This window comes from Haliotis rufescens, unplaced genomic scaffold, assembly GCF_023055435.1.
Source record: "Haliotis rufescens isolate VD_foot unplaced genomic scaffold, xgHalRufe1.0.p SCAF_1, whole genome shotgun sequence".
NCBI classification, from domain to species: domain Eukaryota; kingdom Metazoa; phylum Mollusca; class Gastropoda; order Lepetellida; family Haliotidae; genus Haliotis; species Haliotis rufescens.
This window is the reverse complement of record NW_025963779.1, coordinates 71635664-71707752: the sequence shown is the minus strand read 5'-3', so window position 1 is coordinate 71707752 and position 72089 is coordinate 71635664. Positions and strand designations below refer to the sequence as shown.

General features: G+C 39.0%; 5 protein-coding genes across 5 annotated transcripts; all 5 read left to right on the top strand.

Moving 5' to 3' along the window:
- Nucleotides 1-10024: 10024 nt before the first annotated feature.
- LOC124139782 lies at nt 10025-10963 on the top strand. Its single transcript, XM_046507108.2, has one exon. It carries the CDS (start codon nt 10025-10027, stop codon nt 10961-10963), a length of 939 nt encoding a protein of 312 aa, XP_046363064.2.
- A 12491-nt stretch (nt 10964-23454) lies between these two features.
- LOC124139781 lies at nt 23455-24534 on the top strand. Its single transcript, XM_046507107.2, has one exon. The coding sequence runs from the start codon at nt 23455-23457 to the stop codon at nt 24532-24534; it is 1080 nt and encodes a 359-aa protein (XP_046363063.2).
- Nucleotides 24535-28914: 4380 nt separating this feature from the next.
- Nucleotides 28915-29982, top strand: LOC124139791 (protein O-linked-mannose beta-1,4-N-acetylglucosaminyltransferase 2-like). The gene has a single exon (XM_046507119.2). The coding sequence runs from the start codon at nt 28915-28917 to the stop codon at nt 29980-29982; it is 1068 nt and encodes a 355-aa protein (XP_046363075.2).
- Nucleotides 29983-41809: 11827 nt separating this feature from the next.
- LOC124139707 (calcium-activated chloride channel regulator 1-like) lies at nt 41810-57363 on the top strand. Its single transcript, XM_048400498.1, has 13 exons — nt 41810-43547; nt 43811-44114; nt 46583-46869; nt 48397-48672; nt 49918-50148; nt 50655-50838; nt 51179-51288; nt 51900-52025; nt 52245-52355; nt 52911-53178; nt 54281-54442; nt 55604-55816; nt 56510-57363. The coding sequence occupies exons 1-13, from the start codon at nt 43404-43406 to the stop codon at nt 56836-56838; spliced, it is 2745 nt and encodes a 914-aa protein (XP_048256455.1). The 5' UTR covers nt 41810-43403; the 3' UTR covers nt 56839-57363.
- Nucleotides 57364-59296: 1933 nt separating this feature from the next.
- Nucleotides 59297-59893, top strand: LOC124139780 (sphingosine 1-phosphate receptor 3-like). The gene has a single exon (XM_046507105.2). It carries the CDS (start codon nt 59297-59299, stop codon nt 59891-59893), a length of 597 nt encoding a protein of 198 aa, XP_046363061.2.
- Nucleotides 59894-72089: the final 12196 nt, after the last annotated feature.

Sequence of the window (72089 nt, the reverse complement as noted above, 5' to 3'; positions counted from 1 at the left end):
GTCCCTCTTGACACTAATGTGAATGACAAGATTCAGGAAAAACATGGCAAATATGCGGACCTCGCTTTCGTAATGTCACGCTTGCATCCCAAGTACCAAGTTGTCCGCTTCCCCATTGTTCTCGTTGGCTTAGGTTTGGTACCTCCCAATCTGTTGACTGACATCGGGAGAGTACCCGGATTTGCTTTCAGGAATACAGCCCTTCTGACAATCTGGGTGATGCAGAAGGCTGCAGTGTTTTGGAGTCTTTACATTCTCCGAAAGGTTCTGGGTGGGTTTGACTAGGCAGCGCTTCCTGGGCGAAGTTCAATCCGCTGTCTGGTTGGCGAGTTGAGGGGGCAATGGCCCTGAGCTGAGTCTAACTTGCCAGGATCACACAAACCCTCTTTTGCTGCATCTATTAATTGTAATCTGTAAATAACAATAACGTTCCATCATAAACACTCCTGCAGTTTCAACATTCACTGTCTCAGGAAAGCCTTGAATTCATAAAATTTGTGGTAGACATATGAAGGACATTTCCAAATTTGACGCATCAGTGACGAAAATGACGTCCAATGCAATTCCCTATTTTGACTAACCATATGTTACCGTGATTGTTTAAGGTGAACTATTTACTGCCTTCAAATGTGTTTGTGACGGGTTCACCTTTTCGAGGCACCTAGAATCATTACTTTTTGACAGCGATTCATAAACTCATGATATAGTTTAAATCATTCAATTTAGCAGAGATGTCTTATGATAATGGAAAAGTTTTTGTCGCTTTTATTTACGCCACGGTCAGCAGTAGTCCAGCTTTATCACGGCGGGCCGTAAATAAACGACTTTCTGCATGGTAAACCAGGGGTTGACAGCATCAGCATCGAATCAACGATCCACACTGTCTTGCATCCAATTTCGCATTGCGACCATTTGATCGTCGTTTAAGTCGATATTTTATGTCAACAGTACCACACCCTGAATAAAGCATTTGGGGCGGTGGACTAACCTACATCTACTGACTACATGGATACCATGTCTGAAATCTATCTGTGGTGTGACCCCAGTCGTGATATTAGTGAAACATTGCAACACGCGGCTTGAACCCATTCTCACTCACTCACTCTTAAATGATCTATGACTTTTCTACTTAATAAAGTATCTGTAGAAAGCGCGTATGAAGACAATGTTTGAGTAAACCGCCTCATTTATCATATAGTGCAAAATTATTTACAGTCATGTTTGTCTACAGAAACACCCATATATTAGGAAACAACTGCCTAAACGTATTGGGAATATCAGATTATAACTTATTGATCAAGCAGACGTAATAGAGCTCCAAAGTAGTTCCTGCTAGGCGATCTCATTTGCATATTTATGGGATCGTGATACCAAGTTTATCGGATCTTTTGTCGCATTGACAATACTCCATTATACCATATTGCAGCTACTTGTTTTCATTGTATTACCAACAGAAAAAAAACAAGTAAGTGATTGTAAGGCCTTTTGACATTCAAAATTATTACTTTCAGTAAAACATTCTGCTTTAGAGAATGAATAAAACTATCAAAAATGAAACTAATTAATAAATGAATTACTGAATGACTAAAGAGTAAGCCTGCACGGTATTACCAGTAAACCGTGAAACAGAACTTCATTGTTTGTTTTGTTTATTTGTTGTTGAACGCTGCACACCGCAATATTCCAGCTATAAGTGGCGGTCAGCAAATAATCGAGTCTGGTCCAGAAATTCAGTGATTGACATCATGAGCATCGATCCATGCAATTGGGAAACGATGACATGCATCAACCAAGTCAGCGAGCTTGACCACCCGATTCCGTTAGTCGCCTCTTACGACAAACCCAGCATGGGTTGCTGAAGACTTATTCTACCATGAATCGAGAAAATGCACGTTTCTGATTCTTAAGTGTCCATTAAGTCAAGTTGAAACATTTCAGCTTGTTTGACGGCCGCATCACCGCGGAAGCTAATATTCATAAAAAAAATACTTTTTTCAGTCTTGTCGGTAGGCATATTTATTTAATTATATCTACAATTATAGGTTACAAAATGCCAAGTTGCGGTTACTACAATATTAAAAGGACGTGTGACAATACAATTAGAGCAGAAAACACGGCTTAAATCTAGAAAGAGAATGTATTTTAAGTTTTGGGGAAAACAGAGAGCTTGAAATTTGGCGCTTTTCTATATAAGACTATGACGTCATACCTTTTGCGTTTGATCAATAAAGAAAAAAGGTAAGATGTTCGTGGAACAACTAGTCTTGATGGAATAATACTAGTACGCACTGCTAGTTGGCACTGTGTTCCTCAATGACTGACCTCCCCGATTACAAAGTCACCCTCAACAAGAGAAAGAAAGAAGGACCGTTCGAAGAAATCAGCAGTATGTTCAAGACCAATATACTGCAATCCATGTCACAATACACACCTAAGTATTGCAATGCATTGCAATAGATTACTTCAGCCAATACATCCCTAATGATAAGGATGACACAATAGCGGGTATCCATAGTAACACGTACAAGTAATACTTCAAAAGTGCAACTGAGAAGCAGTACTACGAGCACTACAACCTTGCCCTGATGGTGAGGTGAGGTGAGGTGAAATGGGGTTTAACGTCGCGACCAAGATTATTGCACTTATATAGCGACGTGCATTCACGTGTGTGTGTGTGTGTGTGTGTGTGTGTGTGTGGCTGCTTGTACTAGTCCGGACTGATGCCGATTTAAAGTGCTAGTCCACTGAGATACCATGCCGCAGTTTAACATGAATACCCCACTCAGACACAGTATACTGACTCCGAGCCAACCAGTCCTTGTTTTAGCCCCTTAATGCCGAGCGCCAGACAGGGTGACAACAAGTACCATGTTTTAACGTCTTTTGGTATGACGCGGCCGGGGATCGAACCCCGGACCTTCCGCTCTCCCATTAGACCACGGAGGCGGTCTTGCCCTGATGGTGTGAACATGAACATGAACACGAGCGTTGTAAGGTTCCACTAACATCGTGTGCACGTACGCGTTGTGATCACGCCTTCAGGTCAATGAAATTTTTTTGAGTGAGTGAGTGAGTGAGTTAGTGAGTGAGTGAGTGAGTGAGTGAGTGAGTTGGGTTTAGCGCCGTTACAGTATTGCAGTCATATCACGGCGTGTCAGCTTAATGTGGGAGGAAAACCCGAAGTGATGCAGCTCTCAGACTTGTACAGCTTTGACGAGATTCACCAACACGGGCATGGTTCTGACAAACCTAGAAACAAAATATGGGCGAATCTGGGATTCGAAGCCATGATCATACGTTTCTTGCGTGTCCAAAACAATCTTGTGTCGACAAGGCCGAAATATACCATTCAAAATAATTAACGTCTTTTGAGAAGCATATAACTGTTTATATCTCGAGTTCGCACACAAACTACTACTAGTCAATTTTTCAACTAACGAGCACTCGGAGAAGGCCAAAAAGGCCGTCGTTTTTTAGAGCGCTTGTGTCACAACGGACGCATAATGCTATATCTTGGGCCACATCTTAGATACTTTGATTTGAAGGCTTGAACCTGCTAGTTGTGATAGTCACGTGATCCGGAGGGTGACACGGGATGGCTGGATGTTTGCGATCCTTGTTTTCTAGCTTAAATAATCGCACTGCACACACGCCACAACATAGTGCATCAACACGACTCAGCGAGACTCGGGCTGGTGATTGCTTGTCAGTCCTTCAACTCAGACGTGCACAAACAAAGCACGCCGACACCGCTGTCCGCCACGTTTCATGTCCAGCCATGTTTACAAGACGTCCCTGGTGAAAGCGAAGATATAGTTCAGTTATTGTGATGCCACACCCTTGCTGTTTCAAAGTGTGAGACGGTGCGCGCTGGGTAACGAAGGCGGTGCAGTTATTGTGATTCCAAACCCTTGCTGTTTCAAGTGTGAGACGGTGCGCGCTGGGTAACGAAGGCGGTGCAGTTATTGTGATTCCAAACCCTTGCTGTTTCAAGTGTGAGACGGTGCGTGCTGGGTAACGAAGGCGGTGCAGTTATTGTGATTCCAAACCCTTGCTGTTTCAAGTGTGAGACGGTGCGTGCTGGGTAACGAAGGCGGTGCAGTTATTGTGATTCCACACCCTTGCTGTTTCAAGTGTGAGACGGTGCGTGCTGGGTAACGAAGGCGGTGCAGTTGTTGTGATTCCACACCCTTGCTGTTTCAAGTGTGAGACGGTGCGTGCTGGGTAACGAAGGCGGTGCAGTTGTTGTGATTCCACACCCTTACTGTTTCAAGTGTGAGACGGTGCGTGCTGGGTAAAATTGTAGCATCATTCCACAAATTAACGTTGTGATAACGTTGTGCTTTGGACATTACAACACGTTTTGTAAATGATGTTTAGGAAACCACTTGTAGATCTACCATCTCTTAGTTTTTAAACATATATATCTATTCACGAAGTAATCTGTCTTCTAAATGTTGTCACAAGCAATATTACAGTTAAAAACAATTGGCGCGCATTTTTTGCGGCGTCAGAATCACGTCACATTATCGCGGAAGATTTGTTGTCACCAGCCATCTTAGTTCAAGCTCACTCTGGACATATTACAACCAAGTGATGGAACAGCAACTAGAACTGGACAGATGATCTGTGAATTCGGATGAGGTAAGTTAATTTTTCAAATGTTTCTGTACATGCAGATAGTCAAATGATGATTTAAATGTATCGTATTATTCAGAAGTGGCGGGGTTTGAGAATGCAGTTTTCCGGTCACTTTCACTGAGCGTCAGTGACTCAGTGTTGATATTTATATTTGATACACAGAACATGATGTATATAGAGGTGAAGGAGGCCAAAGACTTTTTTCCATATTATTATTTTATGGATACCAAGGGTAATTACCAAGGGCAAGCAGTATATGTTTGACCAGAATTCAATCTGGTGGCGTTTTGTGGCCGTTATATTATGTTCGGGTTTCGATCATAAGCGTATAGATCTGTTCATAGGCCTAACGTATGCATCGCCTACTGACCACTGACAGTTATCGCCATTTCTTCCGTGTTATTTCTGAAATCATTACTATTTAAAGTTTTCTGTACATGTACTAATCTACTGACTTTGATTTTTGTGAAACAATGTGGCTCATTTACGCCATGGGAAAGGTTGAGTAGATGTCTCTTATACAGCAAAGAGAGGATATAAAAACAATCGACTAACTGTAGGCTGCTAGTTATATATAGCCCTAGTCTAAAGCGCTCAATGATGTTATGAAAAATTGTATTTTCGGGAAAAGACAGAAACATACTTGTAGTTGTTGTTTCCGAATAGGCCTAGTTAGCACTGACTGGAGTAGCCTACATGTGGATCATCTGGTTGTTGGTGTTGTCTATAAAGTTTAATTGTAGTAGTATGGCGCTTATCATGTGTATTTTTAATATTTCCAAAAAAGAATCAATTCATCATTTTCCTATAACTAGATCTCTGTCCGACTCCCTTCTAATGAAAACGAGCAAAGGTGAAACGAGTCTCTCGTCGGGCACTATAACGGGTGTGTTTTCGGTGTTGTCCTCGCTGGTGATGATAAGCTAGTCGATAGTCAAAAGTTTAATATCACCATATATTGACAGTGAGTTGGTCATCGTTTGTTGATTATTAAGGTGAGATAGGTGTAGCCAATGTGCACCAATGAAAAATACAATGGAATTGATAGCAACCATATTCGTTCGGTTTTAGATCTCCATATGTTGCCATATAGGCTACCATACTACAGAATTATATTAACGATATTGAACTGTATTATGTTCAATAAACGTAGATCTAGTAACAAATAAATTTCATATGATCTATATAAACAGCGCTGCGATAAAGATGTGAGTCGTAATTAGCTACAATGCCTGTTTAATATATTTGTTCCCGTTTGGATTCCGGTTTAGAAAAGGTCCCCAATATAACATGATTGTGTGTCATTGTACTCTGACAGAGGTTGTGAGACGTGGTTGACTATAACAATCACTAGTTTGCCTGACCGGGTTTGTCAGACCGGTGTATATGGAAACCAAATTACATTAGGTGTTTTTTTAAGATGATACTCATTATTTTGTTACTTATATCTGTTGCCTGAGATATTTCCGATCGGACGTTATACATGGGGACTTTAGATTTACAGTTTTTCCTAAATTTTAGACTTATGTATGTTTATTGAATATAGTTCTAGTTTTGACTTTTTTTTATATGTTTTCGTTGCAGCAAGGGGGAAAATGTTACACGACCATTCCATAAGATATCATGTTGAATCATTGAGGAATACACCAAATAAACCCTGGACTGTGAATTATGTTAACCTAAGTACAATTGTTTTCAGTTGCATTCCATTGTCTATATCCATGTTAATTGGTGTGTTTTTGCTTTAAATGAATTCTAAGAATGTAGATCTATTTATATAAATCTATGCTCGTACCACGTTTTGTATTCAACCTGATTATTGATGTCTCCGAATGAATGTTAAAATTTGTTTCCATCAGACACTTGCATTATACATTATTGTTTGAATATTGATAAAGCCTTATTTCCAAATGAATGTTTCTCGTCATATCTTTCAAATACCTGCTCGAGATTTATTAAGCTGTTTGTATTTCAGGGAAGTGGAAGTGAACACCAAAGAAAGAAGTTTCTGGCATTCAATAATTTCGAAAAATGTATAAATTTTCAATTATCTAAAAATATTAAAATGTCAACACAATTGTGTCTTGGAGTTATTTGTTGAATGGTGACGTCGCATGACTGAAAGTTGAAGTATACTATAGAGATTTGTTTAGAGACCGACCATTTAATAATTTGGGGGGGGGGGGGGGGGAACCTGTAACTTTTCTATGGAGATTACATATGTTTTCGGTCACAGCTACAAAGGCAGATATATGTTTTTATTTAACTCTATCTGCCTGAAGATAAGCGCCTTGCAACTAGATCTATGTCATTTTTTGTGGCAGGCATTTGTTTTCACCAGTCTGAACAAAAATTATTTTTGTCAAGAATTTTCGGTGACAATATATGTTTTCGATAAAATTCCAGGCCCCGACCCTCCCCAGAATATCAAATGGTCAACCCCTAACCCTGTTTGCCATTCTTATTTTGTTTCCTGCAGTACAAGCCTAAAGGGTAATGGTGTCTGACTTAGTCATATGTATCTAGTTAACAGTTCAGTGGTGTTTTTACATTTTGAACATTGTCAGCAAAACACGATCTAACTGTAAACTGGGCTATTCGACGCCCTGGTTTTAAAACATTGGTAAAGGATATCTCGAATCATACACATTCACGTTACTAAAGCATATTCTAAAACATTTCCGGAACATGTTGTTTTTACAACATTTCAGTGGGGAATGGTCATGAGATAACGTTGTCACAACGTATTTCATCCTTGTAACACAAAGTTATTTCACGTCGTTGTGACAACGTCCATGGTAGTACACAGAATAATATTGTAGGGGGACGCATTATTATAACATTGCCACAACGTAAAACACAACATTACCACAACGTCAAATACAACGTTCCCTCAACGTAAAACTACAACGTTCCAAAAACGTAAAATACAACGTTATCACAACGTTGTGACGACGTGAATATGACGTAACACAACGTTAGGCCATGACGTGACAACATAAATGGGAGTCCACAGAATAACGTTATATGGACGGAACATCCCCAACGTTTTCACAACGTAAACACAACGTTATTACTACGTTGTCACAACGTGAAATTGTTAGCTTGGTCACTCACTCAAAACCCCTAACGGTATGGTATTTGTGGAAAGAGTAGACCCTGGGCAGTAATCGCGATACAGACAGAGAAAGGCCTGGAGGATAAAATGGGACAAAGAGCAAAAACAAACAAACAAAGGACGCACACACATTTAATCTGACCGAAGTGTGTGCAAAACGTTTTCCCGAATTCCTAATGCATTTTTAAGATGCTTTGGGTATTACCTCTGTGACTGCAAACTAGACACCAGTAATTTGACCTATTTCGAGCGGTTCATCATGGTACTTCCGATACGGCCCTACTTCCAAATATATTTGTTGTAACACCCTGGCTATCCTAAGGATATATGACATCCATATATATTGGATACAAGTAGCAGAATTCAACTGCAAACGTCAGTACTACCGTTCAAAAGGACTGGATAAGATTTGAAGAGTACATGTGGTTGTTAGGCGTTAGAATAACTGGCGTGTCCTTGCACTTCGCTTAATGCCCTCATGACATTGGCTAAAGCATACAATTTGCTGTGTGCAGTTGCGTCCCTTAGCTGCCAGGATCTGGTAATTGTGGAATCGAACGTCACCACGATTATGTTCCTTGTTTTATCATGTTTCTAGATTCGTGGGTTGTAGAGGTCAATAATATGCACTATTTGCCTGCAGACTAGTTAGCACACGAATGGCCATTTCACATACGACTGCGTGAAGGCTCTGTAAACGATGTCATTATGTTTCCTCAATGAATTGTTTGTATATTGAGATACTTTTAATCAAGAACGTGTCCTCCTGACGTGTGCAGAGAGATAATTCCATTGTGATGTATCGAGGCCACTTATTACTTTAGGTCGTGCAGCCTTTTAGTATTCGTGACTCGATATATACCTGACCACCGCGAGATATCATCCTCATCTTACTGATATGTCAGCCATAACTAACAGACTAAGAACTGTTTGAATTAAACATCTATTGATCTGCTTTTAAATATCCGTCATGTTTAAATAAATCACATTTCAGTACACCTAAACATTTCGTTTTCAAGGAGTATACATGGCTGATGTTTGCTTTAATGTGATAATCTGTGTATCGGCTGTCTGTAAGTTTTAGCTTTCTGGAATTTGAAATATGTCTTTGTAATTACAGGAACTGCAGATTTCAAGCCAAACGTGTACGGATATTGTGTGCTTCATGCATGCACTTATGTGGATGCTCAACTAGTACAGGACCTCTTTTTCTGACTGTGTGAGCTGGCACAGGAACCGCATGTGTGACTGTGAGCTGGTACCGGACCCGTACAACTCATTGTGTGAGCTGGTACATGACCCGTATATCTGACTGTGAGCTGGTACAGGACGCGCATACCCTTCTGTGTGAGCTGGTTTAGAGACAACTATCTGACTGTGTAAGCTGGTACAGGACCGGTATATCTGGCTGTGTGAGCTGGTACGGGACCCATATATCTAACTGTGTGAACTAGCACGGGAAGCGCATGTGTGACCGTGAGCTGGTACCGGACCCGTATAACTCTTTGTGTGAGCTGGTACAGGGCCCATATATCTGACTGTGTAAGCTGGTACATGACCCGTATATCTGGCTGTGTGGGCTGGTACAGGACCCATATATCTGACTGTGAGCTGGTACAGGACGCGCATACCTTTCTGTGTGAGCTGGTTTAGACCCATATATCTGACTGTGTAAGCTGGTACATGACCCGTATAACTGAATGTGTGAACTGGTAGAGGACCCGTATAACTGACTGTGCGAGTTGGTATAGGACCCGTATATCAGACTGCGTGAGATAGAACAGGACCCGTGTATCTGACTGCGTGAGATAGAACAGGACCTGTGTATCGGACGGTGAGCTGGTACTGGATAACAATAACGTTAGTAAAATGTGTATATGTAGACGCCGTTCAAAGTCAATTATATGTAGACGCCGTTCAAAGTCAATTATATTAGCATTTCAGACCACTTGCATTGTTGCCACGGTCACCTATCTACTGTTGTTATTTCTGACACTACTTAAGAAAAATGACATTACACCGAGCAGGTTTTTATACAAAGGAGAACCTGGCAATCTCACACAGTGTTCGGGGGAAATGGAATATTTGCAGTCACATGTAATGCAACTGCAGAATGTTGTGATTAACTCTTCAAAGGCTGTCGGTGTCAGGCGAGGAGGGGAAAACATAGCTCATGTAAAATACCAAAACGAAAACGAAGAATATTTCAACTTTACAGACAGATTTATAATAACAGGCTGTTTAGGCAAATCTCGTCTGATGAAAATGTTTAAACTCGCATATAAGAGAAACCGCGTTGCACCGTCTTCTGCATACGGTATCATAGCTGCTATTGGTGAACCCGATGGAGGTGCGATAACGTATAAGGATCGCCTTGAGGGACTGACTGTTGGAATTGTACGTGGCGACTATGCAAATATGTACTGGACCGTCATAGAGCTGTACAGTGCCTATCTGAGTGCCCGGGTATTGAACAGAACTGCTTTCGAGACTACCATTCTCATCCTTGACGCGCATCCAGCTTCTGCCCTGGACGGATTGTGGGAACTGCTGTTCAAGAAGGTCGTCAGAATGGGGTGGTTGAAGAAAACAACACTCCTGGAGCAATTTGTCCTTGTTCCCCATTTAAAACTCGTGCCTCTTGTGCGAGACATCAATACTATTCCGTACATCGACGACTTCCGGTATGATGTCTCCAATCGCGTAGGGGGAGATCCGGCTAGAAAGATAGTTTGTGACAGGTTTCAGATAACAGTTGTGTTAAGAAGAAACTACGTAGCCCATGCGCGAAACTTTGAAGGTGTCATAGGCAGACAGTTTAATAATTCAGATGACCTAATTCAGACTCTGAAAAGCACATTTCCTAAGGATTTGGTAAGAGCCGTGGCTTTGGAGACTCTAACTGTCAGTGAGCAAGTAAAACTGGCCACCGAAACGGATATTCTGATCGGTGTACACGGTGCAGGGTTGACCCTCACGTTGTTCCAGGTTCCGGGAACAGGTTTAATTGAGCTTTTTACCTTTGAGTATAAACAATACAGAAACAATCACATGGAACAGCTGGCTGTTTTTGGAGGCATATTATACAGCAGTTGGTACAGCGACACGAAGTTTGCCACCTCTGTGTACGTACCTCCACGAGTCCTGGCGGATATGGTGGTAAATATCCGAGGCAGAATTTGCAATTGTCCTGAGACACAATGAGATTAACCGAGAGCCCAGTATGAAACAGTGCAGTTCTGTTCGTTAAGAGGCTGTGCTATAGTGGCACGTTGCAAGTGTGTCCATCTAAGGAGCAAGTCTACTGAGACAAATTAAGATTTGGCAACAGAGGGCCACACATAAAACAGTGTGATCCTGCGCAGCAAGAGCACGGCGTTTGCTGAAGTGAGACACGATGCAAATGTGTTCATCAAACGGATCGACTACTTGATATTCTTGTAGATCTGGTATTATTTCTTTTTAAATTGTTCTATCAAATATTTGAAAGGCATTTAGCAGTGACACACACACGGAGGAGAATTTATGGATGTCAACTCCTTTTTTATGAGGAACACAAAGTTTCGTAGTATGTACTTACTCCTTCATCGGGTGAATGAATGCTATGAGGCAGAGAGCATATATATGTACATGTAAGGACAACAAAAGTAATAACATAAGAAAAGGTGGAAACTAACCAAGGGAACCCAACAGATAATTAGCACCGACAGCTGATAGTTATTGACAACTGGAAGCCAGGACATGAATTATTACTTCCTGATAATTGGCAATGGACAATGGGCAAACGGAAGACCGGAGGTAAATAGCACTGAGAGGTAAAAGAATGGAAATAGCAATGGGCAGTTGGAAGCCAGCTAGATAAATAGCACCGACAAAGATCAAAGCAATTCTTTTAGCCAATTTCCTCCTGATGTCATTATAGTTAATTCATCACTATATGATTTTAGTTTATTTCCATTATCCACTGTACTTTATTCAAGTATTTCCATATAACTTTAATTAAGTTTGTGTTTCCTTTTCTTCTTCACTTGCATTATTTTCCATTCAGACAACACTTTGTCTATTCAGGTAGAAAATAGCGTACATCCTAGAATAGCCACCTTCCTTTAATATACACCATCTGAAGTATTAATTGCCTCATGTTAAACTTACTGTCACATTGATATAAATAGTTAATTTTTCATGTTTTGTTGCCTACATTTGCAATATATTTACTGTAGTAACTTTGTGGCAGCTGCCATCGGTGTAACACAAGTAGCCCCGAATGCTTCTGGTACCATTAAATACTGTCGTACTGAGAGTACTTTTTAAAAATAAAAATAAATTCATGTTGTTGAAAGACAAATTTGTCTTCATTGTTTCAATGTGTTTTTACATAAATATGTTGTCTCATAGTTTTAATTAAACAAGAAAACAGCGTTATCACTTTCCTCCGCCATGGTGCACATTAGAATTGTTTGCCCATACACAGTGAGACACAATCAAAAACCAACTTATATCAGCGAGCTTCTTGAAGAGTACGTGCCTGGGAGAACTCTCAGATCAAGCTGCCAGTCCCTACTCTCTGTGCCTAGTGTTAGAACGGCGACTTTTGGAGGTCGGAGTTTCGCCAAAGTTGCCCCTGAGCTATGGAATAGGCTGCCATTGGATATTAGGAACATTGACAGTCCTACTTTGTTCCGATCAAGACTCAAAACCTTTCTTTTTCACCAAATCTTTCTTAGAGTATTGAGGCTTTGTGTTTTCCTAGCTGTGTAATGTCTCTTTTTTTGTGTAGACTCAAATGAAGCGCTTTTGAACAGTTCTTCGAACTGGATACCAGCGCTTTATAAATCTATAGTTATTATTATTATTATTATTAATCTGTAGTTATTGTTGTTGTGAGTATAAACTATATAAAACGAGTCATATGAAGCCTTAAGAAGAGATAGACACCACTATCCTCCGCCATGGTGCACATTAGAATTGTTTGCTCATACACAGTGTTGTTGTGAGTATAAACTATATAAAACGAGTCCTATGAAGCCTTAAGAAGAGATAGACACCAACTATATGTCATTAGAAAGAAAGTGATTAAATGTGAAATTAATACATACAAAAGGCCCCTTCTCTGGAAAAAAATAATTTATGGCACCGATTCTCGAACTCAGTCTCTTAGTATCTCTTTGATAAGCTAACTTGAGTATTATTTTAGAAAACTTGTCCCTATTGCAGACGCTATCAAACATCAAGGGACGTAACTGCATGCTCAAAATCTAAAAACATGTAGCAGGGAAAGTAACTCTGGAAAAAATATCATATACGGCACCAATATTCGAAATCAGTCTTGGCAAGTCTCTCTTATATCAGCATGCAAATTTTCAGTCATCCAACTTCTGTAGTTTCTGAGAACACTTGTCCCCATTTCGCGCGGCATGCACTAGGTTGAAACGCACTGAGCAAGGGCCATAAGACACACATTTTCGAACTCATTTAAGATCATGACCAATAACATTACCCATTTCTCTTACTTACATATTTTTGAGAATATTTGTCCCCTTTGAATATATCAGTAACTGAATTCTAACTGCTAATAGCCTTTCATCTTTGGAGTGAGTGAGTGAGTTTGGTTTTACGCCACTTTTAGCAATATTCCAGCAATATCACGACGGGGGACCCTTCATCTTTTGAAAGTATTTAAGTGATATCTGTTGACGCCGAATGAACAAGTGCAAGTCGGAACACTAACTTGAAGAACTGATATTGGAGTTGTTACAAACGCTCCAGGGCGAATTCTTAGAGCTCTTGAATGAATGCGATCAAGTTTAATGAGTCGGCTTTGAGAAGCAGACGTGAAGACTTGACAGCCATAGTCAAGTTTTGATAGGATAGGTGCTTTATATAGTTATAACATAGTAGATATATCAGGTCCCCATTGGGCTTTGGACACACACTTCAATAGCCTAATAACACTGTTACAATGGCTGCAAAGATGAGGTATATGACTGACTTTAAACTCTGATACAACATCTAGGTTATAGTCCCCAAGAGATAACTCAACCTTTGAAGGGATTTTACGATGAGTGATCATCATAGCTACTGATTTTGAGTGGGATATTTTGAAACAGTATTTTGAACACCAGGCATTAACTATGTCCAAAACAATTTAATTGCTTCTATAACAAACTGAAACTTAGCAAATCGTCTACAGAAAGGACCATCTTCTGCAAACTGTGCAGCATCGACATTAACAGGAAGACTAATAAACAAGTCGTTGATCATGCCATTAAACAAAACTGGGCTAAAACACTTCCTTGTGGAGTACCATTATCTATGATGTGCACGACAGACAGTACTGTCCTAATACGCACCTGAATACCCTTTCAGACAGAAATGACTGTATCCATCTAAACATGTTACCTTGTATACCATGCTTTTGCAATTTGAAAAGCTACACCTATCGCCAAAACAGATGAAACCTGGAAATAATTATCCCTTGTGATGGAAAAATCAATACAGTCAAGCAGGACATACTTAACTGTGATTCTTTCATCAAAAGGGACACAGAATGGAGGTTCTTCACCTTGCAATAAATACTCATGTGTATAACGCGAATGGCCAATACGACATCGTCGCATAATGACCTCATCAAATCTGGACTGACAACCCATGTAAGGGTAACCGATAGTTGGTTTTATTGCATGTAATTCATTAGTACCTACTTGGGAGTCCCACTTCTTTTGCATTAGATCTTTGATATAGTACCTAATGACAGGTTTGTAGTCACTGTATGGTATTAGAAGTGGTGTCACAGATTTGTTGAGAACTGGTTTTGCTGCAGCATCAGCCATAGTGTTACCCGTGATTCCAACATGACTGGGCAACCAGCAAAAAACGTTGTCGTAATGGCCAGTAGCAAGGTCATTATATAGTTCTAAAATATCTAAAATGAATGGATGACCTGAAGAATTAGATTTTATTGCCTGTAGAGATGATAGAAAATCTGAAAAGATGATGAACCGTTAACAACTGAATATATTCCAAAGCAGTTAATAAAGTCAGGAGAGTTAGGTAGTGTCGAAAATATATGAACTAGTTTTGACAAAGCTAAAGTTTTAATGACTGTAATTTTTCCTATTAGCGTTAGATTTCTTTTTCTGCAATTAGCAACCAATCTATTTATTATATCCCCGTACACACATTTACCACAATTTTTGCCGTTAACATGGACACATTAAGAAACTTAAACTTTTAGGGTGGGTGTTTTGTACGGCCCATATATTTTTAACTATGCATCCTAGCTTCATCAAGCTTGCAACACACATTTACCACAATGAGTACTTGTGCCTTTTGCTAGTTTGAAGATTCTGAATTTTTTTATTTTGGCCGTTTCCATGGAATCATGGTGAAACATAAATTTTGGGTAGAGTTTTTGTACGATCCATGTTTACAATATTATGTATCCTAGCTTCAGCAAACTTGCTACATTAACCACTATGATTGTTTTTTTAATCTTTTATAAGATTCTGAAAGTTTTCTCTTTTTCTGTTTTCATGGAAACATGATGGAATTTAGAAATTTTGATGAGTGGTTTTGTAAAGCTGATATATTTTCCAAAATTGTTTCCACACATGTAGATCATCATAAGTATCTGTGCTTTGTGTTAGTTTAAATTTATGAATTCTTTACCATATCTGTTAAGGCTAGATGGAAATTATTAATTTATTGATTTTCTTATATGATATTGTTCCATTCCACTTCCTCGTAGTGAACACTGGTAACATGGGAGATTTTTTTGGTTTTTTTGGGGGGGTCTATTGTCACTGGAACTCAATCTTAGTTTTTAAAACATTGAAGTTAAATTCAGTTAGAAATGTGTAACCATATTCTGATCGAAATAATTTAGATATTATATAGATGCTTTAAATTTGTTTGTTTTGGTATACAGGTTAAAACTTCTCGTTTCCCTGTCATACTCATTTTGTTATTTGCAGATATGTGTATCCAGAATTTTAGTTCTTTCCAGAAAAACTTTAAAAAATCAATAGGAAAGCCATCAATACCGGGACTTTTATTGTTTTTCATGTTTTCAAATTTCTTTAAGCTCAATTACTCTTTTGTAATAAGTTTTTCATTTGGTTGTCTAACGTTAGAGTCTCTAAATTTGTTAAATTTTCGTAATTTCTGTCATTGCTATCAGAAGTATATAATTTTTTATTAAAGTTTCTTAATTCATCTAAAATGCAATTGCCGTCTGTTATTACCGTATCATCTTCAGTTATAACATTTTATTAATTTACTGACATAATTTCTATTTTCTAAGTGGCAGAAATAACTTGTTGGTTTTTCTCCTTCCTCATACCATTGCATTCTATTTCTAATTTGTATTCCTCTTCTTTAATATGTTCCATTTCTAATTTGTATTTTGATAATTCGGATAGATGTTTTTCGTCTATTTGTTGAAAATGTCGCCTTATGTCATCTTCCAAATCGCTTATCTTACTTTCTAATTCTTTTGTTTGATTGATTTTGGTTCTTTTAATGAATGAAGAAAATGAAATTGTTTTCCCTCTAACTTTCATTAAGAGGGTTTCAAGAAATAAATCATCTATTTTAAGTTTGATGTCTAACTCACTTTGTTCACTATCACTATTCTCAGAATATTCTTTTTTAGTTTCTTCTATAACTGTTTTAACTAAATCTGTATAATCTTTATTTAATAGGAGTGAAGTATTTAATTTCCAATATCCGCGTCCTCTTTCTTGATTAATTGTACTGGAGAAAGATAACGTTATGACTGAGTGGTCGCTTCTATATCCGGGTAAAATGTTTGTTTCCAATGTCACATTTCTTATATCTTCAGACACTAAAAAGAAGTCCAACCCAGCTTGTTGTCTTGGGTTTTTCTTCAACCATGTCAATTTCTGTAAGTCTGTATTTAATTCTCTCCATATATCTATCATATTTAACGATTCTATTTTTTTCCAATACTATCCGTCTTGCTTTTGGGTTATTTATATTTTAATAATTTTCTAAATCAACTGCAGGATTAAGAATAAGGTTCCAGTCACCTACAGTAACTAATGAATCATTTTCGAAGTTATCGATATTATAAAATAGGTTTTTATAAAAATCAGGATCATCACAATTAGGTCCATAGAGATTAGTTAATGTTAGTCTTGTATCTTCTAGAGTTATATCAGCTATTATATAATTGCCATTTTCATCTCTTTTAGTGTTATGAATTGTTATGTCTACATTATTATCAAACATTATAGCAACACCTCTAGCAGTGGATTTATATGGTGCAATTATGCTTTGTAGACCCCATTCATTCCTCAAAAGAGTAACATCATTTTTTTAAATGTGAATGTCTTGTAAACAAACAATAGAGACCTTTCTTTTTCTCCAAATATTCAGGACTTCCTTTCTCATATTTATATCTGCTAAGCCTCTGCAATTAGCCGAAATCACTTTTATTTTTTTGATATTAGCCATAATCTGCTATTGCAAGAAGTAATGTACTATAATGAGTTACAACGGGTATTTGATTTCTATAAATTACAGGGAACAATTTTTTTTGCAGAATAAAAAAAAGAGATGAACATAGAAATATAAAAGCATAAATACTGGTGTTCCATAGTGGACCAAGGGATCCCCTCCCGTTCCCAGTGACCATTTATATTTATTTCCCCAAAATGCAAGTCTGAAGTATAACCAATACCAGTAGCCTTTAGAGTAATCTGAAACAAACCCACATCATATATTTTAAATGTTATGTAACATTTCATTATATCTGTATTGTCAATCCGCAAGATAAATTAATCATTACAAATTATCAGGCATAGAGGACATGAATTAAATACAAGAACTCAAAAGTACAAAAATTCCCCTCTGGCCTAATGTTAACTTATCATCAGAAACATGCTGAATATAGGGTTAAGCCAAATAATATGAAACTAAAATTAAAAATTTGTGGTCAAATTTAGATTTCCTTACAAAGCCAACTAAATTCATATAAGATCCATTTCCAACTGGTCGAGCTAACCCATGGGCATGTGTGACACAGATCAATATATTGATTGACATTGCATATGTCCCGACTTCAACGTGCAATAAGTTTGTATTTATATTTTCTATTATACATGTAACTATATTCAGTAATGTATCATTAACTCGACTAAAGCATGTAAAGTTAACATTACTGTTCAGTTAATAATAATACACGTCGATAAGTCAACACACAGAAATGATAACTCTTACGGCTGTGCAGTTTCGGATAATAACATCCGGTATATGAGCTCCGTGCTCGGCCAGCCTATAAATTGTATCGCACGTGTTATTGTTTATCAACGTACTCAGTTCATATGGTTGCATCAAGGCTCGCCCTGTAGATCTTGACAGTCAGATGTGCATTGAACATTGACGATGCTTTCAAAGCATACTAACAGTACTATTGTTTCATAATTAACATATAACCCATATCATGTAAGTTCTACAAACGACAGTTAGCGTGTCTTCTGCACTACTTGGGCACATAATAATTGTCACGTTTGTCTTTGTCTCGAAACTGAATAATCGCTCAGCTGATGTTGTCCTCTTATCCGATAGTTGTCCAGACATCCGCGGAAGAACGTCGGTACTGCAGAGTCAGATCCATTCCTCTCTCTACGATTCGTGTCTGCACTTTGTGAGATTTCCTGAGTTCGAATGCTCGATTTGCCATCATTCCCCTCAGCTTTTTAATGATGACTGGCAGGTCTGTGCGGATACTGGCCTTTATTGATCTCACCACTTGACCACTCTTCAGCGCAGCTGTGTACACCCTTTGCCTATCAGATGCAATAACAAATTAGACGACAATAGGTTTTGGCATATCGGGTCTTTACTTATTCGGATCAGTACATGTTCAGGGTAATCGATGCACGTTAGCGAACAGGATTTTGTCGGCCTCGCTGACCCCAATAAGTGTGAAAACCTCTTTAGTTGCCTGCTTTAGTAGTTTTAAGATAATTAATATGTGGCTTCAAAGTCAAATGCATATGGTGATCGAAAATGAGACCCAGGAACTTGGCCTCTTCTACAACCTTGATAGGAGTGCCATGTTAAAATAGCTCTGGATCTTTATGATGCTTGTATTTCCTTTGGAAAACTTAAAACCATTTTCGAGACACCATTTGTGGATTTTGTTGAGACAAAGCTGCAACTGTCTCTCGATGGTATGCATATTTTTCCACGACATGAAATATTAAATCGCCCACAAAAAAGGAACCATCAATGGAATCATATCAATCTTTATACTAAACAGAGTTACAGACAAAATACTGCCTTGTTGGACTCCCTGATCCTGATTATAATGGTCAGACAAGGTGGAACCCACACGAACCTGAAATTGTCGGTCTGTTAATTTGTTCATATAAATTGAGGCAAACGGCCTCTTAACCCCAAATCTTTTAAAATGCCATACTTCCATGTGGTATCATATGCCTTTTCTAAATGAAAAAAGAATGATACTGCATGCTGATTATTGACAATTGCATTTTTGACAAGATGGTCAATGGTACTTCTATTTTGACGGAAACCACATTGAATGGTACTTATAAGATTGTAAGTTTCCAAGTACCACACCAGTCGATTGTTTACCATTCGCTCCATGATTTTGCACACACAGCTGGTTACTGAAAATTGGTCGATAATTGGATGCATCAGTATGGTCCCTACCAGGTTTAGGTATGGGAACAACTATTGCATTTCGCCACGAAGAAGGAACATTTCCTGACGTCCAGATCTGATCAAATATATCAAAAAGCGTCTCTAAACATGAATTAGGCAAATGCTTTAGGAGCTGATAATGAACATTATCATCTCCCGTTGCAGTATCGTACGCTTGACCAAGGGCAGTATTTAGCTCGTGGAGCGGAAATACCTCATTATAAATCTTCTCCATTTTGAGAAGTAAAATCAACCCTCTTCTTTTCCTGTTGTTTCTGATGATTTTGAAACTTAGGATCGTAAGTCGATGATGAAGAGTGTTTGGTCAGCGTCTCGCCAAATTTATAAGCAATGTCCACTTTATCTGTTAATAGATGGTTACCATCCTTGAGATGGTGGACAGTCGACTTTGAGCCTTCGCCTTTATTTCTTGCAATCATGTTCCACACTTTGGATATTGGCGTGCGAGAATTCATTTTAGAGACATCATTCCTCCAGGACTTACGCTTATTTTGTTTGAATATACGGCGTGCCTTGGCATTTGTGATTTTAACACGATCCAAATTATGTACAGTTGGATGTCGGTGGAAATATTTCTTCGCTTTTTTCCTGCACTTCCTAGCCTGTTTGCAGTCTTTATCAAACCATGGTTTTCGAATGTGTGGATTTGCAGAGGACTAAGAATGGTTATAACAGCAATTTCATTCAGCTTATCCGACGGTTAAAGTCACAACACATATTTGAAACCTAGAAATCCAGAAGTACTCCAAACCGATGAGAGCCATCTTACCGGAAGCCGTCAATGTACGGAACAGACTTGGCACGGCGCACAATAGGCACACGTTTCAACTCGGGAACTAGGCCAAAAAGCTCGAGGAGCGTGTTTTTTTAACCATCCTACTCTGACGACTTTCATGAACAGCAGTTCCCACAGTACGTCCAGGGCTGTAGCTGGATGGGCGTCAAGGATGAGAATGGTGATCTCGGAAACAGTTCTGTTCATTTCCTGGGAATTCAAATTTGCTCTGTACAGCTCTATCACGGTCATATTCGCACAGTCGATACGAACAATTCCAACAGACAGTCCCTGTTAACTCTGAATAGTGACAATAATGTTCGTGAAACCAACCTAAATCTAAACATATTTATGAACTATATGTTATTAAAACAATGCCCTTAACTGACTGCTTACAGATTACCAAGCTTGAATACATTATTGAAAATATATAATAGTATTCTAACGTTTGTGTTAATTGCGAATTATACGTATTTAGTGTGATGCTGATCAGTAACATACGATGTAGATGGATCTGCCTGCCAATATACTGTGGCTGTCTGGAGATCGCACTTGTGGAGATGGCCCCAAATGCAACTAATGAGAAATATTACTGATGACCGCATATGCTGATGTGTACAATATACCTTGAAGGCAGCCTGTTCCTTTCCCCACGTGAGGAAGTATCCACGTTTGTGATGAGAATGGAAGTACAGCTTAAACGTACACTCTTAGAAGACACAACACAGACTGAACAAAATATGTCCTTGTACAAGCTGTACATATGTTGTGTTTGAGTCTTGCAATAAAATGAATAAACATAGAAACAACCCCTTTCTAATGAATTCCAAACATTGGGGTGAACAGAAAACGGTTGTGCATTAACCCTCAGGGGTCTCCAGCAAACCATGCTTGTCGTAAGAGGCGACTAAATGGATAGGGTGGTCAGGCCCGGTGACTTGCTTCATTGCATGCCATCATATCCAAAATGCGTGAATCGATGCTCATGATGTCAATCACTGGATTACCTGGTCCAGACTCGATTATATACAGATCGCCGTCATATAGCAATATAGGAATATTGTTGCTATAGTGCTATTTGCCACAATTGGCATTGAAGATATCTACTCTTCAGTGACGCCTTTCTAAGAGCGACATTAGACAACATCGTCAAATGGAAAGGCTAACGAACAATTTGCTCGCTGTAATAATGTCCTGCATCAGCTTGAATAACACTATCAAACTCATCTTATTTACGATGCAACATCTGTCGGAGATGACAATCTGGTCGCACCTTTCACGTTATTTAACCTATGACATTAACTGAGGAAAATTGATTAATTAGAATAGTTATTCAATTTAGCAACTATATCAAACAGCTTTACATCCCTGCATGTGTGTTTGTATCCACATGACATCGCAAATGAAATTAATACTTAACATATTGCATTAAACTACATATACAACAATGACAATATTTACTAACGAACTTATTGCAGAAGATCTTCACTTCACCTATCACCTAGCCTCTTTACTGAAATGCGTGCATACAGTCTAAATAAGAAATAATGTTTGCTCCACCCACTGTGTAGTGTAATAAAGTATAGTTTTGCCCTGAGCTATTATAGTTAAAGCACGGGGACACCGAGGCCAGAATACTCACTCAAGGCTCAGATCACTCCCCGTTCGGTTCAAATGTATTCCCCCCATGTTTACATTATTCTACTTCTCCTGTTCAGTCTTAGGTCCAAAGCTGCCATGCAAGTTGTCTTTCAAAAAGAAGTTAAAGATCGTACAATATTAATATATATATATAAATATAGTATATATATGATAAAATAAGTATGTCAGCACATATTTCGTTTGCTCCATCAAGGCTAGAACAATCTGTGCAATGCTAAAAGAATATCTTATCAACCATGGGGCACAGCTGCAGATGACAACATATTTCGTGGTTGCGAACGTATCAGTCATATCTCTCTACCGTTGTATAGGGAACAATTGTCTCACCAAAATCTGACGATTTCCTTTTCCATTCGAGTGTTTTCACTTTACAATTTACAGATAACAGGTAAGAGTTTTCCATTTATGTACAAATCTCTCCTCTTTCCTTTACTTTATCTTAGATAACTAAGTCTGTGCTTAAATACAAAGAAAGTTTGTTTATATAGCCTGTAGTTTTGAGTGAACGCCAGATAATAACGAGTGTCGAATATTTCCTGAAGCAGATTCCTCGGGGAATAACAGATGAAATAGTTAAAAAATGAATCAAAGGATCGCTGATTCAGTGAAGACAACAGGTTTTTCCTCAACAAGGCTAAACATGTCCTGCTGTACCACTCACATAATTTTCATTAAAAACGTAAATGCCAGTTAATGTGGAACTCCATGTAAAAGAAAAAAGCACCGGATATATACTGTATATTGGATGACAATATTGGATTGCCCTATCTAATCCCAGGACAATTAACCATTGAGCAAAGAACCATAAAATAAGAACAAGTTTTAGATTTGGATATATTGCATAATCGTTTACATTGAGTTAAATTAATAGAGAGTATTCTATCATTTGGGCAGAAAATGTAATATCTAGATAAAGGGGTCATCATAAGCTTTTCTGATTGATCACCACAACGTCATGTCATATGATAACTAATCTAATGTATTTTAATTATTTGAATAAACTAGGAACTAATAGGACTATTGGATTATGTTTTTTACAGAAAAGAGAGTCTCCCAAGTTAAATCGGCACCTCCTCTCACAAACGTGGTTACGTGCACGTGCCTCCTGTCGGGAAAGGAACAGGCTGACCAAACCCTTGTATACAACACATCAATACGTCTGACAGGCAGTGTCATCAATATGTTACTGATCACCTTCACAATATCTTCATTTCAATTACAATAGCTATACACAGAATAGTATTATCTGTCATGAACAATCTATTTCAAACTCGGTAAGACTAGAGTTTAGTAGACAATCAGTAAGTGGCGTTTCAGTTCAATACAGTTGATAAATATGTTAACATTCCAGCTATCCAGACTTCGGTCGCCGTTGGAAATCATCATTTATATCATTGCGATATGCTATCTCCTCGAAGCAATAACAAACGCAGGAAGCCGGGTTTTCTTTGGCACTAAACGATTGTTGTTGAACAGAAATGGGCATGAACGAGAATGTTCAAAGAGCATTGGGTATTTGCCATCTCGTGGTATGAAGTTAGAGGACATGGTTTTAGATCCTTCCAGAGCTTTTGGAACCAGAAGAGGAGGCGAGAACATCACTGAAGTTAAATATCAAAATGAAAGTACGGAGTTTTTCAATTTTGAACTTGGCGTTTTGAGAACACTATGCAGAGGAAGGCCTGGTCTGATGAGACACTTGGAAAACCGTCCTCATCATGCATCTGTGAATGATGTGACAAACGTAATCACAGTGTCCAATAAAACAGAGCTGAAATATATGGAGAGTTTAGAGGGACTGACTGTTGGAATTGTTCGTATCGACTATGCAAATATGTACTGGACCGTGATAGAGCTGTACAGCGCATATCTGAATACCCGGGAAATGAACAGAACTGCTGCCGAGACCACCATTCTCATCCTTGACGCCCATCCAGCTACTGCCCTAGACGGATTGTGGGAACTGCTGTTCAAGAAGGTCGTCAGAGTGGGATGGTTGAAGAAAACAACGCTCCTGGAGCAGTTTGTCCTTAATCCCGAGTTGACACGGGTGCCCATTGTGCGCAAAGCCAAATCTATTCCTTACATCGACGACTTCCGTTATGATGTCTCTGATCGTGTAGGAGGCTTTCTGGGCAGGAAAAGAGGTTGTGACAGGATTAGGATAACTGTTGTGTTGAGAAAAAACTACATAGCCTATCCACGAAACGTCAGGGGCCTAATAGAGAGACAGTTTAATAATTCTGATGAACTCATTCAGGCGCTGAAAAACACATTTCCTGGAACTCCTGTACAAGCCGTAGCGTTGGAGACTTTGACCATCAGAGAACAAATACAACTGATCACGGAAACGGATATTTTGATCGGTGTACACGGTGCAGGGTTAGCACTCACGTTGTTCCAGGTTCCTGGAACAGGGTTAATTGAACTCTTCCCTCACAAGTATAAACAACACAGAAATAGTCACATGGAACAGTTGGCTGTTTTGGGTGGTAAACTATACAGTAGTTGGTATAGTAACAACAAGTTTGCCACCTCTGTGCACGTACCCCCACGAGTCTTGACGGATATGGTGTTTGACATGGGCTTGAGAATCTATGAAAACTCTATTACATATGATATTTGAAAGAATCAAGGCTGTGATGCTCCCTTTGTGTCGTACAGTTTATTTTCTATACCGGTTTACTGGTATGCACATCACCCCAGTCAATATTTTGCTCATTCGCTACATTCGAAAATAATCTACCTATTAAAATAACTGTACGAAATATAAATGTTCTAGAGAACAATAAATCTCAACAGACGGGATATTAAAAGAAATAAATAGGTCGGTCAACATCGACATGTGTGTTCTGCGTGCTGCATTGATTGGAAGTGTGACATTACTCACACATTACTCTACAAAGGTGTATGTTGTTCACATGGAAGTGTAATGATATATTGCAAAACTAAACACTAGCATCAGACGATACGATTTCATTTATTGTTTTTACATGATACATATGCAGAAAATGAAATTGCTTTCCTGTGTAGTGAGTACATTATTGCATATTTGTCTGGTTTTTCTTATACATAACACAGATATAGCACAGAATATGTTGAGTTTATTCTGACAGAATTGGTTAACTGACAAGCTTGTTGAACAAGTTATGTATATTGTAACTATAAAGTGTTTCAGTGGGTATTTGTTTGTGTCTTCTGATAGTTCCGACAAGTCTATCCCCTAAAATATAAATAAAGGTCATCACTTATAACTTAATCGATATATAGTTAATTAAGACTTTTGGACAATATTTAAATCAACTCGATGTTATTTGTGAGATTGTAAGATCATACATTTGACATGAATGCACAGACCAATTCGTACCCGGATCTTTACGGGTCAGAGTTCTGCTTTTATATAAATCTAGATTTGTTTTGTTTTCATAAAATACATATATTCCATAGTCATAGTACATAACTATCGATGCTTTACCGTAAAACATTATTGTCAAATGCTGAGTGACGATGCATATTATGGTAAATCTGCTGTGCTAAAAGATCACGCAACTGATGGAAAATGTAGAATTCGAAACAATGCTGGCAAAAATAAATGTGACAATTATAAAACAACGTATTATCCATGCTTCGAACACACAAACATATATCATATAGTATCAGTACTAGAGTGAGTGAGTGAGTGAGTTTGGTTTTACGCCACTTTTAGCAATATTCCAGCAATATCACGGCGGGGGACACCAGAAATGGGCTTCACACATTGTACCCATGTCGGGATTCGAACCCGGGTCTTCGGCGTGAAGAGCGAACGCTTTAACCACTAGGCTACCCGACCTATAAGTACTAGAACACACATATCTGAAAAACGGAGTTTGCGTATAAAATAAACCTTGCTTGAAACAGTTGTGTTAACTCTAGGAACCGTTTTGTGACTAAGCTACATGTTCGTTACGCTACTGCACGAAAATATAGACTGTATATGCAACTGCCACGTTGAACAGATAATGATGGACATTGATGGGGTATATAATCATGGATGTCGAAATACAGGAGGGAACTATTGTTGTCGTATATTAATGACACATAAACTGGAGGAGCCCACGACGCATTACACTTCAAACATCACTGAACAGTGCCTGTGTATTAAACGATAAATAATATATAATGGGCAGTCATTTAGAACGTTAACGTAGTACATTGAGCGTTACAATACGGCAGTACTGATTCAACGCTAACATTTTCCAGATAATAATATCATTGAAATGAGAAGTTTAGTCATAAAATAGGAATATTTAAATGTTTTCTTAGCTTGAAACAAGAGAGGAGAGAGCTGTGAGGTCCTTTGAGTTCATTCAAGCAAGTGTGCCGAGGACCAATACCCAAGGAGTTATATACCCGCACAGCTCTACTCGCATCACATTAACAATTACTTTGATGTCAGTTATGCCTAACAAGTGTTGATTTTAATTACAGTTTTAGATGATGGTCAAATTTCCTAGGTTAAGTTATTTTGTGAAACATATAAAAAAAGTATAATGTAATATATGAACTGTAATACTTCCATCAAGACACGTCGTAATACAATCCTACAAATACAGAAATATAATCAGAGGTAACACTGTAAAAAATATCTATCCTGGTCAAAAGATCTCAGACAATATAAAGATAGTTATCACACAGTGATATCGCATGTATATGTAGTATAGATCTTTTGCTGAAACTAAATACTGAACAACCCTGATGTACAGCTGCAGGTGACACCATATGTCGCGGTTGCGCTTGTATCGACGCATTTAACAGCAACAGGTGAGGTGAGATGAAATTGGGTTTAACGTCGCGTCCAAGATTATTGCACTTATATAGCGACTTAACAGCAACAGAGAACAGTCGTCGCACAGCAATGTACCTCTGACATTCTGTCCACTGTGTTATTGTTTTTACATTTTACAGGTATGTGTTGTCCTCTTATGTATAAATGCATAATTAGTCATTCATCAGCCTTTTAACATGACAGTGGCTCACACCACGCGTTTTAAACATTGGTTGATCTGTAAAGAAAGACATGTACGTTTACGCATGATGGTAAAAGGGGCAATGAAGAGGTGTTATGTCAGACGACTAAATCTGCATTGTATATGTTGAAATACAAAAAAGGTGAGTTGATATATCAAATAGATTTTAAAACTCATTTTGCAAGAGGCGTCTACATTCATTGTAAAAACACCGAACGTTAATCTTTAAATATGTTATTCCGGAGGATTTCATTGGTAAATTTTGTATCCAAGTAACCCAACGTATGCTTTAATTTCTGCTATAATATTCAGTATCTTAATTCTTATAACCACTGAGCAAGGCAAAACAATTAAACATGTTTCAAATTTGTATCCATTTAGGAATTAATTAAGCAGCCGCCCGTGAATAACACGTGGCGGTTACACTCGCTGCTGAGTTCAAGGAATTTGATTTGTCTTTATGAGATTACAATGAGCGTTTTCGCATAACAATGGTCATTTATACCCGATCTTACAACTTCCCAGATCTATCGTTATTATGGTTCCCATTTTGACTCAAATACAACACTGTAGAAACTGCTATTCGCGCAATGAAATTAACACACACCTGCGACGTCGTATTATTGTTTAAATGCTCCATTATTCTTCAGGAATAGGCAGTTGTTTGTCAATTATACATTATCTTGAACCAACGTTTCAAATATTCAGGTGAATGATTTCAACATTTTGTCCGTAAATATGTGTCGCCAGCGATGCTCGAACACGCATCGTTTGGGGACGTCCAATTGTCGTTCTAAACTACAGCATCTCAAGACGGCACTTATAATATGTAGCATAATGTGTAACTGCATGTTACCTTAACAATGTTCATTTTTAAAAGCAATTTGATAAACCATATATATATATGGACCTCGGCTCCATTATTTTTGAGGAATGGAGAGTTCATTCGGACATTCCCCTTTACATATTGAACATTGCCATCATCATCTGTGTTTTCGTTACTCAAGTTACTCAAGAGAGCCTCCAGGTAGCTTTTATTTTCCCATCATATTTCAGACTGAACGCGAGTGAAACAATGTTGTCAGATAGTGTTTTAAAAAAAAACAAGGGGTGCTTGAATAATTTCCAGGTGTATCATTTACATTTAGTTCGATTAGTTAGTTACATTGGGCAGAATGTAAAACCAGGTACAAAACTAACATAAAACTCGAGGTGAAGGACCGATAACCAGGATTTGTCATTTGATGTTATCTCAGTATGCGAAATAGTACACCAGTATAGACCAAACCGATGCTGATATAACTGCAAAATAATTGTTTGAATAAATTAGGATAACCTCCTTTCTTTCTAAAAAGATTTGTGAAATTTGTTACAGAGAACAAAGGCCCTGAATCTGCTGCACCTTCACTCTCATCACAAATGTTGATACAGATCTCATGTGAGGGAGCACATTGACCGTCCTATTGTACTGCGTCGAAGTTCTAGATTTGTGAACAAAACTTGCAGTTGCATTCACGTTTCACGTCGCTCATTAACATCAACGTACGTGTAATATTATTTCTGCTGAGTAGTGGTTGATATCGACAGTATACTCACAGGCACTCAACTAAAAATCATACGATATTAATCATCATCATGTATATGTTTAATCCGCTATCATCGTAGACATTAGAAAATTATCATTTAATTTAAATCTTAATCTGTTTCAAGCTGGTTAAGAGTACTTTTTAGTACGCAATCGGTTTTTGGCGTTATTTGTTTTAAATATAGCTGATAGGTATTATAATATGTTATTCAGGCGTACAAGAAAACTAAGGTCGCGATTGAAAATCATCATTTATATCATTGCGATATCCTATCTCCTCGTAGCAATAACAAACGCAGGAAGCCGGGTTTTCTTTGGCACTAAACGATTGTTGTTGAACAGAAATGGGCATGAACGAGAATGTTCAAAGAGCATTGGGTATTTGCCATCTGGTGGTATGAAGTTAGAGGACATGGTTTTAGATCCTTCCAGAGCTTTTGGAACCAGAAGAGGAGGCGAGAACATCACTGAAGTTAAATATCAAGATGAAAGTACGGAATTTTTCAATTTTGAACTTGGCGTTTTGAGAACACTATGCAGAGGAACGCCTGGTCTGATGAGACACTTGGAAAACCGTCCTGATCAGGCATCTGTGAATGATGTGACAAACGTAATCACAGTGTCCAATAAAACAGAGCTGAAATATATGGAGAGTTTAGAGGGACTGACTGTTGGAATTGTTCGTATCGACTATGCAAATATGTACTGGACCGTGATAGAGCTGTACAGCGCATATCTGAATACCCGGGAAATGAACAGAACTGCTGCCGAGACCACCATTCTCATCCTTGACGCCCATCCAGCTACTGCCCTAGACGGATTGTGGGAACTGCTGTTCAAGAAGGTCGTCAGAGTGGGATGGTTGAAAAAAACAACGCTCCTGGAGCAGTTTGTCCTTAATCCCGAGTTGAAACGGGTGCCCATTGTGCGCAAAGCCAAATCTATTCCTTACATCGACGACTTCCGTTATGATGTCTCTGATCGTGCAGGAGGCTTTCTGGGCAGGAAAAGAGGTTGTGACAGGATTAGGATAACTGTTGTGTTGAGAAAAAACTACATAGCCCATCTACGAAACGTCAGGGGCCTAATAGAGAGACAGTTTAATAATTCTGATGAACTCATTCAGGCGCTGAAAAACAAATTTCCTGGAACTCCTGTACAAGCCGTAGCTTTGGAGACTTTGACCATCAGAGAACAAATACAACTGATCACGGAAACGGATATTTTGATCGGTGTACACGGTGCAGGGTTAGCACTCACGTTGTTCCAGGTTCCTGGAACAGGGTTAATTGAACTCTTCCCTCACAAGTATAAACAACACAGAAATAGTCACATGGAACAGTTGGCTGTTTTGGGTGGTAAACTATACAGTAGTTGGTACAGCGACAACAAGTTTGCCACCTCAGTGCACGTACCCCCACGCGTGCTGACGGATATGGTGCTTGACATGGGCAGACTAGTGTGTGGAGGCACCTTATAAGATGGTATTCAACAGAATTAAATTGATGTGACTGCGTTAAGTCATACACGTTGTTTTAAGAAAGGATTGATGGCACGAACTTCACCCTTAGTTTATTTCCCTAAATACCTTACCTCATGATATTAAACAAATCAAATGCATAGATTAATATTAATGTTACAATAGCCAAGTACGAAATTATATGAAAAATCAACGTCAGTATCTTGTGTGCTTCATTCGCTGAATGTGTGACACATCAATAAATCAGTATGAGCAGGGCATTGATTAGATTGTACACATGTGTTGATAGCGAACTCAAGTATGTGTTTCCTTTCAAGTCATGAAATGTAATTGTATATCACAAAAATAAATGCCAGCTGTAAAAGATGTGTTTTCATTTTTCTTCACAAGGGAAACATGTATGCAAAAGAGTATTACTTTCATCTATCCTGGCAAAATCATTTTTTCATATTCACATTTATGTATTACAAAGAATACGTTACAGATGATAACTGTGTGTATTGTTTTAACAGCTCATTCTTTACTACATCCATCATGTTCAGTGAACATTTGCTCTTGTAAAACCCGAGGCACACTTTTCTTTTTCAAATGTTATTTCAATTTTTTTTTCAAAGTAAATATGGCGGGAAATCATGTTTGTCTAATCCCAGTAGAGTAGTTGTTTTCTTAACACCGTAAAGCTATATGGCCTGATATCCATCGAATAATTGATAGTATCAGCATTGTCCGGGCATCACGCGTAATTGTATCATTTACACTCTTCATAAAAAGAAATGCACATATAGTATGTAGTTCATTGAACCTGACGACGCAAAACATCCGGTATATAAATCGAGCTCCAAAATTTCATATTTGTGTGTATGATATTAAATCAAATATATCGACTTTATTAGGTACAATGAATTTACTAATAATCTACCTGTGCGTTTCTTTTTTTGAAGAGTGTATGGTACTCATTGGTTGGTACAAATTGACTCGGCGGATAGTTTGCTTTATGGAATATTTTCTCGCTATTCCAAAGCTTTTCTAATTGTTCGTTTCCTTTCACAGAACAATATCGGCTGTTTTGAAGCACTGATCGAAAACATATCTTGTCTTTAACAAGACACCCAAGCTAAACCCAGAATATTTAATGGAATGTTTCCGAGTCTCAAAAAAAAATTCCAATCTAATATTGTTTTCGTTTGAATAAAAAGTGACTATCAATGTAACTCTACTGCACAATTGCTTTTTCCCTTCGGTCTACAGAAACTACAGTGAATCTCAGTACTTATGTTCAAAACTCGTGAAGATCCGATTTAGAATTGGTCTTCAGCATCCGATGCTAGTCGTAAGAGCCGACCAACGTGATCGGTTAGTCAAGATTGCTGACCTGGTTGATGCATGCTATCGTATCCCAATTATGTAGATCGATGCACAAAATGTTAATTTTCCCTAAAACGTTATATTCTTGACATGCAAAAAGAATATAACACGACCCATTTAAATTTTGGAAACCCATTTGTCCAGAAACTCTCCATGCTGTGGCCAGTCTTTGTGTTAGGTACTTCGAACATTGAACATGCTGTTCTCATGGGTACATTAAAGAAAAAGGAATAAAAATGTAAAACAAAATCTTTCGAAAACTCAAAATTTAAATTATGTCGCCCATGGGCGAGAATAGTTTCCTTTGCTCAAAACCCATGATTTTTCTTTTGCAAATGCATAAAGTTGTGTCTACAAGCATCATGACACATGGTTCAACTCATTTTAACTTAATTCAACTAATTTGTGGCGTTGTTAAAATATTTCGCCCTTGGGTGAAGGGATTGGCCAACGGGCGAGAATATTTTCCTTTGCTCAAAACTCATGTTACTCTTTTACAAATACATAAAGGTGTGTTTACAAGCATCATAACACATGATTCAACTCATTTTAACTTTATTCAACAAATTTCTGGCCTTATAAAAATAGTTCGCCAAGGGGCGAGAATATTTTCCTATGCTCAAAACTCATGCATCAAGGTGTGTCTACAAGCATCATGACACATGATTCAACTAATTTTAACTTAATTCAACTAATTTGTGGCGTTATTAAACTATTTCGCCCATGTTGTGGTCGGTCTCTTTGAAACATTAACTACTTGGGTGCAAAGTATATTGTATCATGTGAAACATACTTTCTATTATATGAGTACATTACTATTTAAAATGGGCCTTTGGTTGGATGTTATCTTTGTAGAACTTTTACAAGTTTTACCTTTTGTACATATCGTAACGATCTTTTATGAACCCAGCCTCACCTCTAAACATGTATTTATAGTTTATCATCCGAATTCATGCGAGTGTACTCCAATTCATTGGCGTTATCGTCCACAAAAGTTCAGTTTACTTGGTGAATTTTCTTTATCATTTCCCATTTTATGTCTCGTTGTTACATTTCTAATCGTTACATTGTTTATGATGACATACAAAGACGAGGCCACAGAAAGGAAGAACCCGGTCTGCAGCATCTTTGGTTTGGTGTATTGTAGTAAAATGTTAACGGCCTACGCTTTTAAGTGGATGTTACGTTCCGTATACCTTCCATTCATCACACTGGGTAATTCAGTGATTAATTAATTATGGTATGCGATATACAGGTACACATGCGCGTATTTTAAAGAAAGAAACCGATTCGTCTTTCATTCACAACGTCTGGCTGAATATATCACATTCTAACGAAATCTCGAAATAATTATTTCTTATATGAGGTGTCAAACTGACCAATGGGAATTATGTTTGAAGCCGATGGAGGAAAATTTGAGTGAATATTGTGACACGAAAGCAACTTTTAAATGCATTGCCACTTTTGGTATTAACAATGGAAACAGTCAATGAAAAACAACAGCCTTCTTATATTAATTCCCATATTCTCACTAGTACTTTGCATCTAATTACAGTGTCGGCCTAATTTACAGATAAGTCCACAATACACCACGCGTGAATAAACAGCTATGCAGGTTGTGGCGTGGGCAAATACCGAGCCTGTACATATATTTTTGTAGATACATGTATTACATATTTTCGTTAATTGTGGATATATTAAGCACAAAGACACAAAATGTTTATGAAAGATGAATTGATGCCTTGATATATTCAACAAGAACGAATCTTGTATTTTCATGATGCACACACCTTTATCTATTTGCAAAAGAAAAACATGAGTTTTGAGCTGAGGAAAATATTCTCGCCCATGGGCGAAATATTTTTATAACGCCACAAATTAGTTGAATTAAGTTTTGAGAAAAGGAAAATATTAAAATATTTCATTCTACCAGAACTCAGTCAATTGTTTTCAGCAATACCCACCTGACTGTGTTATAGATCAGTTTCAAAAGCGATACTTCAAATTCATTTGGGGAAATAAACCAGATGAAATAAAAGGAAGTTTAATTGTATGTGAAAATAAAGATGGAGGCATAAAATGCCCGCAAATAGTTTTTTTAAAAACCCATGAAAGTGAAAGAAAATTGCGATTTTGGTATTCTTTCACAGGGAATTTGGTAAAACGATAACAATAAAATAGATAATAAATATATCCTGTATAAGGATTGGAAAGAAATGGCGGTAATCTATATCAATGGCCTAACTGATCAAACTGGACTTTTTCTTTCGTTTGAAAAATTCACAGAGACCTTTAATGAAAAAAAAACCACTTTCTAAAATATATGACTTTACTGATCTCTGTAAAACAATTCTGCCGTACAGTGGTGATAAACAGTTTCCAAAAGAATACTCATTCTTACCTTTTAACTTGTTTCACCAACTGAAAACACAAAAGGGAAGTCAACATTACTACTCAACAATCCGAGGGCGGGGAAACTTACTTTCCATCGTAATTGTGTGAAAACTTGTATTAAGGTATGGGACAGCAGGGGAACATATTGACAGGATCCAAGATACAATGAGCACGGATCCATATTCCAGAAAAGGGAATACTGTGATAGCAAAATTATCAGAAAACAGGGTCTGCCGTACTTTACATCAATTAATTTGCGTAAAATATACAACACAAAATTAAATTCATATATGATATTTTATTCAAAAGAATTGTCGTGAATCCAAGAATTATTACTGTTATTACAACTTAAATTAAGTAAAATCAAATTTATTACTTGCCCGTGAAGTGATCACCTGTTTAATAAACATACAGCAGTATTACACATTGTGTAATACCAAAGCGCGTGCTTATGTACTGCGGGAACAAGTTACACTAACAAACATTGAAAGCTATCAACATCCCTTGGCTTATTCAGCGACATTGCGGGAGGAGATGATAGATCACTGAGAGGAGCTTATGCATACTCAATGACCCCAGCAACCCGTTGCCAGGCTGACGTCCCATGCATTGTTTCGCCGGTGGATCTTGCAACAAAATTCCACAAATCACGTCATTGAGTATCTGTGTCCCAGGTGGATGAGGAGAAAAAAACATCCGATACTCGCTCTGTCCTGCTCCACAGATATGATATATCTATATATATGGAATTCGAAGAAATGCTGGCTAAAATAACAGTAAACAACAAGTCAACATCAATATGACTTAATGTGAACATGTGACGTAATGTGATATACGATACATAGTGTGACTTAAGGTGACTTAATGTGACTGAGTGTGACTAAAAGTGATGTATGTGACTTTGTGTGCTGTTTGTGACCTAGTTGTACTGGATTTGGCTTAATGTGACTTAATCTGACTTAATTTGTATATGTGATTTATATGACTTTATGTTTTTATATGACTAAATGTGACTTAGAGTAACTTAATGTGATGTACATGACTTTGTATGACTTAATGTGACTTTGTTTGACTTACTGTGACTTTGTGTGACTAAATGTGATGAATGTGACGTAATGTGAAATACGTGACTTAGTGTGATGTATGTGACTTAGTGTGATGTATGTGACTTTATGTGATGCAAGAGCAATAACCTGCATGTAGCCCATGCATTACTGCCAAGCATACACAAAGTTACAAGTTACAGATAGATTTACACACCAACTAAGGATTACCTTTTGCGACCGTTGCTAGCACGAAAGGGAAGAGCAATCAGAAACGGTAAATGAGATCTCGTACAACATTAACCTCTGTTGCGATGTGAATTTACATTCTTTTCCATTTTAGAATAAATTCTAAATACCTAACAAACGTCTGGTTATCCGTTCCGTAGAATGGATCTTCAAATGCTAAATTGTAGAAATCTATGCTATTTATCCAATATATTAAATGCATTGAAAGAATAATACATTCAGGAAAATGTCTAAATTCCACCATAACTAAAATAATTAAATCTGATTTTTGATACACCATGTCACAATGTAACTGAAATATAGGTCTTCAGTGTGGAGAACCTGCTGAGTTGATGTATTTTTATGTACAAAGTGAAACATCTGGAGAACTTAATTAATTATCGATCCCAGGGTCCTCCACCAAGAGCGAAATGATATGTCAGTTCATAACGTTAATACGAGCATCACGATTTCAACAGGTACGTGTAGCTATATACAGAAAATCGAAAGGCATTATGATACGATACCTCAGAAAATCTCTGCATGGTCATAATTCAAGGTCACCTGACTGCCGGAAATAAAAAAAATGACCCATGTAATAAACACATTTTCGGTTGTAAACTGTGATGTACCAAACAGTCTACTCATTTGTCTACTCAAAGTCTGCATGATGTGGTCAGATTAAGCAGCAACTAAACCGTGCCAGTCCGACCTTTGCGTAGGTGGCCAACAAATGGTCTAAAACTGGCATTCACGGTCTTACAATTGGTTTTATTAGTCTTTAAATCTTATGTCTAGTACATATTTTCACAAACAGGGCTGTTAGCTGATATAAGGAAGGTAACATTCAGTTGAATTCCCAGTTGACGTATTTACTTCTTTTTTTATCAAATATGAGGACTGTATACGACATACGTTAGTCTCGTAACGACGTTTCTACAATTAATATTTTGAATAAGCCGTTAATATGCCAGTTGTGACAGGCCTAGGGATGATGGTATGGTAGCTGTAGCAGACAGGTTGACAGTCGTTGTTACGTGCGTCACTAGGTAATTAGTACGGCATTGACCTTCTTGATTGTTACTATACTTTGAGGATTTCTGTGGCCAGTGGCGGACGTAATTCAAACTCCTTCCACACTGACACCGCATCAAATATATTTGTGTACCGATTACATAACTCTTAGGGACAGGGTGGGGTGGGACGTCACCGGACGACACTGTGTATATTGGGCGGCTCCTCTGATATCTCCTCCAAACATACTTTTATTGAATGACCCATTAAACGATGATACACATCTCGTTGAATATATCAAGGCACTAATTCATCTTTCATAAACATTTTTTTGTCTTTGTGCATATATCGACATATCAACGAAAATACGTAATACATGTATCCACAAAAAAATATACATATACAGGCTAGGTATTTGCCCACAGCAACACCTGCATAACTGTATATTCACGCGTAGTGTGGTAGATCGTAATTGACCGAGAGCAGGTATTGTAGAATCACCTGTAAATAATGCCGACACTGTAATTAGATACAACGTACTAATGAGAATATGAAAATTATCATAAGAAGGCTGTTGTTTTTTCTGAACTGTTACCATTTTCATACCAAAAGTGACAATGCATTTAAAAGTTGCTTTAGTGTCATAATATTCACTCAAGTTTTCCTCAATGGCCTGTAAACATCGAACCGCATATAATTAGATAATTATTTCGAGATTTCGTTAGAATGTGAGATATTCAGCTAGACGTTATGCAATGAAAGACGAATCGGGTTTTTTTCCCCATTAAAATACGCGCACGTGTACCTGTATATTGCATATCTAGTGTCACTTCATTTCCCAGTGTGATGTATCAACGAGACATAAAATGGGAAATGTAAAAGAAACAAACTAAACTTTAATTCGTTGGAAAATAACGCCAATGAATTGGTGTTCACGCGCATGAATTCGTATGATAAACTGTCAAAACGTTTTGAGAGGTAAGGTCGGGTTCATTAAAGATCGTTGCAATTTGTAAAAAAGGTGAAATTTGTAACACTTCTGCAAAGGAAACATCCAACCAAAGGCCCTTTTTAAATAGTAATGTAATGATATAATATAAAGTATATTTCACATGATACAATATACTTTGTACACAATTAGTTAATTCTTTAAATGGACTGACGAAAACATGGGCGAAATATTTAATAACGCCAAAAATTAGTTGAATTAAGTTAAAACGAGTTGAATCATGTGTCATGCTTATAATCCCTTAATGTATTGGCGAAACTAAAACTGTTGAGCAAAGGAAAATATTCTCGCCCATGGGCCAAACCTTTTTCTCGCCCATGGGCGAAATATTTCAATATCGCTAAAAAAAATAGTTGAATCAAGTTAAAATGAGTTACATTTTGTGTCATGATACTTGAAAGAAATATATTTATGTTTTTGTGAAACAAAAACATGAGTTTTAAGTAATGGAACCTATTCTCGCCCAAGGGCTAAACCTTTTTCTCGCCCATGGGCGAAATATTTCAATATCGCTTTAAAATCGTTGAATTAAATTTAAATGAGTTAAGTGTTGTGTCATGATTCTTGAAAGAAATACATTTATGTATTTGTGAAACAAAAACATGAGTTTTAAGTAATGGAACCTATTCTCGCCCATGGGCTAAACCTTTTTCTCGCCCATGGGCGAAATATTTCTATATTGCTTTAAAATCGTTGAATTAAATTTAAATGAGTTAAGTGTTGTGTCATGATTCTTGAAAGATATACGTTTATGTATTTGCGAAACACAAACATGAGTTTTGAGTAAAGGAACATATTTTCGCCCATGGGCCTGCCCATAGGCCAAACCTTTTTCTCGCCCATGGGCGAAATATTTAAATATCGCTATAAAATAGTTGAATCAAGCTAAAATGAGTTACATTTTGTGTCGTGATACTTGAAAGAAATATATTTATGTATTTGCGAAACAAAAACATGAGTTTTAAGTAAAGGAACATATTCTCGCCCATGGCATGGGCTAAACCTTTTTCTATATCGCTATAAAATCGTTGAATTAAATTTAAATGAGTTAAGTTTTGTGTCATGATACTTGAAAGAAATACGTTTATGTATTTGCGAAACACAAACATGAGTTTTGAGTAAAGGAACATATTTTCGCCCATGGACCTGCCCATTGGCCAAACATTTTTCTCGCCCATGGGCGAAATATTTCAATATCGCTATAAAATCGTTGAATTAAGTTAAAATGAGCTACATTTTGTGTCATGATACTTGAAAGAAATATATTTATGTATTTGTGAAACAAAAACCTGAGTTTTAAGTAAAGGAACCTATTCTCGACCATGGGCTAAACTTTTTTCTCGCCCATTGGCGAAATATTTCAATATCGCTATAAAATCGTTGAATTAAATTTAAATGAGTTAAGTGTTGTGTCATGATTCTTGAAAGATATACATATATGTATTTGCGAAACAAAAACATGAGTTTCGAGTAAAGGAACATATTCTCGCCCATGAGCGAAATATTTCAATATCGCTATAAAATCGTTGAATTAAGTTAAAATGAGTTAAATTTTGTGTCATGATACTTGAAAGAACTACATTTATGTATTTGCGAAACAAAAACATGAGTTTTGAGTAAAGGAACATATTCTCGCCCATGGGCCTGCCTATGGGCCTACCCATGGGCCAATCTGGGCCTGAGTTTTTTAACCAATTTCTTTTTCATTTTTTCTTCCTTGGTATGTTCCCATGAAAACAGCATGTTTAATTCTGTAAATACCTTTGACCGTGACTGGGCAAAGACCGTAGAGTTTCTGGACTATTGGGTTTCCAGAATTAAAATGGGACGTGTTTTATAATGTCGTCCACGTTCAATTTCTAAATTGTGAGAACTAAGCCGAAAACGAGTCAATGTGGTTCTGAATTTATTTACTGTAATACTACGCAAATAGTCTCACATGAAATGGATGTTTTACACTGTGCATGGTAAGCCATTTGGGGGCTTTCAGATAAATCACTATGCCAAACCTGAAAAAAGTTGTCTTTTAACCGTTGACGTGACATATTTAAAAATACGGTTTTATTACCACATGCTTGAAAGAACCAGACATCACCAAATCCTGATCTAAAAATCACAGTTTTAAGTTTCGTTACCCAATTTATGTGGCCTTGATTATCGTACAAGCGCAACATATTGTAACATTTTGGGGGTAACGGGATTCCTGCATATTGAAAAGAGACAGGCAAAATTTGACACATTTCAAAACAGCAAGCACCTGGATAGAGTATCTACCACACTCGCCTTACACCCCATTGTTTGAAGTTGATAACTTTACTTTTAAAAGACGCTTACAGGCATACAAATGAACTTTTTCTAGTGGTTCTATGTCACTGAACCCCCAAATTTCGGCCCTGTATAAAAGTATTGGTGTTATCTTTGCATCAAATAATTTGTAGTAAAAGTGAGGCGAGTATGGTTTCAAGGAATGTATACTACTTAAAAGGACCATGAACAACTTTCTTGCCTGGATTGCAATAGTACTTAAAGCTTTCGACCACAGTAATCTATTGCTAAAATACAAACCAATATAACTGTATCCAGTAACTACTTCAACCGCATTTCCATCATAATAACATTTTTCATAACGCGATAAACCTCCCTTATTTTCAAAAACAACTATTTTTGTTTTCGATAAATTCACTGACATTTCCCATTTACAACAGCAATCATGCAAGATATTTAACTTCATTTGTAAGTTGTTGACAGTAAAAAATATGAATACATTCCGGATGTAACTGAACACCGAAACGACAATTTTGTTCCATTTCGGTAACCAATTCGTTTATAAAAAACTGAAACAAAAAGGGACTAAGCATACACCCTTGCCTCACACCCATGAAGCACTCAAATGTACCAGATACTCTGTTGTTTGAACGAACACAAGCTTTTACATTACTGTAGATGGATTGTAACATTTTACCCATTTTAGAACTCAAACCATGTTTGTACAATAGCTTCTATAGAAGACGACGCTGAATTGAGTCGAATGCTTTAGAGAAATCAATAAATGCTACATAAAATTTACCTCCTTTACGTGAAAGATAACGCTGAATGACAGAATTTAAAACAAAACAGTTATCAATAGTTGAATAATCTTTTCAAAATCCCGACTGACATTCAGATATTTTGTCAAGTGTTGCAGCCCAATACACTAGTTGTCTGTTCAGAATAGATGTAAAAACTTTACTGAGGATACTCAGGAGGCTTATAGCTCTATAGTTATCAGTAACAGGGGCGTCCCCTTTTTTATGTAATGGGATAATTATCCCAGTTGCCCAACATTCCGGAAAAAACACCGTTTTGGTAAATGCTGTTAAATATGATTTCTAAATAAGGTATTATAACAGCGGACGAATATTTTAGATATTCACTAAGAATGTCATCATGACCAGCTGTTTTATTATTTTTCAGGGCATTGATACTTTCAAAAAGTACGGATCTGGTGATTAGAGAATGTTATATGTCAAGTATATGTCAAGCACATATTCTGGACATGTCACTATGTCCTCCACCTAACCAAGATCATCCTGAATGCCCATCTGTTCGGAATACAGCGACGAGAAATAGTCCCCCCAGTCTTGTATATCAATAGGGTTGGGGCGTTGCGGTCGTCCAGACACACGCTTTATCATGTCCCAGAAACGTTTTGAGTCTCCCGCTGCAGCTTTTTCCGGGTCACTCCTTTTACATTGTGCATATTAATTGGTCCTTCTTTATTCTACATAGTGATCTGTATTCATTGCAAACTTTGTTATACTTAATAAGAATTGAGTTATCTTTAGTATTTCTAAACGCATTTAAATAATTGCACCGTTTATATTTTTTACAGAAACATTCATCATCATACCACGGTGAATGTCTATAGTTATCGCTCACTCGTAGAATAGCATCAGTTAATAGCGCGACTGCACCAGATACGTCTGTAAGAGATTATATATCTGTATTTTGACATTACATTTCGCGGATCGGGCCGCACGATTAAACTATCAATTGACGAAATCTTCAGAGCAGCTATAATCACCATATTGTTCGCGGATGTACACTGCCAGTTAATACAGCTCTAGACATCTCTATGACCATCTTGTTATAACATCACAGTTGAGCCCTATCGCTGTATGCATCACTACCACCGTCCTGTAATAACATCACAGTTAATCCATGTACCTGCATGCATCTCTACCACCGTCCTGTAATAACATCACAGTTAATCCATGTACCTGCATGCATCTCTACCACCGTCCTGTAATAACATCACAGTTAATCCATGTACCTGCATGCATCTCTACCACCGTCCTGCAATAACATCACAGTTAAGCGATGTACCTGTATGCATCTCTACCACCGTCCTGCAATAACATCACAGTTAAGCGATGTACCTGCATGCATCTCTGCCACCGTCTTGTAATAACATCACAGTTAAGCGATGTACCTGTATGCATCTCTACCACCATCTTGTAATAATATCACAGTTAATCCATGTACCTACATGCATCTCTACCTCCATCTTGTTATAACATCACAGTTAATCCATGTACCTACATGCATCTCTGCCACCGTCCTGTAATAACATCACAGTTAATCCATGTACCTGTATGCATCTCTACCACCATCTTGTAATAATATCACAGTTAAGCCATGAACCTGTATGCATCTCTACCACCGTCCTGTAATAACATCACAGTTAATCCATGTACCTGCATGCATCTCTACCACCGTCCTGTAATAACATAACAGTTAATCCATGTACCTGTATGCAGCTCTGCCACCGTCCTGTAATAATATCACAGTTAAGCCATGAACCTACATGTATCTCTAGTACGGTCTTGTTTTATAACATCACAGTTAATCCATGTACCTACATGCATCTCTACCTCCATCTTGTTATAACATCACAGTTAATCCATGTACCTGCATGCACCTCTACCACGGTCTTGTGTTATAACATCACAGTTAAGCGATGTACCTGTATGCATCTCTACCTCCATCTTGTTATAACATCACAGTTAAGCCATGTACCTGTATGCATCTCTATCACCATCTTGTAATAACATCACAGTTAAGCGATGTACATGTATGCAACTCTACCATGCATCTCTATCACCATCTTGTTATAACATCACATTTATGCCATGTACCTGTATGTATCTCTAGCATCGTCGTGTAATATATACAATCACATCGAGTTTTAACCTCTCTGGCAGCATTGTTCAAACAACACCTTTTTCTTAGTTACTGTTATCATGTAACAAATAAATATGCTTTTATGTGTTTTCGATTAGGACATGTTTACAAGCTAACCTGTTTTGTTATGCGCCTGGTGATCTAGATCCTGTCTTTAACCACAGGCAGTAAACAGTCACTTCCTCAGCATGGCATGGTGTGTTATCGTTTATTCTACAGAACAAAGAAGTTCAAAGGTTTGGAAACTATGAGCAGTACTTGACCTGTCAATCAAGAGTACGCGTATTTTATCGAGCAATACAGCAATGCACATTTGATAATGCTCACATCACAATTTGATGCTATATCAAGTAAATGATCACATCCTTGTATTATTGTTTGTTCAGGTGAATATTTGACAGACCTTCAGGCAGGGGTGTGGCTGTCTACAGAATATATAAGATAGAAGGGCAGGCTAAAGGTCATATGCATATCTACAAACATTACTACATATACAATACGATCACCAGTTACATGAAATGTCTATATTATTAATTCAAAGTATTAATTCGTCTCTTGTGATGTAAGCATGTTGTATTGCTACATATAATATGTGTACTCTTGATGCTCTCGATGCCTTCTCACAAACACACCGTGCCATGCTGATGTGCATTTTTGTATAATATTTGCTTCATAGAATACGTGTACTCTTGATTGACAGGTCAAGTACTTTCGGGTCCATAAAACAGATATTGACTACGTATTAAGTCCTTAACTATAAAATATGACCACTTCCATGCATTAATATTTTGTCAATGAGCAAAATCGTCCACTACTAATCTGTACATGGCCACAGGTGTGCGTTGATGTTTTGTATAATGATCACGACCATGCACTAATATTATGTAAATGTCCAACATCGTTCGATAATCCTTACCAGAACACACACCTACGACCCAAATGTCGCTACGCAAATGCACAGTATTACATTAAAGAAACGTATATAAATGAGATAAAGAGAGAACTTGACCTTATTTCTAAAATTATTTACAAGTGTTTGAGGATTACGTTATCAGCCTAGGCTACATTGAGAGTCGCATGTTGGTAGTTCCACGCTAGTCAGGAAGGGTTACTCCTACATCTAACGCTAGATTTGTGTCAACGCTATGCTTCTCATATTGTTGCTGTGTGCATGTGGACTGCCATGGCCTTCGGGGACGCTGGAGCTGATCAACAACGGCTACGAGGACTTTGTGGTTGCCATCAACGAAGACGTGCAAGAGGATACGGGGTATTTTAACCAGATAGAGGTAGGATATAGGTTGATTGTAAGAAAACAGTCGCAATGATCCGCTGACCGGATGGTCGAATTCAAACTTCGCCCCGACCAAAATGTAAAACATCTGCGACCTGTATTTAATTTATTTCCTCCTTTAACTGACAAACACTGATATAACTTTATTGCAGAGATTGTGTCGAATGAAAGTCCTTAAGATAAGATAATATATCATGCAGGAGTTTAAAGCAGAAGAGACTATTATTCTGGGTTACATTCCAATGCCTGCATTTGCAGTACATCATGACAGAAGCATCCGCATATTTGTATCTGGCCACCCGTCAGAGGGCGTACATACAGTCTGTCACAGTTCTTGTGCCTAACACTTGGAGTGACAATCACGTCAAATACACCGACCCAGGGGACGAAAGTTTTGACAACGCACACGTCAGGATCGACAAGGCTAACCCAACGCAGGGCCACAACCCCTACACCTTCCAGCCAGGCCAGTGTGGTGACCCCGGTCAATACATACACCTGACCCCCGAGTATGTCATGGACACCCCGGGTATAAACAGGGAAATAAACTGGGGGAACCCTGGTAAGTCTTTATTTCCGTTGAATAATAAGCCTAAATTAAGCAATGAATACTATGTGAGTAATACATTACGCCGCATTTAGTACTCTCAGAGATTTACACATATGGGAATCGAACCGTTGGTTGGACGAGCCAACACTATCCCCACTGGGTTACCAAATAGCCCGTAGTTTTGAATGGACTGAAATAGAAGTAGAAAGTTGTAGCTGGCTGAGATGATAATAAGGCCTCATAATTAAGATTTTGTCCGAATTTGACCACAATACTTTGTTTTTGAAACCACATTGTGCTTGGACATTAACATGGATTCCATATCTTATATATATCATAAAAAATTAGGGGATATTTTGATTTGAGATGATAGAACAATGTCTGGAAATGAAAATAATTAATTGTTGTAACAAGAACATTTCCGAACAAATCAAGCTCCCAAACACAACATTGTGACAGTTATGAAACACGTGACCTCGGACAGCATGTGCTAGGATGCATATGCCAGATTTACCATTGTCACTCAGGCTCGGTTGCAAGCAGACGCATATTGTTTTCTTGGAACCAAACGCTCAAAGACACTTTATTAATCATATTTAATAATTAAGGAAGAAACAGTATTGATCATGTGACGTCTGCAACGTGTTGAACGTTTACATACCATAGGCATGTTGCAGGTTGGCAAACAGAATAGTGTTGCCCAAACGCTGCATGTTTCTCAATCTGTCATCACCAGATTGTGGGCCCCATACCAACAAACACATAACGTCGATGATCGACGCCGCTCTGGGCGCCCAAGGGCAACAACTGCAGCCCAGGAGAGATTAGTCAGAACGATGGCTTTAAGAAATTATGACCCAAACATGAATCCAGCTGACATTGGTCGACTCATCCGAAGTATGCCTCTAGGATTCGTGCATGTCTGGCCGACAGAGGCGGTTTTACCCGATATCAGTGACGTTGGCTGTAAACTGTAAATTTCGAATTTGACCCCGACCTCTTTAACTACCTAGTGCGTCACCATCTCATCACACCAACTATTAGGAGGGGGGGATAATAAGTATTCCTCATTCATCACATTTCTCCCTTCATTTTACGAAAAGGTTTCACGAAATATTTTTTTTATGCAGCCAAGGGTGATTTGAGTGTGTACTGAACCAACGCGTTTGTTTGTGTGTTCTGCTCATTGGAGCTAGTATCCAAAGTTTCAACTGGAAATAGTCAAACATGACTGAATCAAATTAAGGGTCAATATAATTAAGCCGAGAGTACATGTATATGTAGCATGTACATGTTGCTTATGTCTCAACGTTACAAGAGGTATGAGATTTTTTCTGTTGTAAAGGTTTCTTGTATTACACATGTGTTTCTAATCGGGAACTGTAGTCATTAAAACACATGTGCTTATAACGTCCTAAGTAAAGTAGCTGAAGTGCATACTACTTTCCCAATAAGTTACACAGAGGCGCGGTTACAGCATTCAATTTGGAGGCATTGCGCGTTCTCTTAATGTCCTTGTACAGTATTGATATGTTTTTTCCCAACCACAAGAGATATCATTCAGTCGGAAGTGTATATATTAACCTTCTTCTTACGGTATCTGGGGGCATAAAGTTTTCTGCTTTAACGTTGTCATGCAATAGACATGTTTCCTCCCAACCGGAATGTATGTCATAAAACCGGAAGTGCATATAACTTTTTTATTTGAGGGAGCTAGAGGCATAGGCATTTCTCGTTGATATTATACTGCATTTATATGTTTCCCCAAATCAAAATGACTTGAAATGATGTCATTAGAGTAGATATAACAGTTTCCTCATTGTTTCAGTGGTATTCTAATCTGGATTGAGGTTGTAGTACTTGTGTATTTCACCAAACAGAAGGTAATGGGATCAGACCGGAGATGCGTGGTGGCACGTAATGATTTCAGACATTTCAGATACAAGTTAAAGAACATCGGGACATGCGGAATTATACAGGATTATTGAACACATCTGTCTCTTGGGTATATTTTTAGGTGCAAGGCATATAAAATCAAAAAGTATTTCTGAGGGATTTTGACGAAGAACTTGAAATCATACGCGCATTCTGGTTGGTTTGTCGTATTTTCGCACATAACATTCATCGATCAGGGGACGAGTCTTCTTGCAGGTTACGGAAAGGGGCAAGTGGTGACAAATGGATTTCAGGGGCCTTCTAGAAACGGCCGGGATTGGCCTGCTTCAGGTTGTAGAAGATCTTGTCGAGTTATTTAAATAATCCATCGGCGATAGGAGAATGTGCAAATCCCCACAATTCTCCGTGAAGAGTCTCTGTTAATTGTCGAACTTAGTTGAGATGCTATGGAATGTCTTCGTGGGAATGTAAAACAATCGTTTGTACAGTGTACCACATGGATAAACGATTTCAAGAAATAGGAAAGTTACCAATGGCATGTCTTGCATCATTTTTGACACTCTCAATGCAACTCTCATTCTCAGGTCGGGTAGTGGTTCACGAGTTCGCTCATCTCCGTTACGGTGTGTTTGACGAGTACGGCACCCCAGGGGATCACCAACACCCAGCGTTCTACTTGTCTGACAAGGGGAAGATTATTCCAACGAGTTGCACGACGGAAGTTACAGGGAACATCCGAAATAGTCACACGGGAGGACCGTGCAAAGTAAATACGACAAACAACATGCCTGAGGATAACTGCGACTTTATCATCAATGAAACTGGAAGTCCAGCCATTGCGTCCGTGATGTACATGCAATTGTTGAAAAATGTAAGAACATAGACAGGAGTGAGTGAGTGAGTGAGTGAGTGAGTGAGTGAGTGAGTGTTGTTTTACGCCGTTTTCAGCAACATTCTAGCACTACCACGGTGGGGACATTATAGGAGGTATGATCCAACGGCGGGTCCCCAGTCTAGATAATCCGTCGAAACATTAAAATTTAGCTTAAAGGGCGAAATACCTGCAAAACATATATGAAAGGACCACAGAAAATCAGTGATGACAGCAGGTGTTCGCGAAAATGGTAAGCATGTCCTGTCCTTCCGGTAACATCCGCCATACACACACTTTGCATAGAAAAGTAAATATTTACCGCCTGACGCCGCACACGTTAGTGCTCCTGTGGGCGATGAACCAGGAAATCTGGTGACACGACACTGTATTTTTTGTTGAAATTAATGAACACGATATGTTAATTTTGAATTACGTCCGCTGTGTATAAGTGCAGAGATTTTGCTGCTTATAAGTAAAGAAAACCGTTTAAGAAATATATGCATTTTGCAACTCAGTAGTAACATTTCTGGTTGAGTGCACAGCAAAAGTTCTCTATATTACCTTCAATTGGCAATGGAATCACCCAATGTAAAATGAACACGATTTGACTGTAGCCTTTTGTTAGACATGACAAGTGTCTTAGTTTTTATTTCGAAACATAATAAACTACGTATATTTTTCACTTTATTCAGAAACAACTTGTCATGTGAAATTTAACTGTGGGTTAATCATGAAATTTATATTTACTTTAGTTGGCTGTACTATATCCCAGCCCCACGGCTTCAGGGGAGAGTTGTCTTGCCATGTGGTCAATATTGATGCAGTGTTTCGAGCCAAGTATCTTTTAAGAACATGAACTCACTTAATGTTAGACATTGGTACACGTCACTTCTATAGAAAAATCCAAGGTCTACTTGTGGCACTGAGGAGTTGATATGATGAATAAAGGGAGATAACTCTTTGTATATGCATCTTCAATATTACAATGAATGTAGCGTTTCGGTGTAGATACTAACACCGTTATCAAGCAAGTGATGTACAGACATGTGAACTAGGAAGGTTATATACTTGGATAATTGATTCTTTGAAAGGCATTTAGAAGTGATACACATAAGGAAGAGAATTTTTGGATGTCAACTTCTTTAATAAAGAACACGTCGTTACGTCTGTTTTAATAGTGTGATAAAAGAGATTATTAGCCTCGTGCTTGACTGTATCGTAAATGTCATATATTAGGAATGAAAGAAATGTGCATTATGCTCGCCAAAGGATCGATTAAATCAATTTATTTCCTACAATATGATGCTTAATACTAGGAAACACAGTTGGCTTTTATTCAAAGGGGGGTAACAATGAGAGGAGTACAAAGTGCTTGGACCGCCAGTTGTGCTTCAATTTAAACAACTTGTCACTTGTTACAATGTTAATATAATCTGGTTGTCATCAAGTACATAAACACGTTTCACCAATATATACATTTATATATGTCCTTATTATCACTGAATCGACCAAACTTGATTTCAGGTGACCCATTTCTGTGAGAGCATCACCACAGATCCACATCTGCAGCACAACCCTGACGCCCCAAACATGCACAATAAAATGTGCCCTGGTCGAGGAACGTGGGATGTCATTAAGAATCACCCTGACTTCCGCACCTCTAACCCCTCGCGACCCATCCACACCACCACTCCCACATTCAAGTATATGTACAACAGGAGAGGCTACTGGTTCGACGGGACAGAGAAGTGCGGGAGGAGAGTCGTCTTGCTGCTTGACCTGTCTGGGTCAATGAAGAAGGTTCGTTTCTTTAGAATACATGCTCACAAACAAGTTACACAAAATTGTAGTCCTTAGCTTGAGCGAAATCTCGCCACTACAACAAAGTTACAGTGGTATTAAAGAAACCAACGAGTATTGATGTTAGGAAATATAACTTTTGCCATATAGTGCAAATTGTTGTTCGTATCGAATGGCTACCGTTATACATAAACATAAAACTATGTTTATGTACCCCCCACCCTTCCCCCCAAAAAACGGAACGCATATTTGGTTTTCAAGAGATTCATTCTGTGACTTGAAAGGTTTGGAGTGCATGCGTGTGTGTGTGTGTGTATGTTTGTGCGTGCGTGCGTGCTTGCGTGCGTGCGTGGACGTGTCTGTGTGGAGTGGATGGCGGCAACATTTTAACATGTGCTTGGCACGTCACTATCTCAAACACGGCAGAAAAGCCTAGTACCGTGTACCCACCTTTGAATCCTTGTAGAATAGCTTTCCATTAGTCGTTTCTTCCTGAAAGCGTGTCGTGCTTGCTGTAAATCCATGGCCCTTGTTGAGGATGACGTAAACATCCAACAGATGCTCAGTTGGGTTGAGATCCTGTGCGCTCTGGAAATTAGTCTGTCTACAGACACGTTATGTATGGGGACGAGCATTGTCATGCTTAAGAATGGGAGATCATTAGTGATGCCATATTACTGATATCGTCCCGAAAATCGGGATATTGTGCTCTGGCCAACGTTGAAGCTTGCTGTTGAGCAAGTGTTTCACCAGCTTCAAATCTACTTATAGCGTTATTTCTCACAGTATTACTGCGTTAACGGAATGATTTGTGAAAACGATATGTCATTAACTTGCCCAAGAAACCCGTCACTCAGTCCATGATTTGCAGAATGAAGTCTGAAGACAGTCACCGAAACACTACAAACTTTAGATCCCAAACACAACTATGATACCCGTATGAAATAGACACCATCGAATTCTTGTTTGTTAATTTGTAGCAATCTTCAAACATGACTGTATACCTTTTTTAGCCCTACATTTTCTTTACTGTATTTGAAAGGAGAAACCAAACAATTGTTTCTTTTCACAATACATCTTTCTAAGGACAATTTTTGTTCTAAAACCAGAGGCCAAATTTCCTAAAATAATATCCAATGGTCGATCCATTATCTCTCTCTTGCCCTTACATTTCACGTTTGTGAATACGGCCGACACATGATGCCATTATTTGAACACTTATTCAAAGTTGGGACGCTATTGCAGAATGACAGGTGGTTCAAGCAAAGGCAGACAGCTGACAAATTCATCAATGACATCCTGCCCATCGGGTCCAATGTTGGCGTGGTGACCTTCTCAGATGATGCTCATGACTGGACACAAATAAGCCCACTAAAGGACGAAACTATAAAGAAACAGGTTGCCGGTGGACTACCGCAATATAAAGATGTGAGAGGCGGTACAGCAATTGGGCTGGGCATCCAGCATGCCTTGAATGTGAGTAACTGTCAAAGACATATTGAACGACGGAATTGAGTTATTGCTGCTTCCAACACCTAAACTATATCATGTCTAGCGTTTATGTTAATTTGGCTGCGTGATATAAATGTCTTACACTCAAGGGAAATTGTGTCAATCCAATCCCACCGGCCGCCCGATCCATAACTTTGTGTAAGTGACGGGTTCACCGGTAGGACAGGGCATGATTATCCTTTTCGCAAACACGTGCTGTCATCACTGAATTTTAGTTGTCCAGTCATATAATTTACACCAGTTTTTTGCCTTTAGAATCAATTCTGTTATTCTCTGGCGTTGACATTATATTATATTTGTACTACAAGCAGAGGTTGCTGGGCACATATTCCAACCCGGAATCCTAAAAAGGGGAAGAGGGTTTCAAATCAACTTGTGGTATATGCATTTTGTATCATAGGAAGGTGTTTTGCATCATAAATACATTATGGTTATACGGTATTTTAGTGTAAGATTACAATACACAATAGATGCTCGGCAAGACTGGTGACTCCAAAACGGGCCGTATTTTGCTGATGACTGACGGCGAGGAGAACAAGGCTCCATATGTGGCCAGCATCATGCAGGACATCCTGGCTTCAGGGGTCGTGGTGCACACAGTTGCGTACGGCAAGCAGGCATCAAAGACGCTCGAGGAGGTGTCGTCTCAAACAGGTGATCCGACGTGTGCGATAGTTGTTAACATACTTGTGTCATTGGATGATGATGGTTACTTCATTTTACGAGAGGTTCCTCTTGAGTCGATTTTGCACTTGGTTGTTTCCAAACAGTTCGTGTATTTGCCGAAATCTGTTCAGTTGTCAAAACGGTGTTAAGTTGGATTTGTAACCCGGAAATATTATAGACTTTTCACAGAGATTGCATACTACTCTTGATCTTTTTTCCAGTCCAAAATGTGGCAAAAAACATAGCATCAGATTCGTTACTATAATTCCTCGAAGCGTACTATAATATCTAAATTTGACCATGCAGTACACATATTTTGTGTCGACAGGGGGACTGTACGCGTATTTCTCTGAGGGTAACGCCTCCAGTAGTTTGGACTCCTCCATACAGAGACTCTGGGACGACGTGGCAGTGTGTAAGGAGCGGAGGCAGATTGAAGTACGTGCCCAGTCAAACATCAACACGATTTGGATCACCTCTTTTGTAGGAATTCCCAAAACATAACAGTTCAAAATTATTTGTTTTCTTCTACGTATAGCTTAAAACATACCCACTATTTGTATCAATTATTTTTCTTCGCTTGAAGAGAAACTGTGTTCCACGGTCCAGTCCTTGTCACGACATTCTAATCTGGCCAGCTGAAGGAGGGCAGACAAAACATTGTGACGGAATCATAAGGAGGCGTTTGAAACGGGCACTATTTGGCCAAAATGAAATGGCAAAGTCAAAGGCCTTAGTATAGTTTTTAAAAGATTTTATAGTGAACACGTGAACACATTACCAAACATGACGCTTCGGTGACCAAAATGATATAGTGTTTGTTTACACTTCACTTGTCTTTGCGTGTGTTTGTTACGGGTGCCACCGATGGGTCAGGAAACGTTACCCTTTTCGTGAACACCGGGTATCATCACTATTTCATAGCGATTAATATACACATGCTTATGATATAGTCGGAATCATGTATGGACTGTGCTTTTTAGCAGAGATTTCTTATGATTATGGAAAGGATTTTGTCGCTCATATATCATCATGATCTTTTCCTCAAGATTTACCGCTCGAGTACTGAATTACTCTCCAGCAACGTTGACTACAGTGGGAACGTGGACATAGACGATACCGTTGGTCTGGACACAGTATTTGTTTTCACTCTGCCAAGAAAAGCCAATGTTGATGTATGAATACATTCTAAAATTCACCATAACAGCAAATACACATTAAAACGCTGAATTTCAATAATTCTTTGTAAATAAATTTGCATTTTTAGACAAACGAGAATATAGACACTACATATTGTTAAATCTAACCACTAACTATATAAATGAATTGTTATTTTTAGAGCTTATTGTAATGTTTTATATCAAAACGGTTGAGTGTATTTATTATGTGAACAGGTTCGGCTGAGAAGCCCGGGCGGACATGTTTACGACAGTAGTTATTCCGGATACCACCATGACCTCATAATCAACATCGTCAGATTTAAGCTACAGATACAAGCTGATGAGGTGCTGCGACCTGTGTGCTAGCATAGAACATAGGGAGCTTTAAAAAGTTTCATACATATACAATAGAATGCATTTGTTGTGATACAGTTAAGTGTGTAATAATTTGTATTCTACCTGCCACGTTCATATGATAGCATTGTAGTCAAGATGAAATGAACCGAACGACTATTTTTTAATAGCTGTGAATAGGTATTTCAGACTGGAATTTCAGGGTGGGGTGTGGAGGCACGCTCGGCCCAGCCATCTAAGGCGCCGCTATTCGCTGTGGGTTCGAATCCCGGTTCTCCCGGTTATATTTCTAGGTTTGTCAGCACCATACCCATGCTCTAGGGTTTCAGTAAACTGTTAAACGTCAGAGAATTACACACTTCAACATCAAGGTGACACACCGTGATATAACTGGAATACTGTTATTCTCATAGTATTGATGCAGTGTATTCCTACTTAACATTGGTACAAACAATCGTTCAAATGTATGTAATGCCCATGGATGAATAATATCAACTAGGTATTGATACGCTTTATTGCGTAGCTTGTTTGGTATTTGATGTTCAGACAGGCTTGTGGACCTATACTGTGCGCAGTTCAACAGCGGGACCGGAAACCCTGGGAATAACTGTGACATCAAGGCCACGTGACAGACATGGCAGCTATGAGTTCCTGACATGGCTTAGTGACACCAGCGTAAATGCCACGTCACCTCCGGTTGTGTATGCGCATGTACACAAAGGTTACTCTCCTGTTATATACGCAGATGTCAGAATATCTATTGAAAAACCTGGTGGTCAAGTTGAGGTTATCAAACCCTTGGACAATGGAATACGTGAGTCTTATGTGTTGCATATTCGTGGCAGACATCAGTGTGCGTAGTTTGGTGTTTTTTTACGCCGCCCCCTGTGAAGATCTTTGTTAGTATTGGACTTTAGCAGCACATGCTTGTCGAAAGAGGCGACTAACGGGATCAGGTGGTCAGGCAGTTGATTGATGTGGTTGTATCCAATTTGCCTAGGTCCATGCTTATGAAGTCAATCACTGGATTTACTTGTCCAGGTCGATTATTTGCAGACTGGAATAGTTGGAATGTTGCTGAGTGCAGCGTTTTAAAAGAAACAAAGCAAAATCTAACGCCGCTTTCAAAACAGTTCAGTTATATAACGGTGTATCAGTCTTAAGGGAAACTTGGCTCGAAGTCCTGGTCCTAGAAAATTGTAAACCAGTCATTCAGTCATTATGTTGTATTGAGCATGGGGCTTAATGAAGACGGGTACAACATCATCAACAACAACAACAACAACAACAATAAAACAAATAAAACGTTGCTATATAAGCGTATAAGTGCAATAATCTTTGGACGATAAGTTAAACCCCATTTCACCTCACTTATTGGTGGCACAGGTAGTCCAGTTGCCTCAGTTACACAGTTGCCTTTGCATCACAAGGATCCATTCGTTATGGGCTAGAATCGCAATCGTCCTCATCATCCTTGCTCTGTAGGATGACGTGACACTGGCGTAAAACGAGGGCCAGGGTAACAACATGCATGAGTGCCGTTTTTCGGTATGACGATACCGAGAATCGAATCACAGACCTTCCGAGCTCCGGGCCTGCTCGGTTGGCATCAATACTAGTAAGAGGCAATGAACCTACGTATATCATAGACAACATAAGCACATGGCAAATGAGATGATTGATACATAAATGACGGTCTTTCCTTACAGGATTATCGCAATGTAACTATCCGAGAAGAGGTAATGGAGTCAAGACCCTAATTCACCTCGTCTATGTTCATTCATCTTTACCAACACCAAAGATATAAACATTCACATTCACATTCAAAAGTTATTCTGCGTTTGCCTACCACGAAATATGATACCACTGCAGTACCTGCTATCTGTACTTTCAATAGACATTTTTTTATACACAAGCTCCTGACAACACTAGAAACGACGGTGTCTACACCAGCTATGTGATCGCCTTCGACTCAAATGAAAGGTACTCTCTTGACGCCAAAGTCAGCAACGTTCCTGGAAAGACATTCGTCGTTGTCGCTGCTGGTGGATCAGGGAGAGCCTTCTCCAGACTTAGAAGTAAGCCAGTAATGCAGCCAGTATTAGGGCATATCGTCCACACAATACCCATTACACATCGATCCCATAGATGCGTGTAGGTTATGCGTAGTACGAGGGGTGTTGCTACGTTCTGAGCGACACATAGAAAGACGTGACCTAAAGTAGTACGAGGGGTGTTGCTACGTTCAGAGCGACACATAGAAAGACTTGACCTGAAGACATTAATCTGATTTTTGTTTAACATAATCCCCATGCACATGTCCCACAGTTTCGTGGAAGTCCTCTTGTCTATCCAAAAACTTCTTCACATCTGTTATGACGTCATAGTTCGAGTCGCTATGGGTTCCTGCTAGACCTTTCTTGATGCTCCGTGTAATATCCGTCCTTTTGGAAGATAGTCCAACAAGATCACACCCTTGGCATCTAAAAACACAGTGGGCATATGATGTCAAATGCTTAAATTGTTTTTACTGTTGTTTTGGATCGGGCTGGAAGTGCTGAACCCAGGTTAGATCCATTGCCACAAATCGGAGGACCTTCCTTGATCAGTTTCAAACAGAGCTAATTATAACGAGACATATTGTGCCTGGTGCGTTTGTGATCAGATGTCAGAAGCTTTGGAACCCATCGAGCTGATTCTTTCTTCATTGCCTTCTCATAACTGTGATAATGGAATGTTGAAGTGCCTACTGAACTGGCAATATGACTCTCAGTCATTCGCCGGTCGATCATCACCATATCGAGGATTCTCAGGATCATATCTAGTGACGCTGACGGCTCAGAAATTCCAGGACGTGGGTCGTTTTCACGGCTTTCCCTGTCATGCCTAAGTACTCTCCTGCCCACTTTTTACTGCGGCATAGGAAGGGGCATCCTCCTCATCTCCTTCCCAAACAGAACTGTCTGGTAAGCATTATGCATATGATCATCAAATTTCGTCTGTGGGGGACGTTTTAACCTCTAGGTGAGGCCTTCTACACCTTTTGTGAAGGTTGCCCAGCATCGTGTGTGTGAAAGCTCAAAGAGGATCATGTTGAAACACAATTAGCAACAAACTCCATCAACGCGGTCCATCATAGTTAGGCTCAGAACATTGTCAACCCTCGTAACACGTGTCCTGTTAACCGCCTATAGGTGCATCTTAAGATAGAATAGTGATTCCTTGTGACATTTCCCCAGGAGGAAATTGGAGGACCGCCTTGAAGTTAGTAGCTACCAACTTCAGCCGGACCTTTTCCCCCGGGGTAATGGATGTTACAGGGGTCATCACCGGGCGGGACCGCATACCCCCTGCTACTATAAAGGATCTGAGTGTGGAGGCTGTTAGCGCAGAAACCTGTACCTTCACCCTGAAGTGGACTGCGCCTAGAGATGATTCAAATCACGGGAGAGGTAAGTCCGGCACCAGTCAGTAATATTTCAGACCGCCTCCGTGGTCTAGTGGCAGAGCGTCCGCACGGAGAGCGGAAGGTTCGTGGTTCGATCCCCGGCCGCGTCATACCAAAAGACGTTAAAAGATGGTACTTGGTGTTACCCTGTCTGGCGCTCGGCATAAAGGGGCTAAAACAAGGACTGGTCGGCTCGGAGCCAGTATACTGTGTCTGAGTGGGGTATTCATGTTAAACTGCGGCATGGTATCTCAGTGAGCTTGCACTATAAATCGGCATCAGTCCGGACTAGTACAAGCATACAAGCAGCCACACACACACGTGCATGCACGTCGCTATATTAGTGCAATAATCTTGGACGCGACGTTAAACCCAATTTCACCCAATAACATTTCAGTTATGTCACGCTATCCTGTCAATAATGTACTCTTGGACTGACAATCCAGTTGTTTGATCGTCATGCCACACAATCAATTATTTCTCTCTATCCGAATTGACCGCTCAATCCAATGTGGTTGTCTTTAACGGCAAGCAATAAATCTGGGGATCTATCCTTACCCGGGGTTATGAAACACAAGCTAGGTAGAATAGCATGGTGATTGTGCATGGTATTGAGGAATGAAATTAACTATTTACATATATATATACTTCTAGTATGCCTTCCATTGTAGCTATTCTAGTATGCCTTCCATTGTAGCTGCACGCTATGAGATAAGATTTGGGAGAAGTTTTCGGGAAATGAGGAAGAGTTTCGATGAAGCAATACTCGCAAAGGCTACGTTCCTGGATGGTCCTCTTGTACTCAACACAGCCGGGGAAGAACAACTAGTGGACATTAGTGTGCCACCACATGCAAATCTAACTACCCTCATATTCGGTGTCAAGACGTTTGATGATGCCGGACTGCATTCAGAGTTATCGAACCTGGTGTCGGGAAGTCTGAAGCCGATTCTTTTACCAGGTGGCGCTGTAAATGAGGGTGAAAGCAAATCCCCGCAACAACAAACAACAGGTCATCATAATTAGTTCCACCATTGTGGCTCTCCTGTGTTTGATGCTAATTTTAATAGTCATTGTGCTCAGAAAAAGGAAAATGCAGAAACATTAGGCCAGCGCAAAACACAATAATGATATCGCCCCTCCTTCAGTCGGTCAACAGACTAGAATAATTTAAAAGAATTGTTGATGACTAATATATTTGATTTATTCATACGTATGATGCCACGAACTGTAGGTTTTCATATGCGGATTCAAAATGGATGGGCGTGGGGATGGGGATGGGTGGAGATGTATGCAGAGGTGCATACCCCCTTTTTGAAGCACACATAATCATTTCGTGAAATGTTTTTAAGCAAAATAATTTTGGCTTAAAAACGGAAATTGATTTCCGAATGAATTATTTGCATTCCTCCAGTATTTTATAAGTGCACGCAGCACACCACCACCAACATTGTCAAAAAGCTGTATCAACGCCGCTTGGTTATAGTATTGATAAGAAGAAATATTAGGATGCACGTACATTCAAACTTTTTCAATAAATCATGATTCAGATTGAGTGGATGTTCTATTTTTTCGGAGTTGTTTTGATGTTTCGGGCATTATCAGAAGGGATATCCCATCATGGTAGTCGACTAGGAAAAGATTCCTTTCAGGAATTCGTGACAATAATCCAGCCTTGTAAACCACTGATGCATCCACAATCCAGGACCCAATCAACGTCAAACATGGTTTAATAACTTCCTATCTTTAGGAAGTGAGTCATGAATATTTTGTATGTGTTCAAAGTCGCTTGCATTGAATTTCGTCGCGAGTAAGGGGCGCACACTGTTTTGCCATCAGGTTTAATGCCTGGTCTTTTTCTATAAAGAATGACTTTTCATTGCATTTTGTCGTTACTAGTATTTAAATCAGATCTCGGTAAATGTGTATTTGAATCGGATTCTGGTTTGGATGCAAATGTGGGAATAGTGTAGAATGTTTGTAACGCGAAGAGATGATGATATTAATTAGACATACCATTTTAAAGGTGACACAACCTTTCCATAGAAACAATAGATGGGTTCAGAAATTAGAATGATCAATACCCTGAAATGTCGTTTGCTTGTTGCACGCTACACTCAGCAATATGACGGCGGTCTGTAAATAATTGAGTCTGGACCAGACAATTCAGTGATTGATATCATCGGCATCGATCCACGCAGTTGGAATACGATGACATGCATCAACCAAGTCAACGAGCCTGACAAGCCGATCCCACTTACGACAAGCATGGGTTGCTGAAGATCTATTTTAACACGGGTCTTCACAGGTCCCCTAAAATGTAGTCTGATTGACACGTAATTGATAAGTTCGAATATTTGAAAAAGTACAATGATAACATGCTCGAGAATAAAGTGGTAAACATATGGGGCAAGCCCATACGGAGGTGAATGAGTATGTGAGTCAGTGAGTTGGGTGAAACGATCTTTTGAACAGATACATCGTGGCATCTCAGCTAAATGTAGATTAAACCATAAAGTGATGCAGGTCGTAAATTGGCGTTCACCACGTTGGTGAAACTCACTACCACGGACATGGTTCTGATAAACGCACGATCAGCAAATGCGGGAACGACAAACGGACTCAACTCTTCCCAGCGAATGCGGTGCGTCGTAGCCGATGGACTCCCGCAACTGGATTAATCAGTGCTTGAATTTAACAGTTGTTTTAGTGCCAAGCATTAACTCCTGATACTGACACCATATTTATGTCTTGAAATGGATAATTAACGTTGCACGTTTTCATTAACCTAAACAATAAAACACTGATGCAGCTATAGATAGTATCTGTTAATGATCGTATAATGGTTCCGTCGTGACTGTCAGACAAAAGCACAGTTTATTTATCATCGTCGGTGATTGCATATAAGGGTAAGTTCCCCTACCTTGCTCGTATCTTGTACACAGCATCAGACTTCACAATCATGTCACTCGTTACAGACAATATAACGACAACATCGGACATCAACTTCCTCGACGGATTGGACCTATTCCAGTTGAAAGACACTATTCGACTAACATTAACATTGAACAATATCTTGCTGTGCGTCCGTCTGATAGGCATTGTGCTTAATATCCTTGCTCTCTTGGTGTGGACTTCGAAAGAAATGAAATCGGTGACATCAACGTACCTTATCTCCATCGTCTGCTTCGACCTGGTGTACCTTGTGTCATACGTTGTCAGTAACATCATGATAATCTGCAATGTGTGTCTAGTCAAGCCCACGCTCTGGGTAACGGATCTTGTAATAATGGGCGCCATAAACTTCGGCTTGTGTGGCTCGATCCTAACAACGGTGGCGGTATCATTCGAAAGATACATCGCTATAGCGTACCCGTTCAAAGTCAGGTTCATATGTACAACACGAGTCGCCGGTATTATGGCAGCTTTGATTTTTAGCGTGATTACGGCATATGTCACATTGGATTCTGTTCACGCGCTTGACATGTACATACCTCTTCCCCCGACGCTTGGTCTCAAGGACGTGATGAATGCCGACAACGCAACAATAACTGCCCTAGGGGAATACCCGCTCATATTATTCTCCTGTGTGTACTTCAACGCCAAAGACGTCTTAAACGACTTTCCACTGAGTCATAACATCCTAGTATACATAATACCTTCATGCCTCCTGCTCATCATCAATATCCTCATCGTCAAGAACCTCCGGACTGCCCAAAGCATCACCTCATCTAGAAACCCAGCAGCTGAGTTGGCCAAACGTCGGCTCATCAAATCCGTGGTAGCCATCAGTTGTATGTCCTTGATTGCCTACCCGACATCCTTCCTGATGTTCTTCATTAGCCAGTATCACGTTACATCTGAGGCCTCCCAATTCAGCATGATGATGTTTATTGAGGACATGGTACACGCTCTCAACAGCAGCATAAACTGCCTGTTGTACTGTCTGATTGGGAAACGATTCAGATCAGTTTTCATGAAACTCCTGTGTGGAGGCTGCCGGCGACGACAATCACGTCCTCAAAGAGCCCCTGTCTATGTCATCAGCTCCAATGACAAGAGTTCAAGTACAAGACATTAATACAACTATGTACTAACTATGTAGGAGGCGATTTGTTCCGAGATTTTGTTGTACATGTTCATTCAGAAAATTGGATTTGTGTATTTCTGGACTAGAGGAACAAGTATGTCTGCCGATATTTGCACTGTGAGTTATCTTAATGATACAAACATGTTGTTAAATGACCCTGATATATATCTTCAATAGTTAACTTTATTTCTATAGACTGTAATCTGTGACTGTAATACCACGTGTTCGATTTAACTGGACGCTTTGTGGCTTATTTATGTATTGTAATTAGTGTACTATTTCACTTTGATTATTTTAAAACAATAAAACAAGCCATTCCTAACTTCATATCTCTCTTTATTTCTTTTTTTCGTTCCCTTGCATGTGTTTGAAAGTTATCTGAAGTAGTTTGTAGGAGGTCCGAACCATCCGCAGTCCGAGTCGATTGTGCGAGAAATGGTATGGAACTCGACGTCTTCACATTCATCTAAACTTATGTATCTTTGTTCGAATCAGTATTCGAAATTGCTGCCCGTCAGGGACCGCCTCCGTGGTCTAGTGGTAGAGCGACCGCCCGGAGAGCGGAAGGTTCGGGGTTCGATCCCCGGCCGCGTCATACCAAAAGACTTGAAAAGATGGTACTTGTTGTTACCCTGTCTGGCGCTCGGCATTTAGGGGATAAAAGGACTGGTCGGCTCGGAATCAGTATTCTGTGTCTGTGTGGGGTACTCATGTTAAACTGCGGTATGGTATCTCAGTGGGCTAGCACTATAAATCGCGATCGGCATCAGTCCGGACTAGTACAAGCAGCCACACACACACGTGCATGCACGTCGCTTTTTTAGTGCAATAATCTTGGACGAGACGTAAAACCCCATTTCACCACATCACCGCGGCCCGTCAGTTATCCCGTTGCCAGTTATATTTCAGGCGGACCTGGAATTTTGGACCCTTTCACCTTATGTTTGATATATTAATATCCATCTTTAGTCTGTTGAGTGTTTCCTCATCTAAATCGATCTAGTTTTCTTCTACATAAATGCACTGGACATGATCGACCAATTCATCATCAGCTGACTAGTGAGGCGCCATCAGACGATGAGCAGTTAACACGGGAAGTCTGACCATTCGTGACAAGAAATGATTTTAGACGGGTTCGGACAGTTCTGGTGAACAGATACATGTTGGGAAGCCATTGTTCTTTCAGCGTTTTACTCGCAGAAAAGTGTTGTCGCCTTACAAGACGCGCTAGAGCCATGTCTTCCCGTTCGGTTGTCTTTCAGAGTGCCCCCGACAGCCTCCTGCGTGCCATGATTGTATGTGCTCACTGAACAATCAGATACTTGGCTTTTTATATACCTAACATGCATCAATATCAAAGTGCCTTTCATAAAAATTCGAGGGCGTTGTTACTTATGCCACATATTTATCCGAAGTATAGTTAAGTAAGTGATGGCGTAACAAGGTCACAGACTGTCTTATTGTATGTGGAGCCTTTATTACACAGACACTGGTAGGCGTCGACCAAGAACGTGACCGGGGGTCCCGGTTCTGTGAGTCCCGAGTCCCGTGAGTCTTCTGCCACTCCGGCTGTGTCTCCTCCTTATACCAGTACAAGCGTACACTTTCACACATGATGATGAATGCATTTACAGAAGCGCGTTACTACATTCGTATTGGATAATATATGCAATGAATATTTTACAATTTCTTTTGAATAAACATGAATAAATAAACTTGACCTGATTGACATTTATTCTTATCTATCTACACTCTTCAAAAAAAAGAAACGCATAGGTGTTTTGAGAATTCCAATTAGATTTTTTTCCCCAGCAATCGTCATAAAGACAATTCTTATGGTTGATTCCCGTTAATCATGTTATGTTTGTTGTGCACTGCGCGCAAACACATCTCAAAATGTTTTTTGTAAACGTTTATCAGCAAAAATGCAAAGGATGCACGAAAATTGCTTTCAGAAAATGTTTTTAAGCACAAAGCACGTGCAAAGTGTTGGAAACAAGAGTAGAGACACTGACTATAAAAGACCGTACAAAATTCATCAGTTCATTTCGAATTTTCTGACGTGAACGGAGATTGAAAAATGCCAAGATTATCTGCAGATGACAGAAATATCGCCATTGGACGTTTGGAAGCAGGGGAGTCCCAGTCTGCCGTTGCAAGACACTTCAACGTTCACCAAAGCACCATATCTCGACTATGGGATCGATATACCCGCACTAATTCGACTCAAGATCATCCCAGAAGTGGAAGACCAAGAGTGACCACCCCTGCTCAGGATCGGTACATCCGGTTGCATGACCTTCGGAATCGATTTGCTACAGCAACGGACACTGCAGGACAAGTGCCTGGTATGCGAAGAATTTCCGACCAAACCATCAGAAATCGTCTGAGGTAAGTGGGAATTCGAGCGAGACGACCAAAGGTTGGACTTGTCTTGCGACGTCTACACCGTCAACGACGTGTCCGGTGGTGCAACAGAGTACAAGCACGGGATCTCAGGAACTGGCGACGCGTGTGGTTCAGTGATGAGTCACGTTTTCTTTTTCAACGACGGGATTGAAGACAACGTGTATACCGACGTCGACATGAACGTTTACGTCGAACCGCGTTCGACAGGTGGACCGATTTGGTGGAGGGAGTGTCATGGTGTGGGGAGCCATATCCTACGCGGGTAGATCACAGTAACTGTGAGTGGTTGTCCAGGGCAATCGTACAGCAAACCGATATATAGAACAAATTCTGCGTCCTCACCTCCTCCCAACTTTGGACCGCCAGAGGGAGCTGTTCCAGCATGACAACGCTCGGCCCCACACAGCACGTGCAACAGTTAATTTCCTTGTTAATGAGAACATCATGTCCTTCCAGGGCCGTCCAAATCGCCTGATCTCAACCCGATTGAACATTTGTGGGACGAACTTGATCGATGCGTCCGTCAACGTCACCAGCGTCCCCACACACTGGCACAACTCGCCAACGCCTTACAGGAGGAATGGCGAAGAATTCCCCACGACCATGACGCCCCCTTGTGGCTACACATGTGCAATGACTGAACTGAATTAATGCTGACAATGACGACAATGCTTTTGTCGATCACTGTGTCTAATTTCATTTGATTGTGTTCACGCATATTCTGTGTAGATACTTTTACATCCGCTTAATAAATATCCTTATTTTTTAAATATGCGTTTCTTTTTTTGAAGAGAGTATAGGGAAGCTGAAACTTATCATGCATGACAGGTGGCATGTCGCTTTGGGCGTCAATCAGCAATCCTTAATTACAAATGACGGACACGTCACAAAGGACGAACAGGACAAGCTGTGACGCTTAATCTAATAGTACGTTTGTGTGACGCCAGTGCGACGTCAGTGCGCTAAAAGTGCCAGACGATGATGTTTTACTTTAATGACTGAACTTCTTACTTGCACAGTCGTGTGATGACATTCTACCTAAAGCTTCGATTCCGCCAACATCGAAAGGAGCATTTTTGTGTGAGATATTTGAACGTCCATTTTTTTCAGTTTGATTTTGAGATATTGACATAGTGATTAACACTGCTATGATTAACAGTACGAAAGACTGATGCTGGCAGCTGCTTGGGAGTTCGGAGTATCAGACAACTGCCTATTTTGGTACTTCGCCGTAGTGTTAGATTCACCATCAATCTCCAGTCTTTGTATCTCCTCATCTAACTCGCTATTGTTTTCTTTTACATATACTTAAGGGACAACATCGACCCACAATTCATAGCTGATTCGTGAGGCGGCCGCTCAATATATCGATATCGATACAGTTAGACGCGATTGTTAATGTTAGTTTGTAAATTAGATATATCGGCATATAGTATCTTTGTTGATAATAGCCCGTCGCTTGGCAAAATTACAATGTCACTAGCTTTTCCTGATTACTTGCGAGTTGTGTTTGATAATTCTGTCATTTTTAGCTACAACAGAACAGAACAGATAGCATTGTGTTAAACCTATCTGAAATTTATATCAGCTCTTATAAACGCCAGTTATTTTTTATTCGAATTTAAGCGTATAAATCTATTGCAACATTGATATGATGACATTTTAATGATCTATTCTGTCATTTTGTGGCACAGTGATACAGGAGGAAGCTTTAAGGTATTGGCTAGTGGTGTATATATGCTGCTGGATAATACTATAATTAACTTATAGCTTCTGGTCTGTCTGAGACCGCCTCCGTGGTCTAGCGGATAGTGCGTCTTCCCAGAGTGCGGTAGGTCGGTGGTTCGATACCCGGCCACGTTATACCGAAAAACATTAAATTTGGTACTTGTGGTTACCCTCTCTGACGCTCGGCAATTTAGGGGGTAAAACAAGGATTGGTCGGCAAAAAGTGTCTGAGTTGGGCATCTGTTTTAAACTGTTGCAAGGAATCTCAGTCGGCTAGCACTATAGAACACACACACACACACACACACACACACACACACACACACACACACACACACACACAGAGAGAGAGAGAGAGACACACACACACACACACAATATTGCTGTAATCTTATGATCCAGCGATTGCGATTGCCAATATATCATTTCCCCAAAATGTGCAGTCTGCATTTGGAAAATATAATACGCAAAAGACAAATATATTTTGGATTTTCTGTTTGTAATTTTAGATCGATGATGGAATCCGAATGCAAGTTAGTCGATCCTAACTGTGACCCCTCGAGAAGGTTACAAATGGTTCGACTGACTATCACTTTTGACTACCTGAACGTTAAAGTATTAAACAACTGACTTGTATACATAGTCTTTTTTGTCCACAAGAAACTCTAACTGTCAGATATTTCATAGCTCACCCATTTCAAAATGCGAGTGTGTACTTTCAACAATAAATAAACACGAGGACAGAACACAGATGGTAAATTTCCTAAACAGTTATGAACATGTTTTTGAAACAGCTGCATTTATTTATTTTATAACCTCAATCGTAGGTCCATTCTACACAAGTATTTACGTGTCTGTCGATCCCTTAGCTAATTTCAAACAGCTAAACGTTCATACGTTTAAAAGTGTGTGCAGTTACGAGTATGTCGGAGTTCAGGCAAGAATATAACCTACTAGTCACATTCAATCAAATAATTTTGTATGCATAACGATTCAGAGTGACAAAAACCTCTCCACAAGACTGAATGCCAAGAGGGATGACTTGAACGTCACCAGCAGCTCCAGCGTTTCGTGTCTACATTGTGAGGTACAATCGAGCACGATATTCCTTCGAAGATTTCAATACACCTTCCGAAATAGCCTGATACACGAAGATACAGATTATATCTTGATTGCAGGGACTTTGGTGGGACACGATTTGTTGCAGGTTTTCTCTAGTGCCAGTAAATTAATATAACTTAATTGACATAAAACGGTTTTTTTGACCGACTGATGATTTCGACTATGAAACGGAAAGTAAACAAAATTTCAGTGATCCAGGTGTGTATGTTGTTTAACGCCGCACTCAGCAATATTCCAGCTATATGACGGCAGTCTCACGAAGTGTGAGATGTATCCCCTAGTTCATAACGAAATGACAATAATTGATAAAAATATATGTACATTTTGTTAGAATCCACCTTAAAATTGAAAACGACCTGTGAACATGTGAAGGGATTTTGGAATGGATTGTCAACGTATGTTAAGACACGATTGAATACAGACATTACTCTCTTTGATTTTGTAATGTTGCTGGGAAATGACACTGGCTATTATTTCATCAAGAATTCAGTTCTGGCTGCTGAAAGATACATCTATATTTGAACTTCTCCTTGATGTCTTCTTAAGAAATACCAAAGGTATTATACTTGTGGAAAACTATGTGGCCAGCAAAATTCAGCAGTGTTGCACAGTTCCAGAGAAAATGGCCAGTACAATTTCTACGGTTGTAACAAAATATTATAATGAGAATTCATACAATGATTTTCCGTACCACCTGTTCCTGACAACCACATTGTATATGATATATGTATGATGCATACACCTACCGAGATTAAAAAATTAATCATTCTATAGCCGGCTTCTCGTCCTCCTAGCTGTGTGTTTCACCCAACATGTCATCTCGATCTGTGGTATCATCAGTAGCCATGATTGCAGTGGAGGTTGTCTTTTGATAAAATAGCACTGAACTTTGAATTGCCATCCCAAGCCTCTCAGGATTCCACTTCTTGTGTGTGTACTGTTGTTCTTCAGTCGAAGCTTTTATTCAAAATAGACTGGTAATCATCTATTGTTGGATGTCCATGGGGATGTCTAATTTCTGCCTTAAAGTTTCACATAGGTGTTATCACTGATATCATCCAGCATTTCACATAGGTTTCTCAGTAAACTCCAGATGGCATTTGCGTTCATTATTGTCTGGAACCATTGAAGATAGTGATATGACTATATCTATGGTCACCACGTGAAAAGAAAACGCAACCTTCTGATGGGAATGGATTAAACTGCCATAAATATGTTAACGTTGTGCGAATAGTATACAACAGTATTATTAATTAAATGTTTTGTGATAAGGTTTAGTTATTTATCACATATTTCACTTCTCAGATAAACAGAATCAGTGTTGGGTAAAACACGTGCTTTTGAGAGTTTAAGGACGATAGTACATAACAAAACAGGATAATATTCTTTCAATTTGGTTATCATCATGGAATTTATTATCCTTATGTACGATAACTTTATAAAGGTAATAGTCATTTGGCATGCGACAAATATCTAAGTAGTCGTTATGGACAGCGACAAAAGTGCTCAAATGTATCTTACGTTGTTATGAAAAGATTAAGGTAGATTCACATACTGTGAGACGTTATGTAGGCCGCTACAATTATTGGGAAATGTGCATTGATTAAAATAGGATGTAACTATAGTGTTTAATTAGAATAAACGTAATTGTCTTTGACAGTCGTGCATAGTTTATTAAACATTTTGAAAAACACGTTGTTGTCATTTCACTTGACTATTTTGTTCCAGCAACAATGTCCCAAGGAACAAAATTATATGAACTAAACCGTGCAAAAAAAACCAACAGTTGTATGGGAGTGATCATTTCTATGTATTGTCAACCTCAATTTATGTTATAATCACATTATTATGATACTGTACGCTATGGTTAGACATACACAATTATGATCAAGAGAAGTTACGCAGTCAAGATGCCCTTGGATATGCGTCGTAACGAGTGGTTATTAAAATGAATACGGTAAAGGAACAATTTATGTACATGTACAACAACGTTAAGTGGTGTGTCCATGTAACACATTCACATAGATGACATGCCTTCTCAAATGCAATGCTATTGCCAATCCTTTACTGTGGCTATACGTATATCTCCCTAAATGACCCTTTTCTACAAGCAATCACAAATCACAATTTCCTTCCACGCAAAACGAAATTAAATCCGTGTATCACACAAATGCTTTCACTCTGTGGTTTCACAGTAAACTATTTCCAGTGATAATGCTTTAACAAAGAATGCACAAATATTTCCAAATGAATGCATCGCTTCTTTTCTATCATACTTTAGTCACAATTGCCTAATTTACAATGATTTACAATAGGATGCTCTATACTGTCCGACTAGATTGCAATATAGCTGACTAATAACCCATCTGCTCCCGGAGTTTGATTGGATTTTTTACCGTGTCTTTATTTGTTATAGATCAATATATTAATAAGTGACTAATAGCGTAGGCAGCAAGAGCATCTGTGGTTACGATCATCGTTGATGGGATCCCAACAGGGGATATTTCAAGTATATAATAAAAGAATGTAAAAATGTAATCATCAGAAATCTCTTCTGCACGCTGAGTCCATTGTACGATTCGGACATGTCAAAAGCACATGTACATGAATCACTATCAAATAGGGATGATACGAGATGTTCGCTGGAAGGTGAGCTTATCCTTCCCACCGGTGGCACCCGTCACAGACAAGTTACGCGACCTTGAACATGCTGTATGCTGAACATGGTGTATTATCGAGTATAATACTTGTTTCAAATTAACCAGAAAGTGAAAGTGAGAACCTCCTGAGTGAAAATTTTCTTCGGATCTTCACAAAACCTCAAATTGTTGGGAAAACGATTGTTATTTTTCTGAATTGACATACGAACAGAAATTATTCTTGTGCCGCAAATGTTTAAACTCTGTCACGTAGGACAAATAATTTAAACAAAGAAAGAACCCCTGACCTTAACATAAAACGTTATTTTGAACGAAAATGACAGACATTTAGTTTGTGAAACACCATAAGGTAAACTACATTAAGCCATTAAGCAACCTATTAGCTATTTAATGTTAGTTTCTTGAGCGCTTGAACGTTGCACGAGGAAATGTGTGACTAAGAAGCCTAAAACAACCCAATACTTCGCCAAAAGTCCTCGTAAGATTTTGTTGTTTCTTTTTGTTGTTGGCAATCTCTTGTCTGTTTATATATCAATGACTTAAACCATGGATGATGTGTTTTAATTATGACTTGGTTTGTTATATCTAATCAGTGATTTTTATCCGTAAAACATTATATTTCCATCGCTATTTGGCTGCAATGTTGCCCATGCGAATTGAAGATCCACTCTAGTACAGATCGGTGTTTGAGTGCCAGAATTTGGACCCATACCGCCGTGCTTAATCTGAATATATGTTTTCGGTGTCCATATAAATTGAAACATAAAAAAATATTTTCAATGTGTCTTCCTTGAAAAGTACACTCTTCATGACATTGACTAATGTTATTATATATGTCAAATAAATCTTTTCTTATTAATAACCCCATTAACATTGCTATATTGATACTTGGGAGAATAGTTCTAACAACCATGAATAAATCAGTTTCAGGGAATATCAGGGAATATGTATAATACCTGAACATTTTAGGGATTGTATATTCCATATATTCCATCTAAAGTTCAGGGATCATACATTCCCTGATTTGACGTATTCCCGGTAGCATATGCACATCCTAATACTCAGTAAAGATCAATACTCATACTCAAGCATTGAAGCACACTGTAAACATCAAACAATGCCGTTTTTGTGCATGTCCGACCAAACCATCGGAAGCCCGTGTAAAAGTAGCCATTAGTCCGGTCAAAATAATGTCCTGGGACATTGGTTAGTAGTTTAGACCTATCCAAACTTGGACATTGATTCCTGATAAAAAGAAAATCCCAGTAAAACGCAGTACTTCAGTGTGGCGCCATCCAATAAACACTGACTTACCTTTTCATGCAAATTGTGTGAGTAGCTGCTGCTACCGGTTAAGCAGCACAAGCTTACTCTTCTCGCTAATACCTGATGTCGTCACAGCTTTTCTGTGATCCATTTATACAATTGTCCCCGCTATTTCGCCTTTTACGACCAATGGAATCTTATCGTCGGATAATCGAGACAAGTTATTCTCTGACGTTAATGCTCTATGTGTATCAAAGATCGTGGTGTTTTTTTATTTCTTTCTTGTGATAAACTAACCAATGTATTGTGAAAATATATCTATTAGCACAGTGTGCAGAATGCTACAATGATACATTTTAAGTCCTGGGATATTGTTACCTAGTATTGGTCAATGAAACTGGACACTGGTCACTATTATCTGGGACTACCTACCCATCCTGGGATCTACGACACCGGTACATTGTCATTGTGTTTAAAATGCGATAGAACAGATCCATGGAATTTATTGTCTAATTTCAGTAATTAGCCGGGTTGGCGAAGAACTGGTGATAGTGTTTTTGGACATTTATTTCACCTGTTTTAAAAAAGATATCAGTCAGTGTTCGTAGTTACTTCAATGTCCAACTGATCCAGTTCAATAACTATGTTTGTTAAGTGGTTTCCAATGAAAGATGCAGAAATAATTAACTTTTAACATCCTGATGTGGGAAGGAAGCCCGAAGTCAAATACACGAACAAATCGAAAAAAGGTCATTAATCATATACAGTATAATGATCATAACAAACCAACAAGGGGCCGTTGAATTGTGTGTTTATAATGACCTTATTTTGTTACTCGCGGAACCTTTTCTGCCATTTTTGGTATACCCATTTTTTCATATACATATACATATCATACATAATGCTAGAAGTGGACGTATTTGTAATATTTGCATTCGTAAATGGTTTTAACTTTGGCAACATAGAAACAGATTTCCCTGCGCTGGAATGTAATTATTCTTATGACATATACCACGGAAACTGGTGACGTCACCTTCCGGTCATCTCACAACGCCTTTCGAAAACTTGAAAGAACAGAATATAGAAAAAAAGAATGTAACATTATACAAACAAAAACGAGACGCAGAAACATGACTATTCTAGCTGCGGTGTGGTGTTTTCAGTGATCATTATTGCCACAGTTTACAGTATTAAATCAATCGTAATGATGATGGAAGAATACATAATACGTTTTAATGTTCCGTGGTTCAAGTGTTGAACTGCTTGTTGCACGAACAAAACGAAATGCGTGAACGATGGTGTATTATTAGTCTAGTTCCTGTTTCCACCGGGAGCGTGGGTATAAGATGCTCAAGTTCGTTGTTCAGAAATTGTCCCTCAGTCATGCTAGGATTTGTTCATCATGAGCTCGAATCATACTCCTTTTTCTGCTGGTTCTGTGCCTGTGCTCGTGGGTTTTCTACGCCACAAAAAATACCCTTAAGACTGGGACAAGAGGGATCAGTTCAACTTTCAACGCTAACATTTCAAATATCTCGCTGACTTCCAAATTCAACCTAGCTCTACATTGAAAACGGTATGTTTTACGATAATTTTATTGCAAGATTTTCACTTTACCACATAAGCTTAGGCAAAGAGGAAAAGCATTAACCGTTTTCAAAGTTTCGTATAAAATAATAATTATCACAAGAACTATTGTGACATTCACGTGAACCAAACAATTAAAACATCAAACATAAAAACAAAACACTGGTGTGGTAGAATATGGGCGCAGTTTATTCAGTATTGGTGGCGGTACTCTGGAGGAGCTACCTATCACAAATAATAACCTATCACCATTATGAAACACCCGAGCAGCTCAAAACCCAGGGGAGATAACCCACGAGGGTAACCATCGATGAGCAACTCCCCTCCCTGCCCCTGTCGACAAGCCGTCGGAACATCCCCTCCAGCAGGCTTCTGGACCAACCCCAAACCATAGCCATAAACACATAGCAAAGGGATGCTTGTGAGGGTATAGCTCATCAACAAACATTGCCCCAAGCTACCTAGCCCTATTCAATACAGATTTCCCCCAGGATCACGTACGGGATCACGGACACCAAATTGTTCCGAAGTTGGCTATTGCAGAGCCTCCTGAATGGCATTGATAAAAAGGCAGACCCTATCTCAGACAGATGAATGTTGTCATCAAAATACAGGAATGTATCCTTTGCCTTGATCTGATGCTTGATTCTAGCACCTCCCATTTGACAGATTTTGCGAGTCATGAATTGATAACAGACCGATTCTGATATAGCGCTTAAATGAATCTGACTTCCATCTGCCCCGCAGCTTTATTGCCTCCTGTGGTACGCCTTGCACGGCTGTCATTGTTACTGCCCCTATTCGGAAGGAATGAGATTTAAATGCAGCCTCTGGTAGTTGACTGAACTTGAGGGCCTTGAGTAGTAAAGCTGAAAACTGTGCTCTTGTGACTGGAGAATGGTTGATGTGAATGAACAGAGCATGAGATGGAGTTGTTGGTGGTCGGATTGCCAAATAGGAAAAAATAGCTTGTACTGGGTATATTTCATATTTGGAATGAGATCCAACTATGACTTGCGTTTGCCTGCCTGGTTGATCAGTCTTCGGGTGCCTAATATTTAGCTCAACCTGTTGTGCTTGTGTCTTTATATCCATTAAAAGTAAACCGTGATGCGCAACCCCGTTTAGGCAAATGAGTTCACCAATCCGTAGAAAGCGAGGAAAGCCAGCGAGAACATAGCCTTGTATAGGAGAGTTTTATAATTGAAGATGCAAACATGGTTTAATGCTGAGCTTAACTTATGCAGCATGTCCAATGTAATCGGAGCACGAGAATCTGGTTTGCCTTTGCCATTGCACATGCCAAGCAACATTTTTCTAAGTATGAAGTGATCAGTGGTGTCTACAAGCTTCATTACATTGTGATACCAGCAGATTACTGACATATATAGTGATGAAGTTGAATGAGCTCTGTT

What these genes read in the sequence shown, in the direction of transcription:
- LOC124139782 (XM_046507108.2), top strand. Translation starts at nt 10,025, where the DNA reads ATGTTTAAACTCGCATATAAGAGAAACCGCGTTGCACCGTCTTCTGCA.
- LOC124139781 (XM_046507107.2), top strand. Translation starts at nt 23,455, where the DNA reads ATGGTTTTAGATCCTTCCAGAGCTTTTGGAACCAGAAGAGGAGGCGAG.
- LOC124139791 (XM_046507119.2), top strand. Translation starts at nt 28,915, where the DNA reads ATGGTTTTAGATCCTTCCAGAGCTTTTGGAACCAGAAGAGGAGGCGAG.
- LOC124139707 (XM_048400498.1), top strand. Translation starts at nt 43,404, where the DNA reads ATGCTTCTCATATTGTTGCTGTGTGCATGTGGACTGCCATGGCCTTCG. An exon ending in GCATCCAGCATGCCTTGAAT is followed by an intron (nt 50,149 to 50,654) that starts GTGAGTAACTGT and finishes AATACACAATAG; the next exon opens with ATGCTCGGCAAGACTGGTGA. An exon ending in AGCCTTCTCCAGACTTAGAA is followed by an intron (nt 54,443 to 55,603) that starts GTAAGCCAGTAA and finishes ACATTTCCCCAG; the next exon opens with GAGGAAATTGGAGGACCGCC.
- LOC124139780 (XM_046507105.2), top strand. Translation starts at nt 59,297, where the DNA reads ATGTACATACCTCTTCCCCCGACGCTTGGTCTCAAGGACGTGATGAAT.